This window comes from Anolis carolinensis, chromosome 4 (genome assembly GCF_035594765.1).
Source record: "Anolis carolinensis isolate JA03-04 chromosome 4, rAnoCar3.1.pri, whole genome shotgun sequence".
Lineage (NCBI taxonomy): Eukaryota > Metazoa > Chordata > Lepidosauria > Squamata > Dactyloidae > Anolis > Anolis carolinensis.
In genome coordinates this window covers 142,875,315-142,947,403 of record NC_085844.1, presented here as the reverse complement: position 1 = coordinate 142,947,403, position 72,089 = coordinate 142,875,315, and the positions used below count along the sequence as shown (strand labels likewise).

Here is a 72,089-nt window from a genome sequence, read left to right as displayed (position 1 = left end):
TTGATTCTTATTCACATGCTTTCAAGCTGGTTTCCTGGATTGCAGTCTTGCATCTCTTCTGCAGCATAACTGTTTTTGACAGATAAGGATACCCCCTCATCTCCCCTTTGTTCTGTTTCTGTGAAAGAGGGTATAGTTCCCAATGGCTACATTCCAGTGATGGGGGTCATCCCACCAGGTTCCAGTGATTCCTATGACAGCATAAGTATGGTGTTGTGCTAAAAGTTGTAGTTTGTCTTATTTCCCATGCTCTGTGCATTAGTGTAAAGACATGTAAGCCCCTGGGACGCCGATATTAAAAAACAAGGGAGTTAAGGATGGATGGGAGTTTTTCAAAAGTGAAATACTCAAGGCGCAAATGCAAACAGTGCCAACAAAGAAGAAAAATAAGACAAGTGCAAAGAAGCCAGAATGGATGTCCAAAGAACTTCTAACTGAGCTAAAGCTCAAAAGTGACATGCACAAGAAGTGGAAAAGGGGAGAAATTACCAAAGAAGAATTCAAACGTATAGCCAACACCTGTAGGGAAAAGGTTCGCAAGGCTAAAGCGCAAAATGAGCTCAGGCTTGCCAGGGACATAAAAAACAACAAAAAAGGCTTTTTTGCTTACGTTGGTAGAAAAAGGAAGAAAAAGGAGGCGATAGGGCCATTGCAAGGAGAAGATGGGGTGATGGCGACAGGGGACAGGAAAAAGGCAGAACTACTTAATGCCTTCTTTGCCTCGGTCTTCTCAGAAAAAGAAAGCCATCTTCAAACTCAGCAACACGGAATGGACGAAGGATTGGGGGAAATCCAACCCCAAATAGGGAAACAAGTTGTCCAGGAACACTTGGGCTCTCTAAACGAATTCAAGTCCCCAGGGCCAGATCAGCTACACCCAAGAGTACTGAAGGAACTAGCGGAAGTTATTTCAGAACCACTGGCAATTATCTTCGAGAGTTCTTGGAGAACGGGAGAAGTCCCAGCAGATTGGAGGAGGGCAGATGTGGTCCCTATCTTCAAGAAGGGAAAAAAGAACGACCCAAACAATTACCGTCCGGTCAGCCTCACATCAATACCAGGCAAAATTCTGGAAAAGATCATTAAGGAAGTGGTCTGCGAACACTTAGAAACAAATGCGGTCATTGCTAATAGTCAACACGGATTTACCAAAAACAAGTCATGCCAGACTAATCTGATCTCTTTTTTCGATAGAGTTATGAGTTGGGTCGATACAGGGAATGCTGTGGATGTAGCCTACCTGGATTTCAGTAAGGCCTTCGACAAAGTCCCCCACGACCTTCTGGCAAACAAACTAGTAAAATGTGGGCTAGACAAAACTACGGTTAGGTGGATCTGTAATTGGCTAAGCGAACGAACCCAAAGCGTGCTCACCAATGCGTCGTCTTCATCATGGAAAGAAGTGACAAGTGGAGTGCCGCAGGGTTCCGTCCTGGGCCCGGTTCTGTTCAACATTTTTATTAACGACTTAGACGAAGGGTTAGAAGGCACGATCATCAAGTTTGCAGACGACACAAAACTGGGAGGGATAGCTAACACTCCAGAAGACAGGAGCAGAATTCAAAACGATCTTGACAGACTAGAGAGATGGGCCAAAACTAACAAAATGAAGTTCAACAGGGACAAATGCAAGATACTTCACTTCGGCAGAAAAAATGGAAATCAAAGATACAGAATGGGGGATGCCTGGCTTGACAGCAGTGTGTGCGAAAAAGACCTTGGAGTCCTCGTGGACAACAAGTTAAACATGAGCCAACAATGTGATGCGGCTGCTAAAAAAGCCAATGGGATTCTGGCCTGCATCAATAGGGGAATAGCGTCTAGATCCAGGGAAGTTATGCTCCCCCTCTATTCTGCCTTGGTCAGACCACACCTGGAATACTGTGTCCAATTTTGGGCACCGCAGTTGAAGGGAGATGTTGACAAGCTGGAAAGCGTCCAGAGGAGGGCGACTAAAATGATTAAGGGTCTGGAGAACAAGCCCTATGAGGAGCGGCTTAAAGAGCTGGGCATGTTTAGCCTGCAGAAGAGAAGGCTGAGAGGAGACATGATAGCCATGTACAAATACGTGAAGGGAAGTCATAGGGAAGAGGGAGCAAGCTTGTTTTCTGCTGCCCTGCAGACTAGGACACGGAACAATGGCTTCAAACTACAGGAAAGGAGATTCCACCTGAACATCAGGAAGAACTTCCTCACTGTGAGAGCTGTTCGACAGTGGAACTCTCTCCCCGGGGCCGTGGTGGAGGCTCCTTCCTTGGAGGCTTTTAAGCAGAGGCTGGATGGCCATCTGTCGGGGGTGCTTTGAATGCGATTTCCTGCTTCTTAGCAGGGGGTTGGACTAGATGGCCCATGTGGTCTCTTCCAACTCTACTATTCTATGATTCTATGATTCTATGATTCTACATGTTGCACTTTGCCTAGGTTCTATGAATTAGTCTCCAGTGTTAATATTGTATGTTTTATGTTGATTTTAACGATTGTTTTTACTGTAATTGATATTTTTATTGGTTAACTGTTTTATTGCTGTGTTTTGATATCTGATTGTTTTGTCGGGCAAGGCCCCATGTAAGCTGTCCCGAGTCCCTTCGGGGAGATGGGGCAGGGTATAAAAATAAAGTTATTATTATTATTATTATTAATGAGACATTTTCAACCCTTATGAAAGGAACTTTGAATGAGAGATGCAGTTTCTGCTCACTTTTTGTGCTTATCTATTGAGGTCATTCTGTCATCAAGTTAAGTTTTAAAAGTTGGCATACTTAACATGTTGTAATGTAGATAAGTGTATGAAGTAAAGATTTTCCAGTGAAAAATGCCACATTTCGAATACATTCAGTTCGAAAGCAGGATATTTTCTTGAGAGCTCAGTTTCATATTTTCTAGAATTACACCTTCATGCTATTTAATAGGTCTGTAAAAGAAAAGGGCGTCAGTGTAGTCAATGGTGAAATGCGTTACAAACTCACAAATTCTAATCATGTTTTCACAGCACAGAAGGAAGTGAGAAGTAACAGCACAAATAAAAGAAACCTTTTAGCTACAAACAAGGAGAGAAAAGTATGAATCCTGATATTTTGGAGTCAACAATATTATTGAACATGCTAACACTCTGAGATAGCAGACTGGAAGTAATGTGAAAACAAATCTCATGGTGATTATTCAAAGAATGTTTGCAAATATGTTTTTCCTAAAATATCTTCTTGAGGCTAGCATAACAAGTTGGTGGTCAACATAAAAGAGGGATGTCCATAAATGGTCTGTCCATTCTAAGATTGAATTTCACTGAGTGAAGCATCCAGGGTAAGGTCTAATAAGCTATGCTGGAGTTAATACATATCAACTAGAACAATGGTTCCTAAGCTCTGGTCTGCCAGATCTTTTGGACTTCATTTTCCAGAATCTCTGACCATTGGCAAATGTGGCTGAGGTTGTTGGGAGATGAAGTCAAAATATCCAGGGGTTCAGAGTTTGGGAATTACCAACTTATGCATTCATTCCATAACTGGAGAAAGTAGAGCAGTTTAATTACAGTAGAGTCTCACATATCCAACATTCACTTATCCAACATTCTGGATTATCCAACACATTTTTATAGTCAATGTTTGCAATATATCATGATATTTTGGTGCTAAATTCATAAATACAGTAATTACTAGGCTTGATCGATCCACGAAAAATTTGATTCTAAACTCGTTTCAAAACTAGAGGGGGGCAGCTTTTCGTTTCTGATGGTATTTCTGAATTTGGCCCCCCCAAAAATTCGAAATTAACGAAAATTCGTTATTTTCTAAATTAATTCGTTAATGGCGGACGCGCATGCGCAATTCCCAAAAACAGCACAGAGGGAGAGGAATTTACAGGACTCTCCCACCCTCATTTTTTGAGTGATCTTCTTCCAACTTGGTACAGTAGTAGAACACATTTAACACTGATAGCTCACCAAAATTTGGAACGTTTCCCTTATCCTCTGATTTTTGGCGAATTTTCATAGCTTTTATAATAAACCATTTTTTAATAATTGCAGAAATCTGTTCCTGGTTTGAAAGTCTTATTTCCTGTTAAATTGGGTTGTCTTTACTGTGAAAGTCATTGTTCTACTTCAGAAACTTTGTTTTTGTGGCTGAAACTTTGTTAAATTGGTGTGTGTGTGATATATACTGTGTATATATATAATATATATATAGTCCCTGCATAATGTGTGTGTGTGTGTGTGTGTGTGTATAGGTAAAGGTAAAGGTATCCCTTGACGTTAAGTTCAGTCATGTCTGACTCTGGGGGTTGGTGCTCATCTCCATTTCTAAGCCCAAGAGCCAGTGTTGTCCATAGACACCTCCAAGGTCATGTGGCTGGCATGACTACATGGAGTGCCATTACCTTCCCGCCACAGCGGTACCTATTGATCTACTCACATTGGCATGTGAGTAGCCACAGCGGGCACTCACTCTGCTCCCGGGATTTGAACCTGGGACCTTTCGGTCTGCAAGTTCAGCAGCTCAGTGCTTTAACACACTTCGCCATCGGGGCTCATGTATATATAATATACATACACATACACACAATGTGGAGAATATGTGGAAAGGTAGATAGATAAGTTGGGAGCCACAGCGAAGGCACCTTCCTGGGAGCAAGGTCTAATAATAATAATAATAATAATAATAATAATAATAATAATAATAATAAATCCCTTACAATATCCAAGATGGGTACCATTATTGGCAGAGAAAGCCAAGCTGTAGGAGTTGAAATCCAATCATTTATCCTCCCTATAGAATCAATTTTATATGCATTTTTAGCTACAGAAAAGCTAAAATCAGGACAGTGAAAGAACAACACCCAGAAAATGGGAATTCCAGACAGGAAACAATCAGGGCCAGCTAATACCTCCCAACAAAGGATTCCCCCAGGTAGGAAGCAGCCAGGCTTTGAAGCTGCAAGGCTATTCAATGCTAATCAAGGTGACCAATTGCAACATTCACACTTGCCTCCCACAGACAAGAGTTCTTTCTCCCACCCTGGACCTTCCACAGATATATAAACCCCACTTACCTAGCTTCGCACAGACGTCAAAACCTCTGAGTATCAGCCAATGGGAGGGGGCCAGGCGGCGGCCATTTTCCCCCTCCGTCTTCCTCCTCCTCCTCGGCCTCCTTCCCCCTCACCCCCTCCCATTGGCTGAGCCCGTGACGCCCCTTTTGCTGAGGGGCAAAAGGAAAGGAGTTTGGGTGATTTGCAAAAGCTTTTTTTTCCTAACGAAAAAAACGACGACATAACGAAAAACGGCCTCTCGCGATTCGAAACCGCGATATCCAGACGTGTGGACAACCAATGCTTCAAAATTGCTTCAAAACAAACGAAAATAACAAATTAATAACGGTTAACGGGGAAAACGAATTATTTGAGCAAGCCTAGTAATTACTACATAGCAGTACTGCATATTGAACTACTTTTCCTGTCAAATTTGTTGTCAACATGATGTTTTGGTGTTTAATTTGTAAAATCATAACCTAATTTGATGTTTAATAGGCTTCTCCTTAATCTCTCCTTATTATCCAACATATTTGCTTATCCAATGTTCTGCTGGCCCGTTTATGTTGGATAAGAGAGACTCTACTGTATGTATATGTTGTCAGTCATTTTCAGTGCCTGACTGCATGCAAAAATGTGTTGTGATGACTTCAACAAGAGAGGTCTAATGACCTATAAAACCTACTGAGTGCTAGAGACTATGGCTCATCTATATTGATTGTTTAATGCAGTTTCAAACCAATACTGAAGAAAGTGGTTTTGTTATTCAGATGATTACTCAGGGAACCCTGCAACTAGTTTGGGGCCTATATTACACAAACCACAGATTAGTGATGCACATTAAAAACTTTCTTTTGCACACTTTTGTGAGTGTTTGTTGTTTGTGTTATTATTCTACTTTAACTGTCATTGATCTGCCCTATTGAATCCTGAGATTTTCAACTCAAAAGAATGATTATCAGCTAGATTCTCTAATGTCTTATCTGAACATTAGTTCCAGGATTCCATAGGATGGAACCATAGCATTTAAGGTGGAATAATAACTCTATAATTCTGTAGTGTGAATGAGGGCATGATCTTTCATTCCTCTAAGCATTTGGAGTTATCTCGTATGTTCCTAAATATACCATCTGATCTGCCTTCTTGGCATGAGAACTAATCATTAGCCATAACTGGTTTTGTCAAGGACAGAACGCCACAGAATCAAAGATAACAGAGTTTATTGGATTTACAGAACTCAAAATGCCCGTAAAAGACAAGGGCTAGGCAACACTGGCCTTAAAAAGCAAAAAGGGGCAAGAAAAACATTCAAAAGATAAACCGGATTAAACCGGAGTTTAATCCGGACAAAATCAAAACAGCTTGCTTCAGCCTGAGAATAAACAAAACAGAAACTGGTGAACAAAGAGTTCAAAAGAATGTAACTAATTGGCAGCAGATGCTTCTCTGCTGCCAGCACTATGTTTTGAGTAACTTAGAAGTTACTCCTCCACACAGCAGGCAAGGTTCCAATACAAACACAACAGCCAAGGATTGAAGCAGTAGCGTAGTCCCAGTTCTTTCCGAAGGTCGAAAGGCAGAAGAAGACGTTTGTAGTTCACCAAGTCCAGGTAGGAGAATCCGAGCCCGTAGTCAGTTCAGTCCGTAAATCCAGAGTAGCAGATGGCGTCCGTCAAGAAGACGACGGAAGGTCAAAGCTATCGAGATTAAGCAGAGGTTGCACAAACAAAAGCCCACACAATTCCTCCCGCCGTCTGAACCCAAATTCCAAAACAACTTACGTAGTCAGCACATGAAACACACCCGTCTTCAGGAAAACGTCCCACACAGATCCCAAGCGTTCGTCCAGATTACCTTGCCCAACGCAATTTGCAATTGCTCCCAAACCCCATTTTATGCCAGTTACAAGTCCTCATCACTATCAGCTGCCCTCCTTAACCCGGGCGTTTCCTCATCACTTTCCTCATCAGAGCTGGAACACCTCTGACTACGCCCCACAGCATCCCCAGCTGTGGATCCCGTCCCATCCCTCCAGCTTGTCCATGGGTCTAGTCCTGAAGGTCCCCAATCATCTTCCATCCCATCATTGCCAGTGGCACCCAATTCCTCCCTTACCCGAGTCCAATCCATCTCATCCTCTTCCGAGCTCACCACCTCTTCCTCCATTCTCTCTGTAAACCCCTCAAAAGAATCCTCGTCAGATGGTTCTGCAAAGATATCTCGCAGCCTCTTTCTTTCTCGCTCCTCGAGAGTATCTGACTCTCGAGGAGTCTTACGCCCACGCTTCCCAGTAGCAGAGCCATGAGGCTCAATCATAACAGGTTTTCCTTGTCTTGTTTGTCTTTTTATTTATTCCTGGTGGAGGGCACAGAGTTGGTTATCCCAGTTGAACAGTATAACTGTTCACTTACCTGTCATTTCATGTAACCCTTGTCATTATTAGACAATTCCAAAAGGAAAAAATGGGTAGTGTGCTTGCATGTAGTATTTTCAGATTGGTAGATAACTACAGAAACACTTTTCAAATCATTTTTATTCCACACTGAGATTTTATAGTGAAATTGAATTTTATCCCCATTCAGCATTTTAAAAAGAAGTATAGTTTCTATGAGAATGTTACTTCATGGTATTTTTTTTTCATCCTTGTATGCTATTGTAATTGGCCTATGAAGGAAGGGAGACTCAGAAAAGGGCATGAGAGATTAAAGAGAACAAATAAAGAAGCACTAAAATGTTCCATCTCTTCTTGGATCGCCATTTAAATCTTTCCAGGAGAGGGGAAAAAGAAGAGAGGAAAAAGGAGGAGGAAGAAGAGGAAGAAAGGGAGGAGCAGAGGAAATGGAGATGCTTCAAATTGAGGACAAAAGAAAACATAAATTTATGTACTGTTTCATATCTCAATGTAAAAATTGCAGGAGACACTAGGCACTTGCTATGCTTGCTCTTCTTGTGCTAATTATTTTCTGCCTTACATTTTCTATTATACAAATATATTCTAATAGTGGTCATGGCTCCTATTTTTGCTTTCTGTCTTGTCAATTGCTCTTTTAAAGTCTCATTTTCTTCAATAATTTGGCATCTTCAAAATTCATATGAATGTTTGTAATGCACTTGAGCAGGATTATGGGAAATATAACTAAAATGACATGTTTTTCATATGCAGATACAGTAGTGGGGGCACACTAAGTAAAGGTAAAGGTTTCCCTTGACATTAAGTCTAGTCACGTCCAACTCTGGAGGGGTGGTGCTCATCTCAATTTTTTAGCCAAAGAACCAGTGTTGTCTGTAGACACCTCCTAGGTGATGTGGCCAGCATGATTGATTGGAATGCTGTTATCTTCCAGCAGAAGTGGTACTTATCAATCTACTCACATTTGCATGTTTTTGAACTGCTAGGTTGGCAGAAGCTGGGCCTAACCGCAGGAGCTCCCCTCACTCTCCAAATTTGAACCCACCAATTTTTTTGGTCAGCAAGTTCAGCAGCTCAGCGATTTAACCCATTGTGCCACCAGAGGACCCAGAGGAACACTAGCCCTCCTTAAAAAGTTTAGTTGGCTAGTGATAATTTGTCAACCTTTTCTGCATACACAAGAAACTTGTATTTCTTTTGACCAATTACTTAGAAAAATAAATTAGAACAGGTATACATATGTGTGTCATATACTCAACTGAAGACAGAGAGAACTGATTTCATGTAAGTGTCTGTAGCAGTAACTACCAGAGGTAAATTATCAGAAATGCATAAATTTTATCAGAAAGATAAGAGATGAAACATTCTTTTTTCTTGCTTTGAGGGTACTTGTTACAAAGGTCATGTTTCACATTTCCTAGGCCAATTTCTTGTGAACTTCTCCTGCTAAAAATCACTGACTTTTCTTAGCCTTCTTATTACCTTAGGCCATAGTTCCACAAGCAGAAATTTCTATTTTGGTGCAAATTTCTTTTTCCAATGTCATTCCTAGAACGTAAATCCATATTGGTGCTGTTATACTGTCACTGCCTTGATAAGTTCTGTGACTCAAAAAGTAGACACTGAGTATTTATGGTTCTGATTTTATTCTGAAAATTGAAAGCAGAGTATTCACGGTTGTAGAGAAGTGTTGATGGTAAAGTAAGTAGTTATCCTGGTTTCAAGGATGAAAGGAAATTGTAGAAAAATGTGGTGAAAGAAGTATATCTCACATGCACACTGTTAAACTGAAGAAGGATTCCTACCAAGAACTGTAACAAAACACCTTGAAAGTAGATGAAGCAGAAAAACATTCCAGTATTCTTTGACAAGAAATAGAAATCAAATATTTAAAGGTGATACTATTTTGCTATTTTCATTGTTATTATTGTTATTGTCATTGTGTTATCACATTATCACACTAGGGCTTTAAAGCAGGCAGTCCCACATTTCTGCTATCTGCAGAATTTGGGGAATAGTACTTTGGGAAGGTGATGTCCTCTGTAGCTGAGAATTCAAAAGGCCCAGCCCTAAACTACATTTCCCAGAATTCTGCAGGAGCAGAAATAAAGGACTGTATGCTTTAAAGCCCTGATGTGGTAATGTAGAGAGTTTCTTATAATCTCAAAAGCTTTAAAAAAATTCTGTTGCAGAGGGTAAGATAGAGCAGGACTGAAAAAGGGGAAGAAGGAGGGGGAGGAGGAAGAGGAAGAGGAGGGAGTGCGTGCCCAATAGAGATTTTGTTTACAGTATTTCAAATCAACATCATATTATAAAATCTTTGCATTATAAAAACTTACTACTCACATAAAATGATCTGGAGTGCCGCAGGGCTCCGTCCTGGGCCCGGTTCTGTTCAACATCTTTATTAACGACTTAGACGAAGGGTTGGAAGGCACGATCATCAAGTTTGCAGACGACACAAAACTGGGAGGGATAGCTAACACTCCAGAAGACAGGAGCAGAATTCAAAATGATCTTGACAGACTAGAGAGATGGGCCGAAACTAACAAAATGAAGTTCAACAGGGACAAATGCAAGATACTTCACTTCGGCAGAAAAAAATGGAAATCAAAGATACAGAATGGGGGACACCTGGCTTGACAGCAGTGTGTGCGAAAAAGACCTTGGAGTCCTCGTGGACAACAAGTTAAACATGAGCCAACAATGTGATGCGGCAGCTAAAAAAGCCAACGGGATTCTGGCCTGCATCAATAGGGGAATAGCGTCTAGATCCAGGGAAGTCCTGCTCCCCCTCTATTCTGCCTTGGTCAGACCACACCTGGAATACTGTGTCCAATTTTGGGCACCACAGTTGAAGGGAGATGTTGACAAGCTGGAAAGCGTCCAGAGGAGGGCGACTAAAATGATTAAGGGTCTGGAGAACAAGCCCTATGAGGAGAGGCTTAAAGAGCTGGGCATGTTTAGCCTGCAGAAGAGAAGGCTGAGAGGAGACATGATAGCCATGTACAAATACGTGAAGGGAAGTCATAGGGAGGAGGGAGCAAGCTTGTTTTCTGCTGCCCTGCAGACTAGGACGCGGAACAATGGCTTCAAACTACAGGAAAGGAGATTCCACCTGAACACCAGGAAGAACTTCCTCACTGTGAGAGCTGTTAGACAGTGGAACTCTCTCCCCCAGGCCGTGGTGGAGGCTCCTTCTTTGGAGGCTTTTAAGCAGAGGCTGGATGGCCATCTGTCGGGGGTGCTTTGAATGCGATTTCCTGCTTCTTAGCAGGGGGTTGGACTGGATGGCCCATGAGGTCTCTTCCAACTCTACTATTCTATGATTCTATGATTCTATGATTCTAATTAGAAGGAGAGGACAACTTCATATGTACAACAAGAAGACAAAACAAACTAAAACAATACAAACAATGCAAACATTTAAAAAATATATTAAGCAGTTGCACAGTTTATAATACTGAAGCTGAAACAATGTACAAGGGTCATACTGAAAGTAATATCTATCAGGCCATAACTTCTTTATGAACAGCATGAGACATGTACAACAGCATACAAGTGTAAAGTAACACTTTGTCTATAACATGGTATTATTCACCAGTTGCACCACCATTGAACCAACTCATCCAATCACTTTGGGAAAACTACTATTGGGCACTCCTTGACCCAGTGTTTGATTGCATTTTCCACTTTGCCTAATTCATCAAAGAGCTATAAGGTGGATGTGGTGTTACCATTTTTGTAGGAATCTATGATGTTGCCAAAGAAGTACGAGGCCATGCATTATCATTCCAACCTGAATGAATCATGTTGTCCATCCATTTCTGGTATTCATCTATGAGTGCTATCGATGTCCTTCAATTACATGGTTTGTCTTTAACACTGGTTTCACCTTCTTTAAAGCTTTTAATCCATCCTTGTACATTTCTCCTCATTAATTTTCACCTTAGCATACACATTTCTGAACCTTCTGTTTATGTCAGTAGCAGTACATATTTCTTTGGTCAAGAAATCTGTTACTGCTCTTTGTTTCTGCTTGCTATCCCTGGTTATGTAATACAAAGCATATTTTGGCCCCTACCTACTAGAAGTGTGCAAATGAATCGGAAGTGTTTATTACTTGGAAGTAAATTACATGTTTTATATTTACAATGGTGTTCTGACACATGCACACGGTGCATGCCAAACATTAAGAAATTGAACCTTTTCATTGCTTCGATTCTTAAGTTTTGATTCCTTCATAAGTTGCTGTGATGCAATTAAAATTCACACAACTTTGATAAAGCCAGGAGAACATAAAGTGCTTAAAAACCCATTCTTTTACCCTGGAGCTTTGCCCCATTGTTGCCATAGGGAAAATGCTGTGGGCGTGATTAAGCTTAGTGGAGATTGAGAACACAAATATCTTAAATATAGTTTGGAAAGCGAGGCCCCCAATGGCAGGTAATGCAAAAGGCCCTGCCATAAACTACATTTCCCAGAATGCAATTCTGCTCAGGACCCCAATGAGGGCTGAAAGAACCAAATGATAGCTGGCTGCAGCAGTCGCCGTTTAGAGTTATAATAATAATAATAATAATAATAATAATAATAATAATAATAATACATAAAATTATTGAATTTGCAAAGAGGACTAAAGTAAGCAAGCATTAAGGAACTTTGGCAAAGCAAAGAGAATATAAAGTGATTTCAAAATCATTCCTTTTACTTTGGATCGTCGCCATAAGGAAGGCACTGTGGGGGGCAGCCAACCAGCCATTTAGCATCACTAATAATAAATGAAATTATTGAATCTGCAGAGAGGACTAAAGTACGTATGTAATATCATAAATCTGTGCTTAGTTTAAATTCTGTGGTTGTGTGTCATAAGGATAGAAGGACATTAAAGGGGATTGCTGTGGTTGCTTTTTGGGGAATAAATTGTTTTGATCTCAAATTTTTAAAATCCCCAAAAACCTGTAGATGTGTGATTTTTTCTGAAACTTCTGGGAACTGATGCCCTGATTATCTTGTGCATTGTATATAAAATTCAAGTAGATAGTTCTTGTAGTTTTTTTTAAGTTGTTCATAAAAATTTGAAAATTTGCCAAAAATCAATGGATAATCCAAACATTATGAAACTTGATGGGCAAAGAGTTATAGCAAGTTTAACCCCAATAGCTTTTAAAATGAGGGAGATAGGAGCCCCTGAAGTTTTCCCATTGACAGTCATGTTTTCCTTATGGCACATGCACAGTCCCCATTAACAAAGTAATTACGAAATTTCACTAGTTTTGTTAGAGTTCTGAAATTTTCACCACCAAAACGTTAGAAACACTTTAGAAAGGAAGCGCCAGCACCCCCTAGTTTACTTTAGAACCATTTTTATGGATTGCACATGCCTACTATCTACTGCCAAGTTGTGAAGGCCTGTACTAGTGGAACACATCTCAGCTGAATGCGTTTCTCTGTTCTGCCTTAAGCCGCAAAGCTAGGGGATTGGCATGCTTACAGTTTTCTAGTAAGATTGTAGAGTCTTCTTCTTTCTGACTCATTTATTTATTTACAATGTTGCTGTGAATGAAATCAAAATAATTGATTCCAACTTCTGTCTCTGAACTTGGCCAGATGAAAGTTGAGAGGTACACCTGGAGTTCAGAAGAAATGTGGATCCTTCAAATCTACTCATAATTGCTGTCACACATTCTTGCCTCTCTAACCATCCTACAATAGAGAGGCAAGAGATGCAAGAGCATGCATGAATTCCGGAATGCGGGGAGGACATGTAATGTAAGATTTCCTCCTCCTTTAATGGACATATTGCTTTTTCAGTCTTGAAAAGGGTGACCCCCAGGGGATTGCCAACTAATGTCCATTCACAAAAAAGGTTCTGAAATATTTTCAAGCATTTTTTCTACAAATTATCTTTTACTTTTTAACATTCTTTTGTGGAGGCAGCTTCATTACACAAGACAGAGATATCATTTTGCTCAGATATCTATCCATTGCTTTACACAACAGTTGGATGAAAACCACGTGTAAGTTAATGTAGAGGATTTTTACCTTACTGATTCCTATGAAGTCTATCTGTGAACATCATTACTTTTGCCCATTATAGTTGCCAATGCATGATGACTGAGGGCTGTTCAACACAGTGGGCCTGTAAAACTTGCATGTGATTTGACCCAGTCAAAGTTTTATTTTTTTATATTTAAGCAGGGGTAGCTGGGTCACAATACAAGTTGGACTCAAACAAATATTGCTTTTAAAAATTTCATGGGCCTAATTTATAGCGCAGGGCAGGCATTGACTTGATCTCATAGCAGCAAAATTTTATGTTTCCATTCCAGCAGTACTGCCTAACACAATAATATCAGGCCCGCAAATCTTAAATATAAGTTAAGCTAACATGATCCATTGCCTTATAAAGCAAGAGCACCCTGTGGAGTCGTACTGAATATGCCAAGTGATTTTTCAAAATTTAATCATCCTAAATGTCAGATAAAGGTGCTTTTGCTGTCATTCTTTAAAACCAAGAGAAAAAAAACCCAGAGCCTGCCTGCAAGTTATTTAGCAGAACTGTTCTAAAGTAGCTTTAGAAAAATATGGGACTGTGCTGAATGTTGATTTGTTTTACTTTCCAGGGTAAAATGGGTGCTTAATGAAACATAAAAAGAGTTTCTGAAATGCCCCTACCTTTGTTCTCTAATAATGCTGACCATTTGGACATATTTTTGTTAAAAACTTCTTTGGTCTTAATTGCAGAATTCTAGTCAACGGGGGTCATATTAGCCATATCAGGGCATTCTATGGCACCTAAACCTTGCCTATGCCTCTCCGTCAGGCTGATACAAGCAAACTGGCCAGCCTTGGCCTAATGGAGAGCAGCAGCTTCTTAAGTGGTCCTGAAGGAGGCCAATTGGGAAGCTGTACCACTTCACCAAGCCGAGAATGGCCAGTTCACTAGTCTCGACATGGAGGAGGGCACCACTGCCCTCCCAGTCAGCTTCTCCTTTTCTCAGAAAGCCTCCCTCCCTTCCCAGCCAGTTTTCCCTTCATTTCTCAGCTGAGAGACAGAAAAACAGTGCCACAATCCCCAGCCTAGGCTGCAAGCGAAAGGGCATGACTTCTGCTTGCATCCGGCTAGGAATGGAACAAAATTGATGGCAAATCCATTTTTTGGTAATGCGCACCTCAAATTTACAATCAATGCTGCACTACACTCGAATCAATACGGCAGTGATAGAGGCGGAAAGTACTATCATATGAGCCTACCACAGGTGACAATCCTAAATTCATAAAACCAACAAAAAACCCAGCATAAATAAAGAAATCAAAAGTCCAAAGCACTACTGGTTCCAATCATTTCAAATAAGGAATACTTGGCCTGTATTAAAAACAAATGAATATAGTTTTCTCATATTCATACACAACATCTGCGTTTCTAAGTGTCCTCAAATTGCAGTTTCTTTCATCTTTCATTATCACTCAAGTCATTCCTCTCCAAACAATACCTCCTATTTCATTATCTCAGCCAATATCTATCTGTATGGAAAATGCAGGCATTTTGCTGATCCATCCAGACTTTTAAAATTAGTCTATGCATTCATCATAGCAATACTGTACTTTCTGTCCATATGCACCACAAAACTCATTCTTATGTGATATTATATTATTGTGCATGTTAAATTTTAGTGCATTTCCCAACTGACATGTTTACTTAATTCCTCTGCAGAATGTTCTGAATATGAGAATTCCGTGTTCAGATAGATAAATAGATAGTCACAGATGGAAAAACACACTATCAATGAAATGGTTACTACAAGATTTTTCAGATCTCAGAAATTTTTGTTGAAAAATAATTTCCACACATTCTTTTTTTTGCTCCGGAGAACATGTATATGGATAAAAAGCTTGCACTTTCTCATAGGGAAAATATATTCTGCAAAAGTATATGTTAAACAGTACTATGGAAAACAAGTATTTTTACACAATATTTCTTTTTAATTGAAAAAGGTCCCAGAATGAAAGGAATAAAGGAAAAATGTATCAATACTGTTATAAACCTGTTTTTGTGTGCTATAACAAAAAAGCACATGTTTACATACTTAGATGACATTACTTTGAGAAAACAAAGCTGATTTGGAGTGAGAGCAATATTTCTGTTTCTGTTTATTCGTTCAGTTGCTTCCGACTCTTCATGACCTCATGGACCAGCCCACGCCAGAGCTCCCTGTCAGCCATCACTACCCCTAGCTCCTTCAAGGTCAAGCCAGTCACTTCAAGGATAACATCTATCCATCTTGACCTTGGTCAGCCCCTCTTCCTTTTCCCTTCTATTTTCCCCAGCATCATGATCTTTTCCAAGCTTTCCTGTCTTCTCATTATGTGCCAAAGTACTTCATCTTTGCTTCTAATATCCTTTCCTCCAGTGAGCAGTCGGGCATTCTTTCCTGGAGTATGGACTGGTCTGATCTTGAATTTTCCTCAGAACGTTTCTACAACACCACAGTTCAAAAGTGTCTATTTTCCTTCACTCAGCCTTCCTGGTCCAGCTCTCACATCCATGGGTTACTACAGGGAATACCATTGCTTTAACTAAGCAATATTTCTAGGACTGGTCATATGATGACTGAATTCCTTCAGGTGAAAGAAAATTGAATCTGTTTGGATTAGTATTTCCAGAAAGCCTCAAATAATTTCACAGCACTTTAGTAAAGATAACCAAAAAGGACAGTTTTCTATGCCATCCAAATTGTTCAGGAAAAACAATGCTGAATTTCGAATATAATAAAAGTGACTCTTAGTATACTCTAATATATCAAAGTAGAGGCCATAGTTCATGATCTTGACCCAACAAGGTTTAATTCTCCTGTAAGCTTTTCTACCTCAAAATGGAGATGATTTCTGAGCCTGGTTTTGTTTCCTTCCTATAACATTAACTATTAGTCTTTCAAAAGTATGGGGACATTCCACTTTAACTTTAAATCCTTTAAATGATAGCTTAAAGTTAAGTGAGTCCATTTTCTGTTCTCTTCTGGGCATCACTAGTGTACTCTATATTCTTGTCCATTTGTTTGTCTTTTGCTGACCAACAATAGAATAATGGAAAGTACATCAAGAACTGAGTTAAATAAATGTCATTTTATTTGACTTATGACCTCATCACATGACAAATTTTTAATGTCCTAGGATGCTGCCACCCCAGTTGAGTGACGGAGCTCTACACCACCCATCACACAACATAGCCTCACTTCTGGTGGGGCTCAGTTGCTCAACTGGTGCCTGGAGACTACCCGTTTTCCATTTGGAACAATGGGGCTACCACAGGGACAAGTCATGCAGTGACACTTCCTCATAATGATGGGGAAGCATCCCTGCCAGGTGGGTAGTGCTCCAGGATTGCTGCCGGTTAGCTCTGGAGGCTGGTAAATCACCATGGGGAACCTCATGAATTCTTTAGAATATATTTAATCTGTGGTGAACTATGGAGAAGCAAACAAATGCAGAATCAACTGAGGCCAGGGGTCACTCTTGACTACCATCTTGCCATTCCCTTGAGTGAAACACCCATACCCCAAGGGAAATCCAATAACTCTCTAACCAGCCATCTACTGAAAGGCAGACCAAAGACATCCCACAATTCATAGGATTTAAAGTTCAATGAAGACAATAAAGGTTTGGACAGCAGGAATTGGAATAGTATGGTTACCAAGGACAATGACAGACTTCATTGTGTAGAGACTGAGACTCATTATATCCAGACCCCTTTGTACATTCCCCTCAAGGGGAGACACTTTCCCCCAAGGCCTACCTTTTGCCAAAAGGGCCCCATACACAAACTTTTGCTTTCTCCTCCAGTTACCTGCCAAATGACAAACTATTTAGCAACACCATCCATACACATCCAATAAACAAAAATTCCATGAATGGCGGACAAAATTTCGATCTGGCCTCAAAGCAACTGGCAGAGCTCATACTGCACTGTGGGAAGAAGGTGAGTCATGACATGATGGCCCAAAGAAACATGTAAAGGGATCCTGGCTAGGGCTAGGCTTTAAATACCCTCTGACTCCACTCATATCATGAACAGAGTCTAGACACATTGTTTCTCTCATGACAACATCTGGCCTACATTCATGATGGCCATCGTATGTGTACCCTCTCATGTGGCAGGTTCAGGTTCATAATATAAGGCAAGATATAAAATTTTAATAATTTTTCTACTTGTTTAACATAACCAACTATAACATGTATATATTAAATGGAATAATACAGAAGAGGAATCAACATCAGGTAATTAAGGATCTGCTGATAGATCATATTTGCATAGATTTTGAATAGTTTCTTGCCTTCAGAAACAATTTAATTGCAACAATGTAAAAATCCCAAATACATATGAATTAAATAGAATGTTGGGTTCTCTGTGATAATATCTATCTATCTATCATCTATCATCTATCTATCATCTATCTATCTATCTATCTATCTATCATCTAAGTGTGAGGCTTATAGGGTACTGTGGATAAGTGACTCTGCTTAAGCTACCATTTGGCTGTTGCCTTTTGTAGGTTTACCTTTGGGTTTTCATCAAAAGAAAATGTATCTCACAAGGCTAAGGCCTATCCATATCTAACCCAGGAGGAATGCTAGCTATGCTGTAGGGTAAATCTAGTCTCAAATCAATGAAAGTCTAGTAAAGTCTAATGTACAATCTCCTTACTTCCTAAAAATATATTTTCCTTTTTCTCTCCTGAAAATAAATATATAAGAAAAATGTTTTCTCTTTTGAACACAAAGCTGCCTTGTGAGTTTAAAGAAGGTGAAGAATGAAGGAGTTCAAAGGTGGAGAACTGAGGGGGTACAGGATACAAACTTTAAAGTGTGTGTGTGTGTGTGTGTGTGGCCTTCAGTATAAAAATCCTGTGTGTTGTATCTTGTACATGCAATTGTTCACACTAAAGTTCCTATTAGCTTATTTTTTGAAAGAGATTTATTTCCTAATGGCATAAATACTGTTCATGAGCAGATATAAAACAGGACTATGTGCGTGAAGATGTCCTCCACAATCACAGCTAGTGGTTCCCATGTCCTCAGGACAATGAATCTGTTCTGGTTTTATTTTATACATCAAAAAAGCTGCCCAAGTTGCTGAATCCTATCCTCCAAATTCATCCAGCATCTTGGATAGCTTGTTTAATGCTTTGGCTAAACCCCATAGCAGATTAACTACTCCACTGATGTGGAAGCCAGCAGCCAGCAGGGAATCAATGAAACTGCCAATGAAACTTCGTTCAAAGACTAGAGACCTTCAGTATGTAGCCAATGAAACCTCTACAGTAATTTACAATAGTTATAGAAAAGCTTGCTGTCAGTGTGATGGAAAGTAAGATATAAGCTGACACTTTGGAAATTGTGTACTCAAGACAATGATCTTGTCTGTGTCATAAAAGAATTCCCAGCACTCTGAAGGAGTGGCCATTTATTCAGATTTACTATTGACCATAACATCAGCTAAGTACTGGGAATCACCCTAGCTGACACATTTTTGCTTCAGCTGCAGAAATGCTCACTTAGACAACCAGTCAGGAAAATGTTTGAAATTCATCATGTGTGCTGAACCATATATTTGAGGCAATCTGTTTAAGAAAAATGGCATGTATAATGTGACAGACAGAAAAAATCTGAGATCTTCCAATAGCGTTTTTGTTATCTAATTTGCTGACCCCACATTTTGAAAGGCTGATTCAACAATTCTTCAGTCAGCAAAACATTTGCAAGAGAGAAGTTTTGCACAATGCAGTAACTTTTGCTTCTTGAGAAGTCCTGAATAGGCAGCATTGCAACCTGCTTTTTTCAAGTTTTCCAGTGAAAAATAATAATAAAAAAGATTGCATTGTTACACACAAACAGCTGGACATTTTTAATATCTCTCTTTGTCTTGGCACATTAAATAAATCAGGCAGGAGTTTCTTCTGGTAGGGAATTTTTTTATACCATGGACTTGTGTCTTATATCTTCAGTTCTCCATCAGGACAATTTATAAACCCAAAAGGAATTATTTTTCTATTGCCATTATATGATCAGGAATAGAGGCTCAACAGATTTGGTCATTTAGATGTGTAAAAAGAGTGACTACTTCAACTTACCATAGTTGAAGATGGTCTGTCATAGCAAAATGGGATAGCCTTGTGTGAATCACAATTGAAAAAGGGGAAATCAAATGGAGTGGGAAGCAAAAGACCATAAAGATGAACATAAAAGTAGCAAATGTTAATTTAGTTGTATAGATACAAATCTAAAAATAATGTCTACAATTTAGGGATACAGTAGTAGTTCCCTACTTGCTGTCCTTATTGTTTAATAGAACATTTTTATTCTAATTTTTAAATAGCAGCTTTTTAAAGAAGAGGATAGAGGATGCAATATTGTTTAGCTGAACCATTTTAAGAACGTGTTTGTTTTTAATTGTATTTTAAGTGAATTCTTTTAATAATTATAACTGGTCTAATTCTATTTTAATAGGTACTTTTTGTTTGTTTTTATTTGTATTACTTTTAAAGTAATGAGACATTTTGTGTCCTAATCTTGAGAAAAGAGTAGGGTCTAAACAATTAACAATTGGGCTAGTTCCAAGATGGAACTGATTGTAGTTGTTTGCATGGCCACCCTGCATACCCCATGTTCAGGCAGCTCAGGGAGACAATGGCACTCACCATCATGTCCCATTCTCCTCATTGCAATGCCAGTGGGCATGACTCAGATTTGACTGGTCACACATTGCCTGGAGTGATGCTGTTCAGAGTGTCAAGGCAATCGGAGATGGTAGGGGAGAACTGAGGGCACAATTCCTCCTCTCCTCCTCACCCCTCCCTCCAGCCCAGCCAATATCATTCTAAATAACAAGAACTCTTGTTATGCCTGCTGGCCACTGCAATGAAAAGAATAGGAAAGGGTGATAACGGTAGTTCTCCAGTGGTTCAAACCGGATTCAGCCACAATAGACAGGACTCTCTCCTGCCTCCACAGTGGCCAAGGAGGGGCAGTGGTCGTATGAACCACTCTGAGACCAAACTGGAGTTTGCCACTACATATTGTTCTTGGGATAAGTGGTTCATGTAGAATCACTCTAGGACATAGAACAATGGATTTAAAATGCAGGAAAAGAGATTCCACCTGAATATTAAAAACTGATGGTAAGAGCTGTTTGACGATGTAATACACATCTTCACATTGTGGTATAGTCTCATTCTTTGAAGGCTTTTAAACAGAGTTTAGATGGCCATCGGTTGACACAGCTTTGATTGTACATTTCTGCATGGCAGAATGTTGGTGTGGATGGCCCCTATAGTCTCTTCCAATGTTATGATTCTGTGTTATTGAAAAATATAAGGGGTGCGCTCTAGGAAGAGTTCAGCTTTGGATAAAGTTTCCTTTAAAGCTCAGGGGTTGATAAGGATTATGGGAAGGGTGGGCCTCTCCATAATGGCATGCCCCACTGGGGACAGACTATGAAGTAACTGCCAGATAGAAATATGTATATGGTTCATCTTATTATGGACCTGGTGAGGGGCCATAATAAGGTGAACAAAATTAGGAGACCTGAGAAGGAGTCAGGTGCTAGGGAAGGCTTCACTATAAGGAGACTATAAGGGTGTTTCAGTAGTTAACTAAAGTGAAGCCCAATGTATTATCTCACCTTCCATGCTTGCCCCTTTGTAAATTTCCATTTTATTTTATTTCATTCATTACACCCTTCAAGAAATTAATACTCCTGAGACAGGTTACTGATATTTTTTAAAGAAATTTGAGATTTTTTTGTAAATACAGTAGAGTCTCGTTTATCCAACCTTCACTTATCCAACATTCTGGATTATCCAGCACAGTCTGCCTCTTGCCCAAATCCACAGCTGTTTCTCTAGGCAGCAAAGACTGAACTTTTTACAGATTTAACGTCTGGCAGTGTTGTTACTGTAAGTTCATTTTATGCAATTCTATCTTTGCAGTCAATTTGTTAGCCAATGTTTTTGTAGTCAATGTTTTCTAGTTTAGGTGCTAAATTCATAAATGCAGTAATTACTACATAACGTTACCATATATTGAATTGCCTTTTCTGTTGATTTGATGTAAAACATGATGTTTTAGTGCTTAATTTGTAAAATCATAACGTAATTTGACTTAATAGGCTTTTCCTTAATCCCTCCTTATTATCCAACATTTTTGCTTATCCAATGTTCTGCTGGGATGTTTATGTTGGATAAGTGAGACTCTACTGTACTTCATTATTATTAACAGAAGTAGTAGACCAATCATGAACAATTTCTCTAAGAAATATTGTATACAAGTATATATAGCCTTTGGCATATGTGCTTCTTTGATTTAAATCATTATAACTCAATGTTAATGATATGGAAAGGATGATCACTGCCAACATAATATTTTTATTCAACACTTCATGAAATCAATTTATAATCGTCCATTAAAAGACATCAGACTAGTTTCTATGACTCATACAAACCAATGTACTAAAATCTTCTTAAGCTTGCTGATGTGAAAGAGAGTTATAGTGTTGATCAGAAATACATGAAAGAAGCCAATTTACTTCTTTTTGAGCTTTGACCATTCCTCTTTGGTTCACACTGAAGGTGCTCTTTTTGCAACTTTGGGGATATTCAGAAAAAGTAGTGCGAATTCTTATTCATGGGCTTAGAATGGCTCTTGGCAATTGTTTTCAGAAAAGGTCTGTTTTCTGAATCTCACAAAAATGCATAATTTAGGTTATGAGGGATGCTCACCATGCATGGAACAGCAATCCTTGAATGCCAATTTAGTCACATTTCCACATAGAATTTTGGATTTGATCCGGTCAGATAGTGGGTTGTAAAGATCCGCAAGGAGCACCCTGGGTATACTGATGATTCAGTGGGTTGCTCACCTCATTGACAGTCACTTCTGATATTGTCCGAGATAACATCTTTATGCCTTCTCTCAAATGCTTATATGAGCATATTAATGAATGCAAGTGCATACGATGGATTCTAACTGGGGATAGTCAAGTCTTTCAATTTCTCTTTCCTTTTTTTCTTTAAAAAGCCTGGGTGTGTCTTGTAGAATTTATTTATTTGGTAATAAATGGAGCTTTAAAAATCATGCATGGGTCAAATTCAAGGAGTACAGCTATTTTCCAGTGAGAAGAGGACCATATTGTGATATGAGAAGGAGAAAGGGAGGTGGCATCTTCAATTCAACACTGCAAAGATGTTAAATTTTTAAACACTGAGATGCAAAAACATACTTTCATAGAAGCTAAAGCCCAAAAGCCTTCTGAAGGTCTGGGTAGTTGTTGAGTTCACTTATTCCACACAATGGGTATGAAGCATCATTTGGCAGATTTAAGTGGTCATTTCCGGCCATATTTGAATTGTCAATGCATTTTACATGTATTCATATAAACAACTAAGTAAATCACTTCAATGCAACCACACACTATAATGACTTGTCGTGTTATCTTTTTTTCAGAATTACATTACAGTAGAGTCTCACTTATCCAACATAAACGGGCCGGCAGAATGTTGGATAAGCGAATATGTTGGATAATAAGGAGGCATTAAGGAAAAGCCTATCAAACATCAAATTAGGTTATGATTTTACAAATGAAGCACCAAAACATCATGTTAGACAAAAAAAATGGCAGAAAAAGTAGTTCAATACGCAGTAATGCCATGTAGTAATTACTGTATTTATGAATTTAGCACCAAAATATCACAATATATTGAAAAATATTGACTACAAAAATGTGTTGGATAATCCAGAACGTTGGATAAGCGAGTGTTGGATAAGTGAGACTCTACTGTATTTTGTTCTCAATTCCATAACTACAATTTCAACAAGTATTCTATTTGAGACATATTGAATGTAGTTTCAGCTAGACTAAAAGTTCTCATTTCTTTTTGAATAAATCCATTATCTTTCCTTTATTTCCACGTTTTTTTCTAATTTCATTCCTTAGCTAACATTATTCATCTATTGAATACACTTACATTATGTTATCATACTTTAAAAAGAGTCATTTTGATTCCCTGTCTGTCTTTATCAGAGCTCAGGCAAGGCCGATACTGAACTGATATTCCGGGGAAAATGTCAGATTGTGTAGTCCAACCCCCCACCATGAAACATCCTCCAAACAATACCTTTAGTTCACATCTTGTAGAGCAGTTCATAGACTATGCAACCACACTGCACTGTACCCTATCTTTTCAACAGCTTATAGCATGATGTGGAAGATGAAAATGTCAATCAACTCAGCTTGTTAATAGTCCAACTGACGTATTAATGCTGTTTTTGTGAGCCACTAAACATGTTGGAAGTCAATAAGAGTAGAAAATGGCTACACAGGGATAGTACTTCCATGTGTCACGAGGAGCTGCTGAAGGCAACAGTTAAAGAAAGATAGCCGATCACTCAATGTCATGTACCATCTATAAGTCCCCTATAGGACTGCCCATCACCACCAATCATTCACAGTCCTGCCTGTTCCTAATGTCCTTTGTTTGCTTGCAAGCAGCTGTTGATTCTTTTTCAGAATCTAGAAAGAGACTAGAAACAGTGGGAAAATAGAAAGCTGCGGCACTGATATCTCACCTTCTCTGGACCAAGGATTGAAGGTCCAGTTGGAACCAAGGATCACCCACACTGAAGATCTATGGTTGCAAAGCAAAATATAATTTAGTATCCTACAATAAACTTTGTTTTTTTACCAAAACATTTTAGCTGGAAAATTCTGGGGAATGTAATGCAAATATTGACTTTTGCAGTTTCTTTTCTATATTGGAAAAGAATGCTGTATTTTGTGAGAGTGCACATGAGTTAGTAGGGGAATTTTCAAAAATCATTCTGTCTTATTCATTCTATCATGGTTTTCCCCATGTATCAAGTCATTTTTAACCACTCTGAGGTTGATTCCTGTCACATACATGCCCCAAAGGCAAACTTCAAAATGTAGAAATGCAAACTGTTGGGAGTCTGCAGATGATTTTCTTCTGTCATTTTAAAAAACATTTTTGCTTAAAGTTTTGGACTTCAATATCCCAATCCTTACTTTCTCCTATACCATCAAAGGAGCTGCTATATGACAGTCATTTTCTATGATTTGATGCTACGTGAAGCACAAAGCCGCAGAGAATTAGACCAAGTGAAAAAATCCCATCAGGCTAGGTGATAACAATTTCAGCTACTTCATCAAGAAACTCCACATACCCAAGAGGCAGACTGGCTTATGAGCCATCAAAGACTTTTAGATTCCACAGCCTCCTAGGCTTTAACTTTATCACTTATACCTTAATTACTGGGCTTCAGTCTACAACAGTAGGAAAAATATTCACCTGGGAACATTTTTGACAGTATTCCTATGAGTGCTCCATAGAGTTACTTGTGATTTGTCTATTTTAAGCCAAAACAAGTCCACAATATTGTTATTAGCTCAGAAATAATATTCGGCACTCTATGCCTAATGCATTTAGCAAATAAATAATTGTGAAAAATCAGTTTCCTGATCTATACAACAAAACTTGGAATAAAAATAGAGAGAGAATTCATTTGCTGACACAAATGAACACAATTTCTATCATTTGAACCATGGTAAACAATTTCAGATTTTTCCATTTTTCTAAGCTGAGCTAGAATTCTGATCAAAACATGTCTACAACAATACACATAGATGAGGAATTTGTGTATAAACTTCACATAAAATGCATACAAAAATGCATGTATTAGAGAATGAATTCATACATTTTATTTACATTAAACACTGATGAGAAAATAAATGGTAGCAATTTTTTTTTAAAAAAGTCTGAAAGTTATTGAAATCTATCAGAGTCACTTATTCATGACAGAATGCAACTATATGTTTAGGTTTTGCATTCCTCTGATTTCTGATCAAAACATGTCTACAAAAATACACATAGGTAGATGAAGAATTTGTGCACAAAAATGTGCATGGTAGAAGAAATGCATACAAAGATGCATATAATGGAATGAATTAATGCATTTCTTTTACATTAGAAACTGAGGAGAAAATGTACTGCAGCAAACTTGGATTTTAAAAAGTCTGAAAACTGTTGAAACCTATCAGAGTCATTCATTCATGATAATGAATTAATAGTTTGACAATTTACAAATATATCTTTAAAAACAACTAAGAAACCATTGAATACTTTCATGGATGGAATCACTGGGTTGCTGTGAGTTTTTCAGGCTGTATGGCCATGTTCTAGCAGCATTCTCTCCTAACGTCTCACCTGCATCTGGCTGCATCTTCAGCTTCTGAAGATACCAGTCACAGATGCAGGCAAAATGTTGGGAGAGAATGCTTCTGGAATATGGCCATATAGCCCCAAAAACTCACAGCAACCCAACTAAGAAACTATCCAACAATGACTATAATCTAGTGGTTCTCAACCTGTGGGTCCCCAGATGGTTTGGCCTTCAACTCCCAGAAATCCTAACAGCTGGTAAACTGGCTGGGATTTCTGGGAGTTGAAGGCCAAAACACCTGGGGGGACCCACAGGTTGAGAACCACTGCTATAATCAGTCAAATAAGCACTTTTAGCTCTTACTATTTTAATCCCCTGTACTTTGAATGGTATAGTTCTCCTCCCATCTTCAACCTTCAACCTTCAAAAAAGGCATTCCACGTTCCAGATCATTCCAAATATGTAATACTAACTCTCATTAGATCATGCTAGTTGTTGCCTACAAGTTGAAAAGGACTGATAGCACAGACCAACAAAACATTTTTGTCTGTGCCTTGGTGACTGATAGATGGCATATGTTCTGTGTCTCAAAAACTAGAGCTGATATGGGAAAACTTGTACCATTTTTGAAATCAGCAGGCCAAATATACCCAGAAACAAGGCTAATGTTTTAGACACCAAAATGTGTGTTGGCCAGTTTAGTTTTCTCCTGTTTATCTTGTCTCTGTTGGAATGCAAGAGCCATTATAATTTTCCTCTATTGTCCTAGCTTCTACAAAGAGTTTGATTATAATTTTCCTTAATTAGAGATTGCCTTTTCCATTTTTGCTAGTCTGCCAATGTTTCAGTGTAAGTGATTCTCTCTCTTCCTCGCTAGTACAAAAAATGAAACTGAAAATCATAAATCTTTGGATTTGCTCTCTAATAAAGCATCTTTGGGGGCCTGCAAAACATTTTAATCTATTTTGCTATTCTCCAAAAACTGATGAATCAAATCAAAACATTTTAAAAGGAATGAACTACCTTTGCTTTTATTCCATCATACTTGGATGAAAATTCTGCTATTCCATAGGATTTATCCATGAAATGTGTATACATCCAAACCATTTTGAATTCATTTCATTAAAGTTACTGTGACAAAGCAATTGATTTGATTAATTATATCTTTTATTTATTAACCAGCTTTGAAAAGGCCTACTTTACAATGTCTTAATGTCCCCACTTCCCACCTCCTTTTCTTCATTCTCCAGCTCTGAAAGGACCTACGTCACTATCTCTAAGACAACATTGGGCAGGTTTTCTTTATGGCTTTTCCTTCTTTCCTCCATTTTCCTCATAGACATGTCACCTTTCTTTCTCAGTGACATCACAGAGAACAACTTCACCTAGCAACAGCCAATCCTTCACCTAGCAACAGTCAACCCATTCAACCCATTGACATCACAGACGTTATGGTACAGACAGAGAGAAAAACATACATTCATACATACTTACATACATACATACATACATACTTTTACTTATCGATAGGTATTTTATTCGTATTTCTCATTCTACATCTCATTCCATGTTGTGATACCATACTTTGAGTATAATGAACAATTGATTGTAATGTGCACCTCAATTTTGAAGGTGCACATTACAAAAAATGAATTTGCCTTCGAATTTAATGTGCTCAGCAGCACAGTCATAGCACATTAGGGACGCAGACAGCATGAATGAGGCCATTTGGGAAGTCATGCTCCTCTGTCAGGCTGAGGTCAATTCCCAACAGGTCTCATTCACAAGGTATTCAAAACTGAAGGAGAGGTTTTGAAGGCCTCATGAATGAAGCCATTTGGGAACTGAATAGAATTAAGTCTGAGGGGTAGAGTGGGCCCATGGAGTCTTCAAACTACTGCTCCCACCAGAAACAACTTCTTTGTACCCCCATGCATCCCTGTCCAGCCTCCAGAGTACTGGGCTCCTCCAGGCCTTTTCACACATTGGGTTTATGCATGCAATTGCAGTGCACTATCAAATCTAATGTGCACCTCAATTTGGCAATGCAACTTACCAAAATGTTTATTTTATGATAAAATTATTATTATTATTATTTTAAAAAACCATTCAGTGGTGTTGAATCCAGTTCGGCACCACTAAATGTCTAAATTGACCATTCCCATCCCATTTTGATGTAGTGGCACCCAGCATGGCTAGTTGTGTCTGTTACTTATCACCTGGAGTGACATTGGTTGGGGTGCTAGAGCAATATGGGTTGGGGAAAAGGGGAGAGACCAATGTGGGACAAGGCACTAGAGCAATGTAGGGCAAGGAAAATCACCTCATCTCCCCCCTTATCTGATCATCCTGGCACCCTGACCGACAACACTCCTGCTGATAAGTGACAAACACTAGGCATGTCTTGTCCACTGGCCATTGTTATGGGAGAGAGAGATGGCTGTGAAAATAGTTGTGGCTTGTTCCATCGAGGAGCACACTCAATCGCTTACACAGATCCAAAGTCACAGTTTGATCTGGATTCTAGGGGAGAATTCAGAGTATCCTACAATTTTGTTTAATGTCGTTCAAGAAAGTGTTGAGTGGTTTTGGCCCCCCTTAACTTGATTCAACTCCATGTATCATGCCGCTACGTTGGAGCTGATTTGTTCCACACCCCACCCCATCCCAAGATAACAGGTCAGGATAGATGTGCCATCAAACAACACTGATTCTTAAACTATCTTACTGCTTGTAGCATTATGTCCCTCAATGTTGTTGAAGTTGATCTATCTGACAGTCAGCTATCTCAAAAATATTTGTCTATCTCTCATGTAATTGTTTTCTTTCCCAAGTGAAATTTGTCTGTAAACAGTCTATTTAGAATGAAAATGATTTTCTTAATGTGTCAAAACCAGTATGATGTATTTTGTCTCTGTTATACAAAATTAGTGGATGGACAAATATAAATCTTTTTTACCATCTTATTATAATTTTCAGTTAATATATATTTAGTTGCATTAATTTTTCTCAAGGTGTTCTGCCTTCACAAGATTATTGAAGTACCAGCATGATCTGTATACTAACGTGGCATTTGTGTAGGACTGTGATGACTCATGGGCCTTGTAGTCCTGTTCCTAGTACTATTGTAGCAGACGAAGAGGAAAACATGGGATTTTCGCCGGTTCAGCAAGAGCCGGAGCCTCTTCACCTGCAGGATGTTGACGTTTGCCCTCAAGAATTCAGCCAAACAGGCCTTGGGCAGAACTCCCCCCCGTTTTCCAGGAGGGAAAATTATACTAAAGATAGGGGAGTCAGGGAGGCTAATCGCAGAAGCCTGAGAATCGCTGCCAAACAAATGGCTGATTAGGTCTGCTTCCCTTGGGAAATTCTAAGGAGTCATGCATCTGGACAGAGTTGGGTTTCGCTTCTCGTTCTCTAGGGAAAGAGTTCTGTTGGCGGGAAAACGAGACCCAATATAGGTGTTTGGCGCAAGGGATACTTTGCGGAGTCAATTGATCAGCTTGAGGAGAGAGATCGTGTGTGGACTTCGTAATCCCAGTTCCTTGCTTCCCGGATCAAGCTTCAAGCCTAGCCTTGTCTCACGTTTTACCACGGACTCTGTTTCATGCTTCATGTTCATCTTGCCTTCAGTCAAGGATCTAGTCGAGAATCAAGTTATTTTCCAGCCTTGTTGTCAAGCTTCATTGGACTTTAAAGACTCTGTTGTTTCCCCACACTATTGCTTGGCAAGGTGTGTTTTTCGGTCAAGTGGATTAAAACTTTGAACTCTAATATCTTATATTGGACAATGCATTTCTGGACTATAATTGACCTTATCTGAAAGGTCTGCTTCTGAACTATATTCTTCACTTGTTTTTATTGATTTTATATATTTCTTTAATAAAGATATTAGATAGAGACTGGCCTCTGTGTAAGGTTATTGGTGCTCTGCAGCCAGGATCCTGACAAGGACTGTCCTTGGATTTTACATGTATTTTAAATACCTCCAACCACACCATCCTCTGTGTAAAGTTGTGGGTATATTGAATTTCTAGCAGAATACCACCTTCTTCTGTTTCTTCAGTAGAAGAACTTATGAAAATGCACCATGGTAAGGAAACTGTACTAAAACATTCTGAAGAAGAGTCCAGATACCATTACACTATTTTTCCTAATATTTTAGAAATCAAAGATCACTGTCCCTTGCATCCAATCTATTGTTCTTACGTAAAGCAGGTCAGCTTCTGTTGTCAAGAAAAGATGGTTGCATTCATCAGATTCTGCTCAAAGGTCACTTCCTACATTATTTTTGCTAGTATGGACCTATGCTACAAAATTTTTAAAAAAGATTTAAAAACTGTTAACTGGAAAATATTATTGCAGTGTTAGTGGAATGCCCATCATAGTGATCGACAAGACATGTGCGGTGAGTGAAGTGCATTTTATCTCCTTTCATCTTGCAGCTAACTCCCCAGACCTTCTCAACAGAGACTGCTCAGGATTGAGAAGATTTTTCACCTCATCATAATTCATTCCCAAAGTGAACTGCTTTCTTTTTCCTCACAGGAACAAATTGCAGCAATTCATTTATCTGGGAGAATATGAAAGGGGGTAGCCATGGCTACCGCTGAGATTTTTCAGCCCACCAGAGGGCAATTTTTATTCTCTGTGCAATTCTTGACTCTTTTATAAAAGTATTATTCATAAGAAAGGCATAAACAATTGAAGAACTAGCATATAAAACAAACAAACATACAGATCAAAACAATTTAAAAGAAAGCTATAATTCCTGACAAAATATTTACTTACATCATATTTTTATGTAAATTGTTACAAAATGAATAAGTAATTGGGTTATAGTTGTCTTTAAGGCAGAGTTGGGAAATGTGGGGCATTGGACCACATTGGATTGGACCACACTTGTGTGTTCATGAGAAAGATCTGTTCTGCATAGAAAACCACAAACCAGATACACTAAGTGGAGAGGAAAAGGCCATAACTTCAATTGGTTTCAGTTGTAGATAGGTTTGGCACATACATGGCTCTGAACTGGAGGAAAAAACCAACACCTGCTAATCAATGAAACTGCAGATCTGGTCAGATCCCTAAAGATGACATGAGAAGTTCCAGCTGAGCAGAACTACAATGTGGTTTCTCAGATTGGAGAGAATTGCCTTCAGCCTGGCAAAGCATCTAACTTTATACTACCTCACCCAACCAGACTGGAGGCAACATATGCAGTTCTCTCCAGCTGAGCTGTGTGGGGGAATTCCACCAACAATGAATTTATGGGGTTGTTGTATGTCTTTCGGGCTGTGTGGCCATGTTCCAGAAGCATTCTCTCCTGACGTTTCGCCCACATCTATGGCAGGCATCCTCAGAGGTTGTGAGGTATGGAGAAAACTAAGCAAAGAGGTTAATATATATCTGTGGAAAGTCTAGGGTGAGAGAGGTCAGTGTGAATGTTGCGTAGTTAATCACTTTAATTAGCATTGAAAAGCTTATCTGCTGTCTTCTTCCTGCCTCTGGGGCATCCTTTGTTTAGAGTCGTTAACTGCCCTTGGTTGATTCATGTCTGGAAATCCTCTGTTTTCAGAGTATTGCTTTTTATTTACTGTTCTGATTTTTGAGTTTTTTTTTAATACTGGTAGCCAGATTTTGTTCATTTTCATGGTTTCTTCCTTTCTGTTGAAGTTGTCCACATGCTTGTGGATTTCAATTCAATGAATTTATGGTTGATTTAAATTCATTGACTGGCTCTTCTCTATCAATAGGGCAAGTCTTTCCACAAGAGACCCCAGGAAAATCACACTGCAATGGCTCAGACTTACAGCCTCACTGCCTGGTAAGTCGAGCATCACATTTTTCATCAGATATAGCACAGCTGATGGCAAGAAATGATGGGATCTGATATCCAACAACATTTGAAAGGCTACATGCTTTAATGTAAACCTGATGAGCAATCCATATCATCTGGGTTATTCCATCCAAATAGTTCTTTAATGCTGCTTGTAATTTTATAACATCAGCTGCAAGTTACTATCACCATCACTGGTTAAGTCAATCCAGAATAATTTTATTTTGGTTAGTGGATCACATACTTCAGAAGACAAATTGGGGAATAAAATGATCGCCTGAAATGTAGGATTAAAACAAACAACAAAAACTGGATTTGAATAAGGCAAAGATTCCGTACGGACACTATAAATTTCCAGCAGTGGCCTTCCATTGGGCATTCCTATCCATCCTCGCACAATTCCCAGTAATGACAGCAGGACACATTTATATAGTAAATCAGGGTGTGGTTAGGATGGAGGAAAATCCAGAATGATTTCAATATAGCTTTGAGCTGTGAAAAGAAAAAAAAATCCTCCCAGATTTGCATTGTACTTAAAAATGTCCATGAAGGTGACAGCTCATCTTTTTATAGTTTGCAAAACTATAGCCAGATCATGCATTTCACTGTAGTGAGATGTACTAGCAATTGCATGGTTACTTTAACGTTAGCTAAACATGTTTGTGATATAGTTTAATATCTGAAAGGATGCCATGTAAAAGCAGAAGCAAGATTTTTGTTGCTACTCCAAAGAATAAGGCACAAAGCAATGGACTCAAGTAGTAAAAAAAGATATTCTGACTAAATATTAGGAAGAACTTCCTAATTGTAATAACGGTTCAACATTAGATTAAATTTCCTTTTATTATAGTGTACTATCCTTTATTCAAGGTCTGTAACCATAAATTGGATAAACATTTCTGAGAGGTGCTTTAGTTGCATATTCCTGCATGACAGAGGTTGGGCTGGCCCATTGGTCTCAACCTGTGGATTCCCAGGTGTTTTAGACTACAACTCCCAGAAATCCCAGCCAGTTTACCAGCTCTTAGGATTTCTGGGAGTTGAAGGCCAAAACATCTGGGGACCCACAGGTTGAGAACCACTGGGCTAGATGGTCCTCGAGGTCTCCTCTAAATTATAATTTCATCATTTTATGATTTCACAGCACATTTTAATGTTTAAAGTGAGCTATACAAAAAATACTCAGTCCTTGATTGGAAGATAATTATCCACAGTTAAGTTTAATGTTACCTTATATTATGCAATGGAATATCAGCCAATATGAATGATATAACTCTGTAACTATTGATTCTCATGTTACTAAATGGCTAAGGATGTCTATTGATCCAATGAGTGCATATTTTCCTAGATCTAAATGAAGCAATATTAGGCTTCTGTATAGCCATTTAAGTTCCATCCTCATACTGCACATTCCATGTTTAAGCAAAACATTTTAAGCAATAATGCTATCTGGCCTCTTATGTTCATATTTCATTACGCATTATGAGAGAATGCCAAATTGGCAAACAGAATCGGTAAATTTAGTTATGGAAATCAGTTCTGTGGAAATCTAAATTTGTATTAAATGTCAGTGCAAATGTTTAATTACATGACAAATTCTTTTCCCCTCCCCAATCCCCAGTACAATGTATCTAAAACTAAAGAAGTGATCAGAGTATTTAGAAACTCTTTCCTGCTATCTAGGGAGTCAAGAGGTCCTTTTTGGAAAGCAAAGGGAGAGGGAAGCTGTAACTGCTACACTAATTGACGTAAAAGTGATATCATCTGCATATCATTCAATAAATTTACCATAACAACCACACAAACTTTCCTCACTTGGCATCAATATCTGGGTGATATTTGTTAAAAAAGAAGTCTGTTTTTAAAAGAACTTTCACTCTTTCCCAAATAAAACTCCTTAGAAGTACTAGAGTGTTTCCCTTACAAAAGGGATAGCTGAAGCTAACTGGATAATTGATATAACTTCATATAAGTAATACATGAGGACAATACTAAAAGAAGCTGTAGTTTCTTTGCTTTACCCTAAAGGTAGACATTAAGATTATAACCTCCTGCTCAGTACTCGATGTTGACAGCTTGTATTTCTGTCTTGTAAGATTTATTTCATCACCAAGCAATGTGTTGTTTCATCCTTTAAAAAGGCTGGCAACTCACTTGTACTGTCAACATCAGGCACTTCGCAATAAGGATGGGTAATCTGTCAATTTCAATTTTCCCTTCATTTAAAATCCTAAATTCTTTCCATCTTCTTTATGAAGAAATTGGCAATTTTTATATTAGATGGTACAAATGGATTTTCAATCATCTGTGCTGGCCAAATGTAGTAAACATTTCTATTTGCAATATTATCATTGCAACTGCCTATTAAGCAACTAGAGAGAAATAAAGATGGCAGTCTGATTTCAGATTTCAAATAATTAAGCATTCAAAGGCATCTGAATTGCATGAATGAATCTATCAGTTATCACTTCCCACATCCATTTTTTAAAAAGAAATATATCTGGAATTTGTAATATAGTAAAGTAGTTGGAATTCTGTTAGAAAACATTAGTTTTGCAGTTGAAGGTGAGACTGAGTACATTTAAGCTTTCCAGCAGAAAATTCCTGATTCTGCACTGAACTACACAACCCAGGATTCCATTGGTGGAGTCATAGCAGGTTGTGCTATCCAAATGTTATAACACTGCTGTATTGGTGTAGCTGAGATTTGGTATCCTATATAATTACATGCCTATTCAGAATTTGGTCATTAGCTATTCTCCCAGGAAACCAATTTTCCTTTTACTGTCTGGCACATATTCTTATAGCTGTTTGTTAGACATAAGGAGAGCTAGGGGAAATTGCTTTGCAAATAGAAATGGCACTGGCAGAAGCACTGCCAAAATTACATTGGCTAACCTTTTTGAAATTGACATTCTAGCAATAGCAATGCTGTCAGGCACCAGAAAGGAGACAGATAAATATATATTTGCCACTGTTCTACCTTCCTTTCCTTCCTTGTTTTCTTGCTTGCTTCCTGAGGAGTTATAAAGAGGTTTTAAAACTGACCAACACCATAAAGGTGCATACATCTGTCTTGCAAACTGTGATGACTCCATCACTTGGAGATATGTTGGCTGAGGCACCAGAGAAGGCATGGACAAGCTTTGGCCCTCCAGGTGGTTTGGACTTCAATTCCCACAATTCCTAACAGCCTACCAGCTAGTAGGAACTGTGGGAAATAAAGTCCAAAACACCTGGAGAACCAAAGTTTTCCCATGCCTGCTCCAGAGTAACACAGTTAGATCACCCCTTTTTCTCCTCCCTTCTCTGATCACCTGTAATGACAAATACAGGAGGGGGGGGGGGGGTGTTAAATGATATATCATATCTTGAGCCATCTGAGTCTGGGGCCCCTTCCACACACCTGTATAAAATCCAATTTAACTGGATTATATGGCAGTGTGGACTCAGATAATCCAGTTCAAAGCAGATATTGTGGATTATCTCCCTTGATATTCTGAGTTATTTGTTTCTGGGGAATACTGGATGGCCATGTAAAGAGATGTGGTCAGTTCCCTCTCAGAACTGTCCCAACCGCTTATACTAGTCCAAAGTTGCAGTTTGCTCTGGATTCTGCGGGAGAATTCAGAGCAACCGCCAACTCTGGTTGATGTAATTCAAGGCTGCATTATGTAGCTCTGGATCTGAGTGGGAGGCAGCCAGCCAAACACAGCTCTATTGTGTCTTACCCTGAAGCTGGTGAGAGAGTCCCTCTCACTGTCTTCCTATTTCCTATGGCCACTGAGGGGAAGACAGCCAGGCAGACACAGCTCCATCACGTCATATTTATTACATATAACATATTATTTATTATTAAATCCTATTTAGATTGTATGTCTGAGGATAAGTTGCTCTGAAAGCTTTCTGGCTGAAAAGTGGGGTATAAATAAATTAATAAACAACCCAGATCAATTCAGTGTGTAATTTGGAGTTGTGCTGTTTCACCACCCTTTTAGGATAAGTAGTCAGCATAGATATGCCTTTAGCATAGCTTTTTGGCAAGAGAGAGCTAGAAATGTCAGTCCTCTTTGGTCCTGATGAGAAGCAGGACAGGCTTCAGCTGCTGGTGGGCTGGTGTGAGGAATGGTCAGGAGTTGATATCCAGGATAGTCTTTACCAAGTTACTTTGGGGATGAAAATGTTACAAATAGTTTGTCTTTTTTTGGGGTGGGGGATGAATACTACTTTGGGAGATATGACAAATAATGCTTACGTGCTAGTCGTAAGACGTTGATTTTGGAAGATCATTAACTGTGATTCAGACTGCAAGTGGGAACAATCACATGTTTGAATGTTCTCCACAAATAAAATGACAGTGATTAGAAAAGAAGAATAAGGAGAAGATTTTGTTGTTGTATCAAATAATATGGTACATTTTAAAAAAGAAGAGAGATTGTGTTAGATGGAAGAGTCAGTTTGACTTTAATTTTAAACAGAACAAAATAATGGAGGCTTATCTATAATAGTATTTTTCTTACCCCCTATGATTTTTTCTGACTTTATTTCCTCTTCAGAATCATCAAAAATATTTTCCCCTGTTCACTACTTGCAGGTGGGACTGTGAAATGGGAAGACATTCTCAACCCATCTGCAATAAATACCAAAAATGTAAACAGTGAGTAACAGCAAAATATGGTAATGGAATTCATATATTATTTGTTATGAACATTTATTTTACAATAACTCTCTGGATTAGGTAGATTATGGATGAAGCAAAAAGTAAATTTACTGAAGTCTAGCTATCTTAACTGTCTTCAGTATATTGGAGGCAGTGTTTTGTTTATTTTTAAATGCTAGATTTACCCAACACTCTTAATATTACCAATCTAACAGTGAACAGACAAAAGATGCCTTGGCATGAGGTAGACTGCATACACTATACTCTATAGTTCTCTGCATGTGGCAAACAAAAATCGGCTTATCCCATGAAGCGTGAAACCTGATTATTCTTATAACTGCAATAGGCATGAAATCTTTGTTTTAATAAGGATATGTTTATTCCACAGCACTCCAAAACCCAGCTTGTTTAAGGTTGGCATAGATTGGTGATTATCTTTCCAGGAATTCAGAAGAATGAGATCTGTTCCTAAACAAGCAACTGATGGGACACAGAAAAAACAATCTCCACTTCTGGGATACAAAGACCATTGTTCGTTGTTGTTCAGCTTAGCTTGAAAAAGGGATTGTTGAAATCCCCGAATAAATGTATTGCTCCCAGCATGTAAATCTTTGCTTATTACTCATTGCTGCATGCAAATTTTCTCTCAACCAGGTGAGATTACAAACGGGGTGTATGTGTGTGTGTGTGTATTGTTCAACGACTTCTCATATTTTAAAACTTTTGTGTGAATATTTCAGAAGGCATTCATCAGCTGAGAATTTTTAAAAATAATGATGAAAAACACATTAGAGTTTTGAATAAGATGTTATAGCTGTGCTCAATATCCTTTTTCAACCCCCAAAATCTAGCTTAAAAGCCAGTCAGCCATCCTGAGTGACAGAATTCTGTGGTATCAACAAGTCAAAGCAAGACCAGACCAGCCTTTTCCTGCTAGGGAGTGTGGATTTGGTGGTTGGGGGGGGGGGGGGGCACTTATTATCATGTCAAGAGTATCATGATTATAAATGCGAATAGCAAATAATTGAACCCACCCCCCGCCCAGCATTTTTTTCACAGGAAATTTTCTTCACATTTTGCATTTAAATGTTTTTCACACAGAAAAGGCTGTTTTCTGCAGAAAAAAATGGTGATTTCTATGCAAAACAGCCATGTGGGATTTTCATAGAACAAGTTGTGGATTGTAAATAGTCTTCAAAAAGTGTTTAAAGCTCTCATCTGACAGGGGGGAAACGGCTGAAATTACGAATGGTTGCATTGAAAAAGTAACTTAATGACAAATTACATGCCTAGAGTAAATGTTTGTGTTACTTGCTATATTTCTTCATTTAAAAATGTTAATGTTGAATATGACAGATGAGTCAAAATCCCCCCAAAAGAGAGAAGATACACTGCGATTCTAAATTTTGAATTTTTTGTTCTATGCAAGCACCGTTAAAATTTTTTTTGTTAATCACACACAGATCTTTATTAAAGTCCATCCTTTCTGTGGGTTTGTGTGTGATTGATATAGACATATCTGTCAATTTCTGTTTCCTTCTGTTTCTTGTCTATTCTGTCTTTAATTCATTTAATTATTTTTTTTACCAGTTTGCAGTTTGGAGGGGGGAAATCCACATGTGAATTTCTGTGTGTTTCCATGGACAATTCTCCTGATACATGCATTTTCTTTTGACAATGTTTTTTTCTAAAATGATGCATTATTTTATATTATTTTAAATAACACAACTAAAAAAAACTTGGTATCTTAGTTTTTAGGCCTTGGTATCTTAGTTTTTAGGCCTGATGGAATTGTTTTAGAAAACTGCATTGGATAGACCACATCAGGTCTAGTTTGTTAGATATGGTTATCATGATTTGTTATGAGTGAGCAGATGGTGACATATCTATAGCCAACATTCTTTGGGAGCCACACAGAGACATAATTCTCAATTGTCCTTTTGAGGCCATTGCAGAGGAGATATTTCTGACACTGCCATGTGGTGGCTGGGATGGGCAAAAGGCAACTATGATGTTTCTAGTTCTGACTAGATGTTTCTCTATGCTTCTGACTAGTTTCCACACTGCCCTTTAAATAGCTGTCATACACAGGCTAAAAACAGAAGGAGACTTTTTTTATTTCAGGAGTGAGGAAAAGGATTGCATCCCATCTGATAGAATTTTACCAGAAAGAATGTGAAGGAAGGATGCAGTATGCAGTATTTGTGTATGCAATTACTAAATTGTATGTAATGTTTCCAAGGTATTTAAGGGATTTGGCACATCTAGTCCTCATGAAAGCATCTTTCCATTTCTTTTCCAGTGACCTTTCTAAGAATTCCATCAGTGGTCTTGTCTTGTCTAAGTTGTGTGGGGTGTTATAAGACTCCTCTACCACCCCCATTTATGTGTATTTTTGCATTTTCCTATTGAAAAAGGTACATTTGTGTCAATTCCCTCCAATTATAATCATTTTCTGCATATTTGATTATGTCTAATAAAAAGGAGAATGAAACAAAAATACTTTGACAATTCTTTTGTTACTTTCATTAACTGAAAACTAAAAGACACTTGTATGATTTCATTTATAATCTCATGCCCACAACTAAATACATTAAAATCCCAGTTAATGTACATTTAATCTGGCTCCACTGTATATAAAAATAATCCAGGAGCTTCAATTTCAGACAGCTTTGGAAAGAAATGAATGTGGGATCAACAGATTCCAATGCAAATTACTACAATATATTGAACAAACTGGTTCAAGCATACATATCCCTCCCAATGGGCAAACAATAAAAAAAACTTTTTTTAAAAAAAATAGCTGAGATCTTTGGATACAGATTGTGATTATATATATATATATACATATATATATATACACACACACAAAGAAATAACTAAATTAGAAGAATGTAAAGAGAAAACCAGAATATAACAAAAAAATGCCTAACAAAATTGTTTGCCTAAGTCTTCCTTGATCACACTTAGAGAAAGAAATGTTATATTTTGAAAAATATATAGTCTTTTTCTGCTGTGCAAAATAATTTGAAAAATTGATATTATATATTGTGTTGTCAAAAGCTTTAATGGCCGGAATCACTGGGTTGCTGTGAGTTTTCCGGGCTTTACGGCCATGTTCCAGAAGCATTATTTCCTGACGTTTCACCCACATCTATGCCTGTTTTTCACTGGCTTTGCTGAAGAATGACTGAAATTATCTGGGAAACATCCTTATAGTGGATCAATGGTTATGAAGATAGAGCTGTTCCTAGTAGTTCATGAACTATTATTGTGTGCTAGGAAGAAACTGGATCAAAGAAGGGACCTCCAATGCTTGCTTCCTTTCCTCCAGCCCCTGAAACGTTATTGGTGGACTGGACACTTATCTAAGAGTTCACATCATGCTGGAAGTGTCCACCAATAAAGTTTCATTCTATAATATTACTATATTGAACTATACCACTATACTGTAATACTATTAGTAATATTACATGTAATATATATAATTAACATTATATTGTATTATTAGTAGTATTATACTGTATTACATTATAATAATAATATTATAAGTATGTACAATATATTATATTATGATATATTATCGTATATTATATTGTATATTGGCCCAGAGCATGTTGGTGATGCGGGGAAAGGCTTCCAACTGATGGCATAGGAGACAAGATGGAACTGTCTTCCTGGCTCCCCCTCTTCACGCTCATAATAATGGATCCCCCTCTTTAATTCCTAGAATTAGAAATTGGAAATAACATGACAAATAACTTTCTATGTAAAATACTTCTTTTCATGTAATGGCAATCCCACTGCTGTTGCTGTTTGTAATCAATATAGGAACTGTCTAATGACATTATACCTTTGGTGCAATAAGGAATCTTTACCCCTTTCAAAACATTCACTGAGATCCTGTATGCACATACAGGATCTCAGTGAATGTTTTGAAAGGGGTAAAGATTCCTTATTGCACCAAAGGTATAATGTCATTAGACAGTTCCTATATTGATTACAAACAGCATGCTTTGACGATAGAGCTATGTTCTATCTCCCAATCCAAACCCCTAAAATTCATCTTAAATGTCAGCCAACCATACCAAGTGAAGATGGTCTACAGAGAAGGGCCCTGAAGGATGTTGCATATAATCCCCTTCCATCAGCAAGGTATTTGTTGCACAATGACTTTCCTCCATGAGGGGAATGATGTGTCATTGTTTAGTGCTCTGCTCACAAGTGCCTCAGAACTGATTTAGTTGGTATGCCTGCCTGTTTTATAAGGTAGGTTTTAGAAGTATTTGTAGTTGTGACAATTGTGCCACAACTGTGAATGTGAATACAAAACAATTTACAAGATTGTAAGCTTAACTTTTGGCATTATAAGTACATAATAGGATGTCAGCCACTCTTTTGAGGGATATCACTTTGATGGATTTTATGATTTTTTAAAAGTTATTTAAAACAATGCTTTCAAAGCTTTTGTACATCCTAGTGTGTCAGGGAGTGGTACCATATATGGTCCCAATGGTGACAATTATTCATAACTACAAACCAGAAGCCAGTGGCTCAAGTAACAGGCACTGGTCCATGGACTACCACATTAGTGGCACTAACCTTTTGTTATTGTAACAGAAATGGACTACCACACATTACTGTTCTATTACCAGATTCCACCTGGTCCTGAAAGCTGAACAGGGCCAACTCTGGTTAGTACTTGGATGGAAGATCATCAATGAGTATTCGGTGCTGTAGGCTATATTTCAAAAGAAGGAACTGGAAAAACCACCTGACTATTTATTGACTAAGAAAACTGTATGAAACTATTTATTTATTTTTATTTGCGACATTTATATACCGCCTTTCTCACCCCGAAGGGGACTCAGGGCGGTTTACAAGTATATATACATACAATCTATTATATTATACAACTATATCGCAATATTATTAGTAATATTGCATGTAATATAAATATACAATTATAATAGTGAATTATAATTATTATTACATTGTATTATATCATAATATTATTATAGTATTTTATTGTATTAATTTTTAGTGTTTTTTATTATTTTTATTGTATTTTTGTATTTTATTTTTTATTGTTTTATTATTATTTGTTTGTACAGTAGAGTCTCATTTATCCAACATAAACGGGCCGGCAGAACGGTGGATAAGCGAATATGTTGGATAATAAGGATTTCAGCCACAGGGGAGCAGCTGCTTCATCATCCACTGTGACACCAAATTCTAATGGGTTTAAACATAAGTTAACAGTCAACTTGAAGGCACACATATACACAATATGTTACCAAGACAGCACTTTATAAGTATAAACACTGAATTACCCTTTAAATTACTGTGTACTACCTTTAACAATGACTAGAGGTTAAGATTGCAAGTTCTGCTGAGAATGCTCTGTTACATTTTAAGTGAGTTCAAGTAGGAAGCCAACCACAAGATGGAGAAAAAATGGAATCTCGAAAGGGCTGCTTTATAGCCCCTTAGAGTTTTCTTCATTGATAACTATTTCTAGAAGCCAGGGGCAGTACAGATTCATAGCACTGATTAGATTTTACCAGAAATGAAAGATGTTTCCTTGAGCTCCAGAGACAAGGGACCAGTGAAATGAAATGTGGGGAAACAATTTGAGCATGCCAGCATTATTGTTCCCAAACAAAAAAAATCCATACACACACACAAAAGGAAAAAAAAAACACCTAAGCTAATTATCTAACATATGCATAGCCTGATGATAACTCACAAGAAGGAATAAAGTCTACATGAAGCAATTACAGAGGGAAAATGTATGTTACAGGAACGCATAATATGTAGATATATTTAACCAACTGAATTTCTTATGTTTAAGCAGTTCTTTAGGAATCGGTTTTCTGTTCATGGTACATTGGAAGTTGTAATTGCATGGAATAGTGAAGATTTATCTGGCGCTTAAAGAAGGGCCTTAGTTTTGTTCAGTATAGCATGTGCACTTAAATTTCATGCTACTGTGAGCCAGAAACTCAGAAAACCTAAAGGAATAAAAAATAATCAGAAGAAACAAGCCATAGGAATCAGAAACTGTTATTCATTTTAAATGGAGCTACATATTTGACTCAAGCAAAAAGAAACCTCTTGAACAATAGCTGCAGAATTCTTCTATCATGTTCACATTTGTGACCAGTATCTGAACAGCATATAGCATGAATAAAAAGCATTTCTGTCCCTATATGGAGAAATTTCCATTTTTACAAATGGTCTTCAATAGGCAGTTCTTAAGAAGGGACAAGATAGTCTCTATTTATTATTTCCAGTATTTCTACCCAGCCCTTCTCCCCTGGGGGACTCAGACTAGTGTCAACTTTGGAAGTATTTGTTCATAGATTTGTTCTGTCTAATAACCTCATTAGTTTACATTACTTTATTTTTAAACAAAAACTGTTTGATAATGCATTCAGTTTTCCATAAACATACATTCCTTTACACACATTTCCCCCTGAAACCTGGGATGTTGGGATGTAGAGCCAGGAATCAAGAACTGTGTTTAGCTGCATTGCTGACTTCCTCAACTAGGCTGTTTCACTATTTTAGTCAGTGTTACACCCTGCTTTCTATGCAGGTCATTGAAGATAAGCATGAATACAGAACATACTGATCATGACGAATCCTGATAGTGCATTGTTTATAGAGGCACTTCCTCATCTATTAAGCCACTATAGAAATAAAGCATTGTTTTGACATGGAAGGGATAGTATTATACAAATTATCCAGAGTAAATTGCTTCAGCGCTGCCACAGTTACATCATGAGGAGTCTATATTATGGAAGCACTCCAAAGCCCTTTAGATGTCCAGATAGACAGATGTGTAGAAGATGCATCAGCACTGGTACCCTGTTCTCCTGGGTGTCATCATTGCTGCTGCCTTTCTGGCCAGCTGTGAGTATTTTTGGACAAGGATTGGCCCAGATCCAACCTGATCCAGCTTCCCACACTTCAGTAAATTTGATTTCTCTGTGTTTCAAATTCACTTATAGAAGCAGCACTTCTTCTGTGAATCCAGCCATATATCATGTGGAATCCCTGCAGCAGTTTGCAAGGTGAATCCACTTTATTTGGTCAGTGTTGACATGGCCTCTGTCAACATGATTCACTAATGATAGCTGGCATTATGCTATTCAGCACTTTCACTGATGACAGATAACAATTCCTCGATGAAGCGGTGAATTGATATAGTTCTCATATGGGAACTTCACCATAGTTTTTTCCTACGTATTTTCTAGAATGATGTAAGATTTTATTGAAAGTCTTCCTTCGACCATAACACTCAGTAGCTGATAAGTTAGACTGTACCACCTCATTATAAGAATTTATGAGACATTTAATATTTTAAATATGATTACATCAGCAAAGGAAAGCATGTGGCTGCTAATTGCTGTTGAACTGGCATTCCTATTGCCTACAACTGATGGGAATTGCACTTGGAGGTGTTTTTATATATTAAAACATTTGAAGGACCAAATATTCACTACATCTAAATTAAACAACTTCAGCAGATATGTACAGACAACTTCAGTGTCAATAATTTCCAGCAGTGCCAGCTTAGATAAAGCAAGCCAGTCAGTAAACTAATCTACCAAGAGGCTCTTTTAGTAGGAATGGTATTTATTGCTTCATGCTTCACTGTTCTACCTGTGTCTTTACAAACATTCCATCCATGACTAACACCTGCTTTAAAACAAATGGACACAGTTTAATGCAAGTTACACTGTAAGTAATGCAGTGTACTTGAGAAATAATGGTGATTTAACCAATATTCCTGTCATGGACCATCAATATATAAGACTAAATGCTAATTAAAATCAACTATATGGAGCATATGCCTGGTTTGATATATTTTAATGAATGCAACATTTACAAGTTGTAAAGTGAATGCAAGCACCATATTATTAAAATAATGAATAAGATTTATTAAGCAAAGAAAAAGTTGGTCAAATATAGAAAAAATGATCCCTGTTAAGTCAAATAATGTACAATATTATAACATTAGATAAGCGGTGGCAGTAGTGGGATAAAGAAAAGGACCTCTTCAGGTAATTTCAAACACAGACAAATTTGTATAGAAGAATACAGTCCATAAAATAACATGTACCTCAAACATATAAGGTGTTATTGGTTATAAGCAATACTTTGTTTTGGAGCTGGAACCATTTCAACAATGAAGTTGTGTGCTCCTTGTAGCCAGCTTCAATTAACAATTTGGCTACAGCCCTCTGGGTCAGCTGATTTCTCTGAAGATTCTTCAAAGGAGCTACTCCTAAAGCATGTTAAACTAATCCAACATACATGTAACTAAGACATGAGCTACTGTGACCAATCTTATGCCTGAAGGAATGGCACAAACCTAATCTATGCAAATGAACTGTGCCTACAGCCAAAACCTATGCTTCCAGATTCAGGATGCAATTCAGGACTGCATCCAAGCTGCAAGTGGAAGTGTAAACCAGGACCAGATTGAATCCCTATTCCCTTGTCTCCTTTTCAATTGAAAAGGAGCATCTCTGTCTTGTCTAGATTATTTTCAGTTTTTTTCAGCCTCATCTTCCCTCGCAACATAGTTTCAAATGCTTTCTACAAGAACTCATCTTTGTCATATTTATGTGTGGTTGTATTTCAGAAAAAACAGCATTTTCTGCAGCATAGATGTTGTTTTCAGCACAAAAGAACCATGTGCAAGTTTTGCACATAATCAGCCCAGACTCTAAAGATTCTTGTCAGTTTAGAATTCTCCTTGTCAGGGGTTCTTAACACCCCAAAAACCCAATCTTTCAAGTATTTTCAGATATTATTTTTTATTTCTAGACTACAGGGATTATGCAGGCCTATGGCCAAGGGGTCAAATTTGGCTCATCCCATTTTTTCATTCATATCCAGTGAGGAACAGTGCTACTATTTTATTTATTTATTTATTTATTTTTCAAACTTATATGCCGCTACTCCCCTAGGGCTCAGAGCGGCTTACAAGAACCAGCTAAAATCAACAATTTAAAGAACATCTTAAAAACATCTTTAAAAACATCTTAAAAACATCCTAAAAGCACCTTTTAAAACATCAACAACAGAACTCAAAAGCCTGTCAAAACAGGTGTGTCTTACATGCCCTGCGGAAGGCCAACAAGTCCTGCAAGGAACGAACTTCAGGTGGCAAGGTGTTCCAGAGAGATGGCGCCACTACTGAAAAGGCTCTGCGTCTAGTTGCAGTTAGATGCAAAGTCTTAAAACTGGGGACTTCCAGTAGGTCTTGGTCCTCAGAACGGAGGGATCTCTGGGGTTTGTAGGGAGTGAGGCGGTCCCTCAGGTACATCGTCCCTAGACCATGTAAGGCCTTGAAGGTAAGCACCATCACTTTGAAAGTGATCCGGTGCTGAATTGGTAACCAGTGCAGCTGCTGTAAGATTGGTGTTATGTGGCATCTTATCGGGACTCCCGCAAGGAGCCGGGCAGCTGCATTTTGTACCAATTTGAGCTTCCGGATCACCGACACAGGAAGGCCAATGTAAAGGACGTTACAGTAATCCAGTCTTGAGATGGATTACCGTAGCCAGGTTGTCCCTAGACAGATAGGGGGCTAGCCGTCTAGCCTGCCGAAGATGAAAAAAGGCAGTTTTGGTAACGGCGGAGACCTGGGCCTCCATCGTCAATGAAGGGTCCAAGAGGACTCCCAGACTCTTTACCAGTAGAGATGGGCATAGCACTTCGCCATCCAGGGTTGGCAACTGGATATCCCCACTGCCCGGTCGGCCCAGCCATAGGATCTCCGTCTTTGCTGGATTCACCCTCAATCTACTGGAATGCAACCATCCAATAATGGCCTCGAGGCACTGATGAAAACTGTCAGGTACAGACGCCGGTCAGCCCTCCATCTTTAACACAAGCTGAGTGTCGTCAGCATATTGATAACACTCAAGCCCGAAATCTCGGACCAGCTGAGCAAGTGGTCGCATATAGATGTTAAACAACAGAGGGGAGAGAATGGCCCCCTGAGGAACCCCACAATGTAGAGGGAACCTCTCAGAGACCAGGCCTCCCCTCTCCATTCGCTGTCCACGGTTGTGAAGAAAGGAGGCCAGCCAATTTAAAGCTGTCCCCCTAACTCCAGCAACGACAAGGCGGTGGGTCAGAAGATTGTGATTGACTGTGTCAAATGCTGCTGTGAGATCCAATAACACAAGCAGCACCGACCCGCCCTGGTCAAGCTGGCATCGGAGATGATCTGTGATGGAAACCAATACAGTCTCTGTCCCATGCCCTGCACGGAAGCCAGACTGGAAAGGATCCAGTCTGGCTGTGTCATCTAGGAACTGCTGCAGCTGTACCACTACTGCCCTCTCAATCACCTTGCCCAGAAATGAAAGATTTGAAACTGGGCGGTAGCTGGAGGGAACCAAACGATCTAAATCTGGTTTTTTCAGCAGAGGAGAGACCACCGCCTCTTTTAATCCCTCTGGAAAGACTCCTTGCTCAAGGGAGCTGTTTATTATCTTCAGCAGCGGGTCACGTAATCCCTCCCAGCAGGATTTAACCAACCAAGAGGGACACGGATCGAGGGAGCAAGTGGTCGGTCTAGCTGCAGCTATGAGCCTATCGACAGCCTCTGCGTCCAGTGGAATGAACTGGTCGAGGGTGGGCCCAGAACAATGCCCTGAGGTCCTATCAAAGTGCCACAGAATATCATAGTTGGTGGTGTGGAAAGTCATTGAGAGATCCAGCCAAACCAACAGAGACACACTATCCAATTATCATCATAGATCTTCTGTCAATGTGTCCAAAGTTGTCACTGTTCCATAACTGGGACGGAAAGCATATTGAAAGGGTTCTAGATCATCCATTTCATCCAGAAACTCCAAGAGCTGGAAGACCACCACACATTATAACTCATTGCCCAAAAATGGAATATAGCGAACTTGATACTAATTGTCCAATATTGCCTTAAAAATGCCAAATACTTTGGGCATGTTGAAAAAAAGACAGGAGTGACAAGGTTCTAACACACATATATTGACTCTCTCTTTCAAAGAATTCTGTCTACTGGTATATCCTTGGATTGCACAAATTGAAAAGTATTCACTATTACTAGACAAATAGACAGCAAAATTAAATCTAATACATTCCTATTTATTGTAGCATCCAAATCACAACATATTAGAGTCAATTTTATCTGCAAACTGCCTATTTAGGTTACAGCAGGCTGCTGAGTTAAAATAACCAAGCATCACTCGTGTCCACAGCCTTTTCCTTCAGGAATGGGCAACTGAATGGGGTAGTAGGAGTCAAATCTTCCCAGAGAGCTCCACAAATTACAGCTACACACAGAAAACTCAACTCACATCAGGGAGTTCTGGGTATTGCATAAGCTGGAGTGGGGTTGCAGATTTTCATGCATTTGGGAGTATTTTCTGTGTGGAGCTTTGGGTAAAAAATGCCCCCAAATCCTGGCAATTTATTTTGGTGAAATAGTAGAAGCTTTGTGGGCTGCAAAATTGGGGTTCAGAGTCTACACGATAACTGTTAGCTACATCTTGTCCACCCCTGTTTAACTGGAGATGAGAAAGGCTGGATCTACTTTTTGCATGTGCTCTGCCAGTTGTGAGGAAGAATGGGGCCCTTCTTCATTGTTACCCAATGAATTTGAAATGAGATCTGGTAGGAATCATCTGATATCACACAATGTGCATGAAAAATTATGAATCTCTAATTAGCTGCATGTGTGTGGAAAGGGGGGTATTGAGAGTTTCTACACACTTCCACCTTCTTAAAATAAAACTCTGACATGGTAGTCATGGGGTTCATAAAATTCAATTTAAAAATGAAAGCCCCCAATCTCCATTTTAAAAGAAGAGCCAAAAGGCAGGTATCAAGGACAAAGAGAAGAAAATAGTTAATCTGCTATTCTATAAAGGTTTTCCATTATGTAAGATTTTACAACACAGACAAACTAGACAGACAGGAAAGTGTTGTTTACAGATTGTGTTACAAATTCTAAATGGCAATGGGTAAATGAGCTATCAACTTATTTGACATTGCTAAGGTTAAACTAAATGCCATTTGCAGAATCATTGTAAACAATGGTGTTTTTTATGTATTACTGTTGATCTTTAGCTTAATGTGGCTGTCTGAGAGAAAAGGGGCTTTTATCCTGCCTGGTGGGGCTGCAGGTACATGGGTGGATGTCTTAAAGCTTTATGCTGATCCACTCATCCCATGGTATTGGGACTGGTGGCAGCTGAGAGCTCTTTTGATAGTAAGTCTGTGAATCTGCTTCAGGTTTGAATCTGAACATGAAAATAGTTATCCAAGCAGCTGAGGATAGATTTCAGCAGCATGGATAACTCCTTTAAATTGAAGACTAAGGCCCTGAACAAATGCACTGCCCTAAAAACATGGAAGTCACTATGAATATGACCTCCAACACAGTGCCCTCCTTATGATGTTGACAAGAAGCCCCAGCTTTCTTGTTCATTTTCCATGGGAGCTGAACTCTAAAACTTCCATAAGGTCTACTACATGAAACCAATGTCATTCTATGTGTGGAACTTTTTTTCAACCCTCATTTAATCATTGACCATTAGTTTATATTCTGTGAAGAATCTCTATAATAATTGAAAACACCTGCCCAGTGTGAAATGTCATTAGTTTTTATGCTCAATTTGCTTACAATTTTGTTTAAAAATATAATTTGCTCTTTCATCAGCTGTCACACTTTTTAAAATCATTTGCCTGGGGAGTCCTGAAAACATGACACCAATAGATTAGATTTTGTTTTTCTCACTCTTCCACCTTCTCTCTCTCCCCATCCTACTTCTCTCACTTTCTTTGACTTAATTTTAAGTTCTTTTTTTTAAGTATCTGAAACAAACCTCATCATAAATATGTTTATAATTATTTTAAGGACATGCTTTTCATGTTCATAATGATTACATTACTTAAGTCACTTCTCAAGTACCTGCTTATCAAGGCCATACTTTTAATTAAAGACCTAATTAGGAGATAGCAGCAGCACCACAAACAATTTATGTTATCCTTTCTTCTTTGTAGCACCCAGAGTTATAAAACCAGAGTTACCTGAGTCAGAAAAACCACAGGGAGCTGTACTTAGAAAGTTACCAGCCATCCAGTAAAAACTAGGATAAATAAAAATTGGCATATCATGTGTACCAGAGTTGTACCTAAACTCTGATGGTGGGGTCAGTCCCTACAAATGAGAAAAAACTAAGGGAGCATCCATAATGTCAAATTAATACAGTTTGACTCCACTTAATCTGCTCTGCTATGCAAATTAGGGATTTGTAGTTTGGTGATTTAGTTGTAGTTTTACAAGGTTAGTAACCTTGTAAAACTACAAGGTTCATAATTCCATAACATTGAACCATGGCAGTTAAAGTAGTGTCAAACAGCATTAATTCCATAGTGTCAATGCACCTTAAATAACATCATAATTCCAGAGGATCCTCATGCTATGTCTGGTGAGTATTTGGTTTTTGGGATCTTTAATTTCCTATTATTTTTGCCCGTTCTTAGAATTTTTTTAATCCTTTATTCTTCTTAAAGTAGGGTAGGCACTGTGGCTGTTTCTTTGCTCAAGTTAAAAAAATCTGATTTTTTGTAGCACAGCTCCCAAAATCTTTCAGACACTTCAGCCAGTGGCTAGGTCTTTGGAAGTAATAGTCCAAAAAGTATTTTTCCAAGTTCTGCTTTTAATGCTATTGCTGTTTCTGTACTGCATTATTACACGTGAGTCCCACAATTGTCCACTGTGTGTTCATATATGGGTTGAAGTACAGAAAAGGTTAGTGTTCTTGGGGAGTGTGGTTGTCTATTTGCAATCCTTGGAAGAAGGATACTTCAGTCTACCATAGTGACTAGGACACTAGGCAGTGTTCTTGTGTGTCTTCTGTTGGTTTCTTGGTTTCATTATTTTTACTCTGAAACTAATAGCTTATAAATCTAAAAATTTACTTGGGAGGGAGGATATCTTTATGCAACACCATTCCAGATTTAATTCTGTAATTATTAAGAAAGGATAAAAAACCCAATGAACAACTTTGAGTCTGTCTATACTGTAGAATTAAAACAACTTAACACTAATTTAAATACTGTAACTCAGTGCTATGGAATCCTGGTAGTTTGAAAAACACTCCTTGTCAGAGAAGGCTAAAAACTACAGCTGTCATGATTTCATAGAATTCAGCCATGGGATTTAAAGTGTTGTCAAACTGCATTAATTCTACAGAGCAGATGGACACTGTGATTACCAAATTGTTACATAAAACACACTGAAGTAGTAGAATTACTTATATTGTTGCTACAGCAAATGCATTTTACTTGGAAATATGGAAACATACAAGTTAACCAACAGTTCTTCCAAACTGGAAGCAAGGAGGGATGTAAATCAATTAAAGAATAAAAGAAATGAAAATAAACACACCCCACCTGCTGCAGGAGCAGTGTATTGTGAAAGCACTGCTTACCTCCCTTCATGACCTCATCAGTTTGTAAAGATATATTTTACTGCTGACTTCTTTTAAACCTGGGATCATACTACAAAATGACAGGCTTGGAATTCCTGCTAAGACACTTGATGATGGGTTCTTCGAATGCTGCTGTAAGGAAGCTGGCAAGATTATGGGTTTAGAGAAGAAACACTCATTGGAAAATACTTTATAAACATGAACTAGAACTCACCCATGCTTTGTGATAGCTAACATGGGACACTACAGTCATACCATTTGTAAACAATAATTCTGTTTATAGAACGTTTGGCCTCAAAAATAATATTCAAACATTTTTTGCCCTGATTTAAATTCAAATTAGTTTTGATTATAGTAAGATTCAGAAGGAAGACTAAATTTTTATTATTCAAAACTAAAGAAAATTGAGCATGGGTATTAAGGGCTGTTGAAATAAAAAAAAATCATTAATAATGACATCCATGGATCTTCTCTAAGCATATCTAACAAAAGATCCAACACTAAATATGATTCTCAAAGAAAAGAAACAAGACAAATTAACCAGTGTGCATTATACTGCACCATTCTTGACTTTCTTTTTCTATAAGAAAGAGAGGAAATTGGAACATATACATTTTTTTCATACAGGTGCTGTCCTAAACATCGGGAAGAAGATACACTAAAAGAAAAGACTGTTAAAAAGGAAAGAGCAGTGAATCGGTGATTTTTTTTTGCTAGGGGTAAATACACGAAACAAAAGAGAATAGTAGAAGGAAATTGCTAGAGATACTTGAATGTAATTGGAATCTCTGCAGTGTCCATGCTGGTTGGGGCATTCTGGAAATTTTAGTACAAAATGAATAACCCTTTGACATTCTGTGCATCTGTGTACATGGTTTTTTTGTTTTGTTTTAATGTGCCATTTTCGGTTCTGGCAACTCTGCAGTGAATTTATCAGTTTATTTGTGTATTTTTTTTTTGCAAAAAATAGTTCAGAAGAGGTTTCCATTGCCTTTTTGTGAAGGTGACAGAGTATAATGATTATAATATTTGCAAATTGATGAGAGTAGAATTCTTTAATAGCATTTATAAAGTAAATTTGTTGCCAAGTTGTACGCTGCCCTGAGTCCCTTCGGGTGAGAAGGGTGGGATATAAATGTTGTAAATAAATAAATAAATAAATATCCAGTGTCCATCTCATTCCAATTGATCTTATTGAAGGCTTTCTCCACATCAAGAAAGAGAAAGCCAACTTCTTTTTGTGTGTTTCTATCATAATATTCAATTGCATTTAAAATGGTCCTAATGTTGTCTTTTATTTGGCATCCTGGTAAAAATCCTGACTGCTCCTGATATATACTTTCTATTAGTATTTCTTTTAATCCAGTTGCCAGAATGCTCGTGAAGATTTTATAATCAGTATTAAGAATAAGTATTAAGATATTGGTCTGAAGTCCTTAATCTTTGTATTGTCCATGTTTTCTTTAGGTATTAGTGTTATATTCGCACATTTCCATGAGTTAGGTATTTTTTCTTCCTCTAATGCCCTGTCCATTACTTTCTTTAAAGGTATTGTTAATATATCTATAAAGATGATATAGTATGTTGATGTAAAGCCATCTGGTCCTGGTGTTTTATTATTGGGTAAGTTTTTGATTGCTCTGTGTATTTCCTCTGTCATAATTTTCTTGTTTAATAGTTCCCTTTGCTCTTCCGTGATTTTGTTTATATCTTATTTCCATATATATATATATATATATATATATATATATATATATATATAGCTCAAGATCATTCAGTGGATTTCCCTGGCCAAGTAGAATTTGAACCCTAGTCTCCAATGTCATAGTCCAGCAGGCTGTATTCGCATTATACAACTGTAGCAGTTTAATACCACTGTAATTGACATAGCTCCATATTATTTAATCTAGCATTTACAATCTGTGGACTCCCTGAATGTTATTTACAATAGAACCATCTAATCTACTCACCAGAACTATAGCACCAAAATCTGTCATAATAATAATAATTAAAAAAAATTCCAAGCTCTGAGCTTTTAATATTATTGCTGTTTCTGTATTGCGTTATTAAACATGGGCAATAGAGAATCAATAGTCCACAATAGGTGTTCATATATGGATTGAGGTACAAATTTAAACCTTCTGGGACCCTTTTACACTACACAATTATAGTCCTGTGGTTCCACTTAAATTGCCATGGCAATGTCTATGGAATCTTGGGGTTGTAGTTTAGTAAGGTAATAGAACTGCTTGGCTGAGAATTCCAAGGAAAGATTTTAGATTTTACTTTATGTAGCATGTATGTTCTATAGAATTTCTAGATAGCCTTTCTATCACTAGCAATCTGAACACCTTGAGAAAAAATGAAACATTAAAAAATGACTCAGTCCATAATCAAATATTCTACTATATTAAAGTCTGATTCTGCATTACTTTTGGAGTTACCCTTTTTGGAGGGTCAACATTTTTTAAAATAATTAAATTTTATTCTACATATTTGTTATTTGCTGAAGGCACAGAAGAATCATTCCTGCAACTATTCAAATTTAACTCAACCCGTGGCATGGAGCCCTGCTGGAATGAGATTGATGTCGTGGGATGGGAGCCGGCAGGCTCTGTGCCGCAAATAAAGTAGGAGCATCATACGGTCAGCAATTTTGCCCATCTGATGAAGCTGACTGTTAGTTAGTCACTGGGTGAGCAGGTTATCTGGTGAAAAAGAGCATGCCAAAATTCAAGATGCTTCCACACACTGCTCAAATAACTGATGATATGGAACGAGTGAAACACAATGTTAAAGAAATGTCATTCCAAATGGACATTAGGGAAGCAAGTGTATGCAGAACACTAAAAACAGTTGCAGTTGAAGTTGGTCTGTTCTCAGGTGGGTCCTAGGGAATTTTACAGATGCACACAAGGAAACCCAAAAATCCATATGCTATGCAGTGAACTCTTGGCCCAGTATGGGATCGATAGAAATGAATTTATTTCAAGATTCTTAACAGGAGATGAAAAATTGTCATTTTGAACCAGAGATAAAGAGACAATCAGTGGAGTGGTTTTATGTGAATACTCCCATGAAAGAGAAATTCAAAGTTGCACCTTCAGCATTGAAAGTTATGGCAATTGTCTTCTGGGATTCAGAAGGAGTCATGCTAGTGGTCATCATGTCTAAAAGGACCATCATTAATTCAAAAGCATATGTGGAACAATTAAGAAATTACAAGCTCACCTGTATCATGTTTGCATGACAACGCTTGGCCAGTGGCCACGTATCAATTGGCAAACCTAGTGTAAGATTGAAAAACTTGGGTAGGCACGCCCACCTTATAGCCCTGATCTGGCACCATCCTACCACTTATTTGACAAACTGAAGGACTCTCTGTGTGGAACAAGATTTGAAGATGATGACTCCCTTGTGGACCTGCTAAACAGTGGCTCAGATGAGTTTTAAAGTTCAGGCATACAGGTCCTAGTTACAAGGTGACATAAGGCTGTTGAAAGGGGTGGGGATTTTGTGGAAAAATGACATTTTGTTCCTCAAGCACATATCAATGTACTGAATAAATACCAGAAATATAGAATAAAATGTGTTGGGGTTTTTTTTTATGGTGCACATTACTTTTGGAATGATCCTCTTAGATATAATGTAAGTCTGCTTCTATAGAATTGCATTCAGGTATTTCACAGTCCTTACTGGAGCATGTCTTATTTGGCATCAGGTATATCAGTAATATTATATACAAGGGGGAAACTGAGATGAAAATTGGAACACCCCCCCCCCCCGCCCCACTACACAATACACATACATGTATCATCTGAAAAAGATCCACTCATATCAGTATTGTTCTGACTTCATATCATTGCTAAGATTCCAATGAAACTTTAACACAAAACAAAAACAAACATAATTAAATCAAGAAAACCAATTTTACACAATATTATTCTGTTTATTTTTAGACCAGGAGCATTGCGTTGTCTGCAATGGATAATTTGGAGATGCCTCCTAGGCCAATTGGTTAAGTAAAATTAGATTCTAGATTTTTCAACACCCTGTAGGAATCTGTCTCAAGATAATATTTCATCACATATTGTGGTATTATGACAAGCAGTGTTTTACTTTACAGATGGCAAGTATTTCTCACATGTTTTAACAGTGTTGCATAAGGTAATGGAGTTATTTTGAAGCCTGGGGAACACTAAAATGTTTAATTGAATGTGAAGCCAATCGTATGCATATTTAACTAATATGTTTTTAGGGCATATTTAGTAAGGTTATTATTTTGATTTAAAAGGAACTGAAGTAGAAGAAGCAACAGAAGTCCTCTGAGGACTAGCACAGACACTGAGATGGTGACAACTACAATGATTCTCTTGCATTTAATAAAAAAGTATTTGCTAAAAGAAGCTTCAAGGTATATGAGAAAAACCCGTGCATAAATAATATTTAGTTAAACTGCAATGCATGACTGAACCCTGTATTGAATGGGCATCTTGACTGCCCGTATGTGGCTACAAATGTCCTCTTAGTACTATTCAACATGAGTGCAATGAAAATTATTTGAGTTCTTTTCTGATCATAGATCAGCACCAAAATATTGCCTGCATTATTCAGGGGGTAACCCCAATGTTTTCCCAAATGAAAACTGTAAGCTTCCTTCACTTCTGTAAGGAAACTGTGCTCAGTGATGACTTCTCCTTACTCCAGTGTTTCTTCTCAATGAGTAACAATTTTAGAGGCAATCCTTCAGTGGAAGGAGGCAAATTCAGTGTTGAGATTCACACAGAGAGATTAAACATGTGCCTTCCAAATAAGGCAGTGGTTCTTAACTTGGGTTCCCCAGATGTTTTTAGCCTACAACTCCCAGAAATCCCAGCCAGTTTACCAGCTGTTAGGATTTCTGGGAGTTGAAGGCCTAAAACATCTGGGGACCCCAGGTTGAGAACTACTGAAATAAGGAGGATGTGTTTTATTTGGCAGATTCAATTATCTTTTTGTATCTTGTGCTCTTATATTTTAAAAATACAACTTTCTGGATTGTCAAAAGGGCAACAGAAAACTTAACAAAATAACACTGATATAATGATATTATAGCCAAATGTGATATAAAGGATAAGGACAAGATCCTATTTCTTTTGTTATGAGCTTTTCCAGTCATTTCCATATGACATAAACACATCACTTAATTTGTCGGCAGGTGCACAGCTTGAAATGCTCAATGTGAAGATTAATTTGTTTATGATGATTGCTAGAAATTGGAAGATTAATTCAAAGTTATTAACCTTAGCTATTGAAATTGTTTAATTTGATGAATTGTTTCATTAAATAATTTGTTAATTTTCAAACCAAACCATGAAATATACAGAGAATGGCATGTGGCTTGTTACCATTGAGTCCTATTGACCTGTTAATTCACTAATTAAATTGTTAAGCATTGGTGAATGGGGAAGATAGTTAATTAACACATATTTTTGGTCCAACCAATTATTTCCAAGTTCTGTGTAAGAGTTCCTATGTATTGCTTTTAGTACTCATACAAATCTTTCTGAAAAATCCAGGGCCCTGAAATTGTTATGCCCGTATCAACATTCATTGAATTTATTCCACTCAGATCACAAGCCAAACAGACTCAAGGGTCTATAAAAATGAAACAAAATTATATGTTCAACAAAATGATGGCTTATTGATTACATGGGGGTTTTAAAAGCAATACAGAAATAAAACTAAAGGTAAAAATACTATAGTTCATATCTCTTTTGGTGACCAAGGCTGCCATTTGTTATAGCTGTTAGTCACTGGGATCCATATCATATACCAAATATCACCCCATAAACTGAGTTTCTGGACTGTATTATGACTTAATGCCCCACGCACCCATTAGACCAGACCACTGACTTCATTTTCCTCAGATTTTTAAAAACACTTTCTCTCTTCTTCTCTAATGTGCTAGCAGTTTTGCAGGCCCTATTGTACAAAGGGAGACATCTCAGACATCCTAAAACAGAATATCTTCATTTCTACAACATATACTAATCTCCAACAGCTTAACTGCAATACCCGAAGAAGCTGCATTGTTACTGTTTTTCAAGTAATTACCAAAAGTATTATTAAGAATTATGAATATCTTAAATGCACAAACATTCTCTATAGGGTGTATGTGAAAGTGCACTCGCCACTGTTCTAAAATAGATCTGGCCCATTACAAGGGATAACTTGTCTTAACTGTCAAGTGATTTTTAGGAAATTATGAGTAGTCATCAACTAGAAGACACACACACATATACACACATATACTCCTATTTTCTGCTGATCCCTATTCAGAGCCGGCCCTAGATAATTTTCAAGTGTAAGTGGACAGTATTCTTCCCCCCACAAACCAATCACTGAAAAATAAAAGGTAGAAGGTAGAGATGAATAGAATGGATAAAAGAGGTACCTTACAAACCAGAAGTGTATTTATATCATTATATTCATATAGTTACATTACATAGAAAAGAAGTTATGACTCAGAACAGGCACACTTTTTAAGTTATAAAAAAACCCAACAAAATCCTTCTAGGCTACACATTAAAAAATTAAAGATGAAAACAAAACAAAGCTAAGATCAACTGATCTCCACTGTCAGTCAGAAAAAATGTATACCAGTTTAAGCTGACACTACTGCATCCCATTAATAATATTCTGTTGAGATTTTTAATAGAATGGAGAGTGATAACCTTTTCAATCTTAGCAGAAACAAATGATTTCTAGCATCTGAAGCCTAGCAAAGTTATTATGCGATATAATTCCACACAACGCAATATATACTTGAGTGCTACTCAAAGTAGTGGTCTGTGGTCTAGCTTCCAGAAAAGAAAGTGAATACAGTAACAAAATACAAAGGAAACTTATAGCACCTTTGAACCTGTAAGAAAGAAGTTATATCATATACTTTCACAAATGTAGTCTATTTCCTTAAGTGCATAGTTTTTGAACTCTACAATAATAATAATATGGTTCCTGGCATACCGGAGGAAAAACCTGCAGGTCAGTTAACATCAGATAGTTTCGATGAGATTTCTCGGATTTTCTGTCTTGATATTCTGGGTTATATGGCTGTGTGGCAGGGCCCTAGGTTATCAGAGTCCACACTACCATATATTACAGTACAAAGAAGATCACGTGGGACTTTATTCAGCTGTGTCGAAGGGGCCTATGCTGCCATAAAATCCAGCTCAAAGCAGATAATCTGGATTCAGGAATTGGGGTATATAGCAGTGCCAGGGGCTGAGGAAAGCACAATACGTTGGCCAGCCTGGTGTGAACATGGGAGGCTTCTTCACTCCTTGAGGGGGAAAGCGAGGCCTACGAATCCCAACCTGCCTGCTCGACTGGAGTCTGAGAGAGAACCAGGCCAAGACGGGCCTCTTCTCCTTGGGGCATTTCGTGCTCTTCACCTGGAGATGGCACCCACACTTTCCTCCTCCTCAGTGGGAGGCTGGCTGGCTCCATGGGCAGGAGTTCTGGGCCCATCAGAGTTGAGCCGAGGGGATGAGAAAAGTCACCTTTACTGACCAGAGAAGTTGTTACTTGAGTCTGGCATGGCATGGCCCTCCTGGGAAAGGCCAGGCCTTGCAGACGGTAAACTTCTGAGCTTCTCTTGAGGCGGAGAAACTCATGGGAAAGTGTAGGACTGAGGGCAAAGACCTCAAGGTCTTGAGGGAGGCCCTTTCCCCCTCATTTCAGGATATTTGCATGGGGTTCTCTTGGGTCTATGGCAAGCATGGGCAAACTGGGGCCTTCCAAGTGATTTGGACTGCAACTCCCACCATTCCTAACAGCCTCAGGCCCTTTCCTTTCCCCCCTCATCTGCTTGAGCTGAGGGGGAAAAGGAAAGGGCCTGAGGCCGTTAGGAATGGCGGGAGTTGCAATCCAAAACACCTGGAGGGCTGAAGTTTGCCAATGCCTGGTGTAGAAGTGCCCTTACCTTCAAGGAGGTGCTCCTCGTGCAGACCTCCTCAAAGGAGAGCCCGGTCTCGCTCCACAGCCTCCCACTTCCACGTCCAGCGCCAACAGCTCAGCGAAGACTTCCCGGGTGAGGATGGAGCCCTTTCCCATGGTAAACAACAGCTGTTGCATGCCGAATGGGAGGTGGAGGTGGCTGGAGCTCTCTCTCTCTCAGCTGAACCAGAGGCGCCTCAACTGTACCCCCTAGAGGACTGTGTCTTCCGCAACGGCATAGTTAGCGTAACACTTGAGCCGCCCCTGTCCCTATTATCAAATGAATACAACAGGATAGTGGATGTTATTATCAGTGGGGTGGTGCTTTCTTTCCTGAATTGTTTATTAGTAGATGCAAACAATGTCTACCCCAAAATGTGTACAAAGCCCCGATTCAGTCTGATTCAGTGATTGTGATCTGATCTCCATTGGGATCAGACATATTCAGACTTGATCCTTTCTGATGCAGATCCTGTATTCAAGCTGAGCTTAGGCATCACTACTATCAGAGCTCATACAGCTATGACGCCTATTTGCCTGCCTGCCCACTCAGCCATCCACTCATCCATTTAACATAATTACATAAAATGTTGTGACTAACAGATCCCAAAGGAAGGGATTAAGCCAACCAAAGTTCTAAGAGGACATTTTAATAGGATTTCCTGCTTGTCACATTCAAAATTTGTTATTTTCAAAAAGAAAAAAGGAGGTAAAAGCTTTACAAAGTTTCTCTTGACTGCTCTGTTTTGTCAATTGCTTTTATGTGGCTTTTATCCTGGAATCTTTTTTCCGTACAGCATCATTTAGTGACGTTATAGTGATTACATTGCACTTGAAGAGGAGATATTTTCCCCTTTATTCTAGTAGCCAGGCAATTGATAATATTCATTGATAAAGAAAAGAAGTTAGAAGGGTAAAAGGAACATAATTTATGTATTATCAGCAGTCCAAGTACAGTGTTCCCTCACTAATTGCGGGGGTTATGTTCCAGGACCACCCACAATAAATGAAAATCCGTGAAGTAGGGACACTGCATTTATATATTTAATATTTACACATTATATTAGTAGCTAGGTGGCCTTTCTCCCCTTCACAAGCTTTCTTCCTGAGCTTCTTCTTGGCGCCCTCCTCTCTGGTGCCTCCCAGTTTCCCTTTTGTGCATGCGCCTCCCTCTCGTTGGCATCCAGAGTGGCCCGGCTGGATACCGACAAGAGGGAGGGTGCATGCGCAAAAGGGAAATTGGCAGGCTCCACTGCTCAGAAAAAAACCACTTAACTGTGAGGGAGTGAAAAGCTAACCACGAAGTAGTGAGGGAACACTGTAGTGGGATTCCCCCAATAACCTTCCACTTTAATATATTTGGTTATCTGGACTGGTGCTCAAAATGTCACTTATGTCCATAATCTCACTCCATCTGTTCTAGAGTTGTCTATTTGAGCCTTGGAAATTAAGGAGGAATGAGACTGCTATTGCCATAAGCCTGTTTTTCTTTCCTATGGGTCTTTTGGCTGTTTTGGTTTTTCTGTTTCCTTTGTCCTGAGCAAAACCACTTACGACCTCATCACATTACTTATGGGATTCACCACACATTATGGTGAATCCGTCGAGGCCTGTTTGGGGGCATGGGGAACCCATCAGCCCATGCCCCAAATCATCTGGCTTCCCCTTACCCCATTCCATGAGGGGGGGGGAACATCTGCCACCCAGCTTCCGTTCATGCTTGGCTATGCAACACAGGAAGCCTCCTGTGTTGCCGTCACAGCTGCATATGACCTTCTTGCTCTATTTGCACGACACAGCCCTACTGAATGTAGTTTGATGTCGTGGGATAGGAGCCCTGTGGTGCAAGTAGAGTAGGATCATCATATAATGGGCAATTTAGCCTGTCTGATGAAGTCATAGGTGTTACCTCTAAAAGTTTAGTATGAGTCTGGTAAACTGTAAACTGCAATATTGTTCCTGCTCATTTGCTGTGTACAGTGAAGACATCTAGCAATCCTGTGATCCTCTCCCTTTTCACAATAGCCCCACAATCCTCTGCCTTATTCGTGATGATTCAGATCATCTTTCCATCTAACTTTAAACAGCAGCAGCAACCACAGGGACAGGAAAGAATAAGTTATAACACATAGATACCAATTAAATGGACAAATTAACAAGGAAGACAAGCCAAAAATATTATGATAGACTATTCAACAAAATAAGAAAATACCAAAACCAACAACCACTCACCATCGCTGCATCTCTTTTGTGATCTACTTCGTACACAGAATGAGGGAAGAGACTGACTATATTATCTCAATGGCCTCACATTGTTCCTTCCCATAAACACTTTGCCTAGAGAGTGGTAGTGAGATTCATGCCCCACCATGCCCCAACAATCAATAGATACATCTAGTTGCCCTCTTTCTTCCTCTATATCATACCACCTTGGTGTTTGTTTTATATGGTCATGTCAAAAGATAAACCATCTAGTTCTTTACTGATAATTTTTGACATCTAGATCCACAAATGATGGACCCAAAACTTGATTTGTCCAAACCAATGCAATTCACTTGTTATTTGGCCAACACAGTTTCACAGATGTGGTATATCACTGCTTTATATAGATTTTAGTCTTGAATGACGAGTTATAAATGTTCTTAGTTTTAATAAATTTGGACTGGCAGAAATTCCAAGTCAGACAGATATGAGCATCTACTGGTTTATGGTAAAGATCTGTAACAACATGTGTAACTATTTTAACTCATTCTAGTTACAGGAGTATGTCCGTCTTTTAACAAGTCAGACTATATAGTCTAGCTTTTTTCCATGACTGACGGCTCTCCAGGATTTTAGTCAGAAACCTTTCACATTACCTGCTACCTGATTCTTTTCACAAGAGAGAGTAGAGTCTGAACCTGGGATGTTCTGTATGCAAGACAGAAAAGTTTGGAGTTTCTTTTTAGCAAGAAACGAAGTCTATATAGCCATCAATCACACCAAAGTTTCATGAAACTGGTAGTAGAAAGAAGAAAAATATGTGAAAGTTGAAGATAAAGAGAATCTTAAAAGGATAATGTTGAGCTTTGAAGTTCTAAGCACAATTTTTCCCATTGGATACACCAGCAAGGTACTTTGTTGGGAAAACTTTAGGATGAAAAGTTGGGCAACATACTGCTTTAACAAATAGGAACAAATATTGGCTGTTTGCCATGTAATCACAGACACATAGGCCCCTTCCATAAAGCTGAATAAAACCCCACATTATCTGCTTTGAACTGGAATATATGGCAGTGTAGACTCATATAACCCCGTTCAAAGCAGATATTGTGGGACTTTCTGCCTTTGTATTCTGGGTTATATGACTGTGTGGAAAGGCCCATAGAATTGTAAGGTCAGAAGGTATCTTATGGGTTATTTAGTCCTGGGCTTCTTAAGCCTTTTCCACTTGCAGTCAAATAAATATACAAATCGAACATTTACTAATGATAAATTATACAGAAAATTATTTTAAAGCAATTCTATGGTATGTATATAATTTACCATTTATTAAATTTGCATGATAATGAGATAGATGTGCTTGTGTGTGTGTGTGTGTGTGTGTGTATAAATGTTTAAATCTTGACTGAATATTTGATAGTTCAGGACGTAGAGCATCTTCAACATTTTTCATGCTAAGCTGACATGCTTCGTTTGAAGCCTCAAGCGGTAGAATATACCCTGTTGGCTCTCCTTTGTTCTCCTGGAGTCATGTATATGTCTAAAACAGCCACACAAGCTATACAACCACTTTTTGGCAATCTACACAAATTTTTCATGACCCCAACATTTAGTTAGGGAACCCCAAGTGGGGTAGCGACCCACAGTTCAAAAGCTATGATTTAATCCAACCTCCTGCTAGTTCAGGAATTCACAATGTAAACAACCATAACAAAGGCCCTTTCATCCAATTTAAAAATACTTAATGAAGGAGATTTCACAGCCTCCTGAGGACAGCCATTCCATTGCTGAGCAACTCCTACTATCAGGAAATGATTTTTTTTCTATTATGCAGAAAAACATCTGTGCCTTTCTTGGAGAAAAACTAGTAGCCAGGAAAAGCAAGCAATAGCAAGCAGTTCTCCATTTTGCCATTACATGGGTCACAGAAGCAGATAAAGTAGCTCTTCCATTGTATTGAACTCCAGCTCTATGACTTGTGGCCTTGATATCTGCTTAACTGAATTCATTAATTTACCAGATGACTTTGTAACCAAGAATCTAGCGTTTCTACCTTTAATATAATTTTCTCCTTTCCTGTTACTTTTTCTTTTGTGTTGGATCTTTTACACTCTTAGGCCACTTCCACACAGCTGTATAAAATCTACATTGAACTGGGCTATATGGCAGTGTGGACTCAGATAACCCAGTTCAAACCAGATATTGTGGATTATCTGCCTTGATATTGTGGGTTTTATGCCTATGTGGAAGGGCCCTAGGTGTGGGTAGTATTTCTGATACTAAAAATTGCTGCAGTAGCCTTTTCAAATGTAAGAGGTGGGGTGGGGAGACCAAAGTAAATGTATGTATTATAATAAATATTATGAGATTCTTAATATTCACATAGGTTAAAGGTAAAGGTTTTCCCCTGACGTTAAGTCCAGTCGTGACCGACTCTGGGGGTTGGTGCTCATCTCCATTTCTAAGCTGAAGAGCCGGTGTTGTCTGTAGACACCTCCAAGGTCATGTGGCTGGCATGACTGCATGGAGCGCCGTTACCTTCCCGCCGGAGCGATACCTATTGATCTACTCACATTGGCATGTTTTCGAACTGCTAGGTTGGCAGGAGCTGGAGCTAACAGCAGGCGCTCATTCCGCTCCCAGGATTTGAACCTGGGACCTTTCGGTCTGCAAGTTCAGCAGCTCAGCGCTTTAACACACTGTGCCACCACCAGGGGCCAATATTCACATATCACCTTCTAAATGTCTCCATAAACAATTAGTACATTTGCCTTTCTCTCCCTGATACTTTAACAATCCTGGATTGCATATCGTCCTAAGTGTTAAGATAACAAATATGTGATCAATTTCTCTCCTGCTTCAAATTATGTTGAGAAGGAGATGCTTTCTCCTTAAAAAGTCTGGAACTTAGCTGTTTGTTGTTAGCAGATCTGGATGCTGAGTTATTCTCAGATAGTGATTTCTTTTCAAAGCAGCCCATTGCAAGAGGAGAAGTGATTTGTATGTAGCAATTTTCCTGCCTCCTGCTGTTTATATTCACATCTGTGATGCAAACAGTAGGGAAACCTTTGCTATTTTCTGATCATTTTGATTTATGGGTGCTTGAAGAAATTTGAACAGGAAATTGGATCTGATTGAGCAGCCATTGCTAAAATAAAGAAAAGAAGAGGCCTAAAAAGATTTAGTTTTGTTTTTCTATATTATATTGGGCCCTCAAAGGATGGCAACATACTGCATGAGCAAAGGAATATGCAGCACGCCACACCATCACATTGGAATTCAATATCAATATCAGTCTTTTAACTCAATTTTCCCAAATTATTTTGTTTTACATAATAGGGACATCCCAGATCAAGTTATTCAGCTCATGTATCTTCTGAATCACCATCTACATTGGCAGGCTCAACATGAATTTCTTTCTGCTGAAAAGCAAAATAAAAGAATTTAAATTTGCTAGTGTGATTGCATAAAATCAGTGAACCCTCTGTAATCAAGTTTCTTTCCTCAGTTTTATGGCATTTACATTACAATTCACATTGATGCAATAAAAAGACAGCTACTTTTGACTTCTTCCTTAATCAATTTTTACTTTTATTGAGGGGCTATTTTGTTTCAGTGTTTAGGACATTTGTTGTATCACACAAATGACATTAGCTATTTTAAACTAGGCCACATTTGATTTAGAATAGAGCAGTGTGTAAACGTACTTGAACCTGTTAGCAGATTTGTCCTGGGCAGAGGCGGTTCAACTGTCAGGCAATTTAGGCATTTGCCTGTGGCGCCATCATCCCCGGGGCGCCATAAAGGCTACCAGGAGGGTGGCGCCACCCCCACATCCTTTTCGTTCGGGCCAGGGCCGCCGGACCTTCCCGCTGCAGCCTGGGCCTTGCAAGGACCAGGCTGTGGCAAGAAGGCCCAAGCTGCGCACGAGGTGGAGCCAGGCCGCATGGCTGCAAGGCCCAGGCCGCACTGGCAAGGCTCTCAGAGACCTCTCAGGGACAGAGATAGAAGCAAAGGCAAATATTCAGTGTCATAAAGGTAAAGGTAGAGGTAAAGGTTTCTCCTGACATTAAGTCCAGTCGTGACCGACTCTGGGGGTTGGTGCTCATCTCCATTTCTAATCCAAAGAGGCAGTGTTGTCCATAGACATCTCCAATGTCATGTGGCCAGCATGACTGCATGGAGCGCTGTTACCTTCCCGCTGGAGTGGTACCTATTGCTCTACTCACATTTGCATGTTTTCGAACTGCTAGGTTGGCAGGAGCTGGGGCTAACAGCAGACACTCATTCCGCTCCCGGGATTTGAACCAGGGACTTTTTGGTCCGCAAGTTCAGCAGCTCAGCGCTTTAACACACTGCTCCACCAGGGGCCCCTGGTGTATATTCAATGCCATATACAATAATAAAAACACAACACAATAAAATAGCAAATAAATCATAGCTAAAAGTGCATATAAAATAGATTCTATAGGGAGGATAAATGATTGGATTTCAACTCCTACAGCTTAGCTTTCTCTACCAATGATGGTTCCATTCCAAACTACAGCTCCTAAGATTCTGTAGCAGTGAGCCATCTTGGATTTTGCAAGGGATGATTTTATTATTATTATTATTATTATTATTATTATTATTATCATCATCATCATCATCATCATCATCATCATTATTAGGCTTTGCTCCCGGGAAGGTTCCTCCGCTGTGGCTCCCTATTTATCTATCTATCTTGCTCTGAGAGCAAGTGAGACAGCTGCCATGCTGCTCACTCACTCACTCCACATTGGGCTCAAGATCTGGGAAGCCGAGGAGTGGGAGATTGACGTTCATGAACAACAGCTGTTCCATTATAGCAGACTTCAGCCGGATGCATTGAGGGCTGACAACATCTCCAGCCCTGCTGAAGAGCCTCTCACTTGCCACACTGGTAGGTAGGCAGCTGAGGTACTTTTGCCCGATTTGGCCACGTGTGTTTCCGGGACATCCAGTAGTCCAATGGGTCACAGGATAGATCCTCCAAAACCTTGTCCAGGTCCTGCTGGACTGAAACATTTAAGTCTGTCCTTCATGGATGGCTGGTCATCACCTCGGGCTCAACCTTTCTGACAACCACCCTGGCATAGAACCCCATCCTGAGTCTACCACTGGTGCCGGCCTCCTTGTTGCAGTATTATTGCTCATGCTCAGAGTTGTCGATTGAGAAAGGGGCTTCAAGATGTTTGTGAAACATTCTGTTGCTACAACTCCCTCTCTTGTGGTCCGTTGTTTGTTAGCTTTCCTTATGGCAAGGCCTGTCAATTGGACTGAAGCATCAGATGAACTAGACTACATTTCCCAAAATTACAATTCATACTAGTTGGAATTTCTGAGTGCTGAAATCCAAAACACAAGTAAAAGAAAATGTTCTGAACTCCTTGTCTGAAAATTGATGGGACTTTAGATTCAATAGTCTACCAACGGTCAAAGATTACTTCCTTCTCAGTTCCTCCCAAGCAAATGACTGCAAAAAATTAGTTTTGGGTGTCCCCCTTTAACCATTATGATGCTGCAGTTCTTATCCCCGCCTTTGTACTGAAATTACTAATGATGATCTAATCATATAGTAGTCATGGGCGATTTCAATTATCCCGATATCTGCTGGAAAACAAACTCAGCCAAGAGTACAAAGTCCAACAAATTCCTCACTTGCCTTGCAGATAATTTTATGGTCCAGAAGGTAGAAGAGGCAACAAGGGGATCAGCAACTCTTGATCTAATCTTAACAAATGTGGAAGACCTGATCAATACAGTTGAAGTGGTTGGATCCTTAGGGGCAAGTGACCATGTGCTCCTGCAGTTTGCAATACAAAGGAATGCTGAAACTAAGACAAGTCAAACACGCTTTCTGGACTTTAAGAGAGCTGACTTCCAAAAAATGAAGGAATTACTGAGCGGCATTCCATGGACGCCGATATTAAAAAACAAGGGAGTTAAGGATGGATGGGAGTTTTTCAAAAGTGAAATACTCAAGGCGCAAATGCAAACAGTGCCAACAAAGAAGAAAAATAAGACAAGTGCAAAGAAGCCAGAATGGATGTCCAAAGAACTTCTAACTGAGCTAAAGCTCAAAAGTGACATGCACAAGAAGTGGAAAAGGGGAGAAATCACCAAAGAAGAATTCAAACGTATAGCCAACACCTGTAGGGAAAAGGTTCGCAAGGCTAAAGCGCAAAATGAGCTCAGGCTTGCCAGGGACATAAAAAACAACAAAAAAGGCTTTTTTGCTTACGTTGGTAGAAAAAGGAAGAAAAAGGAGGCGATAGGGCCATTGCAAGGAGAAGATGGGGTGATGGCGACAGGGGACAGGGAAAAGGCAGAACTGCTCAATGTCTTCTTTGCCTCGGTCTTCTCAGAAAAAGAAAGCCATCTTCAACCTCAGCAACACGGAATGGACGAAGGATTGGGGGAAATCCAACCCCAAATAGGGAGACACGTTGTCCAGGAACACCTAGCCACTCTAAACGAATTCAAGTCCCCAGGGCCAGATCAGCTACACCCAAGAGTACTGAAGGAACTAGCGGAAGTTATTTCAGAACCACTGGCAATTATCTTCGAGAGTTCTTGGAGAACGGGAGAAGTCCCAGCAGATTGGAGGAGGGCGAATGTGGTCCCTATCTTCAAGAAGGGAAAAAAGAACGACCCAAATAATTACCGTCCGGTCAGCCTCACATCAATACCAGGCAAAATTCTGGAAAAGATCATTAAGGAAGTGGTCTGCGAACACTTAGAAACAAATGCGGTCATTGCTAATAGTCAACACGGATTTACCAAAAACAAGTCATGCCAGACTAATCTGATCTCTTTTTTTCGATAGAGTTACGAGTTGGGTCGATACAGGGAATGCTGTGGATGTAGCGTACCTGGATTTCAGTAAGGCCTTCGACAAAGTCCCCCACGACCTTCTGGCAAACAAACTAGTAAAATGTGGGCTAGACAAAACTACGGTTAGGTGGATCTGTAATTGGCTAAGCGAACGAACCCAAAGGGTGCTCACCAATGCGTCGTCTTCATCATGGAAAGAAGTGACAAGTGGAGTGCCGCAGGGCTCTGTCCTGGGCCCGGTTCTGTTCAACATCTTTATTAACGACTTAGACGAAGGGTTAGAAGGCACGATCATCAAGTTTGCAGACGACACAAAACTGGGAGGGATAGCTAACACTCCAGAAGACAGGAGCAGAATTCAAAACGATCTTGACAGACTAGAGAGATGGGCCAAAACTAACAAAATGAAGTTCAACAGGGACAAATGCAAGATACTTCACTTCGGCAGAAAAAATGGAAATCAAAGATACAGAATGGGGGACGCCTGGCTTGACAGCAGTGTGTGCGAAAAAGACCTTGGAGTCCTCGTGGACAACAAGTTAAACATGAGCCAACAATGTGATGCGGCAGCTAAAAAAGCCAACGGGATTCTGGCCTGCATCAATAGGGGTATAGCGTCTAGATCCAGGGAAGTCCTGCTCCCCCTCTATTCTGCCTTGGTCAGACCACACCTGGAATACTGTGTCCAATTTTGGGCACCACAGTTGAAGGGAGATGTTGACAAGCTGGAAAGCGTCCAGAGGAGGGCAACTAAAATGATCAAGGGTCTGGAGAACAAGCCCTATGAGGAGCGGCTTAAAGAGCTGGGCATGTTTAGCCTGCAGAAGAGAAGGCTGAGAGGAGACATGATAGCCATGTACAAATACGTGAAGGGAAGTCATAGGGAAGAGGGAGCAAGCTTGTTTTCTGCTGCCCTGCAGACTAGGACACGGAACAATGGCTTCAAACTACAGGAAAGGAGATTCCACTTGAACATCAGGAAGAACTTCCTCACTGTGAGAGCTGTTCGACAGTGGAACTCTCTCCCCGGGGCCGTGGTGGAGGCTCCTTCCTTGGAGGCTTTTAAGCAGAGGCTGGATGGCCATCTGTCGGGGGTGCTTTGAATGCGATTTCCTGCTTCTTAGCAGGGGGTTGGACTAGATGGCCCATGTGGTCTCTTCCAACTCTACTATTCTATGATTCTATAAACAGAGTAGGCTGGGTAATATATCTCACCAACTGATCAATCCTGGAATATCAGCCATATGAACCAAGCAAGGAGGGAGGGAGGAGGCTGAAGGGTTGACGAAGAGGAGAGGGACAGTTCCTTCACCAAGCCCCCTGCCTCATCCTTCGCTGCTAAACAGCAACACGTTCCAGGTTTCTCCAAAGGCCCAGGCCCTTACCTTCCATGGCTGCCTCTGCCGCTGCATTGGCCTCCCCCTCCTCCGCTGCCTCCTCATTTGCATCCTCCTGGGGCAGTCCGAGGAAGAGGTAGAGAAAAGTCCTCCTCCCTCTCCCTCTCTCAAGTTCCCTCCGGCTTAGCAGTGCTCCCTCGGGCTGCCCCAGGAGGATGCGAAGGAGGGGGCGCGGAGAAGGGGGAGGCAGATACAGTGGCAAAGGCAGCCATGAGCACAGTGGCAGGGAGAATACTATGTACCGCCAAGCCCCTGGCAGCCATTCAGATAATGAGGACTGTCAGATAAGCAGAAGTCAGATAACTGGAATTCTACTGTAACTAAAAAGTATATTCTCTGTTTTCAATCTTCCTCATCAGCTGAATCACAGATAGCTAATTAAGAAATAATAGCCATTATTCCAGCTGTTTCTAGAAGTCATGAGAAGAAAGATACTAGACATTCAATAGCAATTTTGAAATGTTCTCATTGTAGAGCAGAGACAACATTGTGCTTTGAAAAGGTTTAGCAAATCATAGAGAAACATACTATTGTCATAAGTAGTGTCATTATTTCAATCATTAAATATCAAATGATTTCAATGCATCAAGAATGCACCCCAGAATTTTTATATCCAAGATTCATGGTGGGAAGCTGGACCACTAAAATGGAATTCCCAGTTCCATCTTAATACTCTCTTCCCCGATTAGAATGGCTTGTCAAGAGTATCATTGTGTATAATCACTGCATGAATATTTCAAGCTCTGATTAGAGCACTAATATGCTGACAATATGCTGAACGTCAGGGAAAAGTGGGCTTTGGTAAATGGAAAGAGGATGAGAAATCAAGAAGAATGTTCTGCAATCTTGACCAAAATTGCAACTGCTTCTTAGATATAGTAGAGTCTCACTTATCCAAGCTAAACAGGCCAACAGAACCTTGGATAAGCGAATATCTTGGATAATAAGGAGGGATTATGGTAAAGCCTATTAAACGTCAAATTAGGTTATGATTTTACAAATTAAGCACCAAAACATCATGTTATACAACAAATTTGAAAAGAAAAAGTAGTTCAATACACAGTAATGTTATGTTGTAATTACTGTATTTACAAATTTAGCACCAAAATATCATTATATACATTGACTACAAAAATGCCTTGGGTAATCCAGAACCTTGGATAAGTGAGTCTTGGATAAGTGAGACTCTACTGTACTTTCATTTTTACCTCCCTTTCAGGTAAAGGCACACAGAGGAAGGTTAACAGGTCTCTAGGGGAGTTCACCAGCAAACAAACAAAAATTCTTGAAATAACAGCTATAATAATGAGTCATAACAGTTTTTATCTCTCCTGCACTAGGATTAAAAAAAACTTCATTGTATAAACTGTAGGGTATTTTGCTGACTTCAATGAGAATTCCAATTAAGCCTGTAAAACTTATTTGGTTGAATTTGTATTAGGTTCAGATCAGATTTGATTTGGTTGTGGAATTGAACAGCACTGTTTAAAATTATTCAGGCCAATCTGAACATTTGAACATAATAGTAATAAAACTACTCTTGGAGTTCTGAAATCAGACTGACAAAGTTTTGAAACACACTATTCCTGACCTCATGATCATGGAGAAAAAAAATCTGGATCATCAATGTTGCAATCCCAGGTGACAGCAGAATTGACGAGAAGCAACTGGAAAAACTTACACTATATGAGGATTTAAAGATCGAACTGCAAAAACTCTGGCACAAGCCAGTAAAGGTGGTCCCAGTGGTGATCAGCACACTGGGTGCAGTGCCTAAAGATCTTGGCCAGCACTTAAAAACAATTGACGCAATCACAATCTGTCAGCTGCAAAAGGCCACCCCACTCAGATCTGCAGGCATTACTTGCCGATACATCACATAGCCCTAGACACTTTGGAAGTGCCCGATGTGTGATCCAATACAGAAGCCAGCATAGTCAGGCTATGTCCTAATCTTGTTGTGTATAATAATAATAATAATAATAATAATAATAATAATAATAATAATAATAATAATAATAATAATAATTTAGAGTCTCACTTATCCAAGCTAAACGGGCCGGCAAAACCTTGGATAAGCGAATATCTTGGATAATAAGGAGGGATTAAGGAAAAGCTTATTAAACATCAAATTAGGTTATGATTTTACAAATTAAGCACCAAAACATCTTGTTATACAACAAATTTGACAGAAAAAGTAGTTCAATGGGCAGTAATGTTAAGTTGTAATTACTGTATTTATGAATTTAGCACCAAAATATCATGATATATTGAAAACATTGACTACAAAAATGCCTTGGATAATCCAGAACTTTGGATAAGCGAGACTCTACTGTAATTTTAAAAAGTTATTTAAGAAAAGCAAGGTAGTCTGTCTCTAATATAACTATATAAAGAAAATATGCAACTGATACGATGTAAAGGTCAATGATATGATGTTGTATTCCTTCTCAAATTGCAGAGAGAGGTGGGTAATAAAATTACTATTACTACTACTACTACTACTACTATTACTATTATTAACATGATTTGACTGGATTGTTGGATTGGCAAGCTCTTTCTAGTTTACTCCAAGTCTATGATTCTATGATTCATAGGGTTGGCAGATTTAATACAGTAACAGGCTAATTGTGACAATTAACAGAATTTGGATCAGGAAGGGTTGTCAACAGGTTCTATTGGGTTGAACTACTATATGTCTCCACCTTCTCCCTACAAAACCCAACGTCTACACACTTGTTCAGCGTTTCCATTTACACCCAGTAGACCGCATAGAGAAGCGCTGATGTTACCTTAAGTACTAGACATTCAGCTGCAGGAATTGAGCTATATACTTTTTGACATGCATACACATCACTCTCTACCAGCTAGTGGATGCTTTTATGTGAGACTTGGAGGTTATGGATGAGCCATGCAATTGTTCATGCTGATGGAACATTATAATTGAGTATCACTTATCTGAATTCTGATATTTGAAATA

At 38.9% G+C, this 72,089-nt stretch overlaps 1 long non-coding RNA gene across 1 annotated transcript; it reads left to right on the top strand.

The window, feature by feature from the left end:
- Positions 1-27,076: 27,076 nt before the first annotated feature.
- LOC134298722 (uncharacterized) lies at positions 27,077-37,077 on the top strand. Its single transcript, XR_010005812.1, has 4 exons — positions 27,077-27,199; positions 31,426-31,496; positions 36,103-36,165; positions 36,557-37,077. It is a non-coding gene; the product is annotated as an uncharacterized LOC134298722 (long non-coding RNA).
- The last annotated feature ends 35,012 nt before the right edge of the window (positions 37,078-72,089 follow it).